We start from the raw sequence: 72,089 nt of genomic DNA on the forward strand, positions 1-72,089 counted from the left end.
GAAGATGTTTTTGATGCCATCATATTTGGAGATGGTGAACCACTTGAGGATGCTCATATCATTTGGACCACGCTCAAAGAAAGATATGGCAAGTACAAATGTGATGAGAAGTTGCTCTCATTAGAGGAACCACTTGAGGAGTGCTCAACTTCACCAACTAATGAAGAGTGATTCTCTCAAAAGGTCTAAGTGATCATGCCACATCCACTCCCTCACCAACATGTGTGGAAGATTGTGATCGGTGGAGGCCAAATGATGAATCCACCTATCCTAGAAGCTCAACTCTCTATGCCACTTCTCATGTGGGTCTCATGGCAAAGGAAGAGAATAATGTGGCAAGTGAAAGTGAGAGTGAAGATGAAAGTGATGATGATGAGTTTAATCAACACCTTGCACGTCTAAGCAAGAAAGACAAGTTGATGGTGCTCAAGCTCATAGAGAAAATTGAAGAGCAAGAAGAAGCACTTCACAAGCAAGATGAGTTTGTCATAAAAAAGATCAAATGCTTGAAGAAGTTAACCAAAGGGCATGAAAAGCTTAAGTGCTCTCATGCTAGTTTGGTCCAAAGGTATGAAAACTTGTCAATTGAGCAAACTCATACTATTAACTCTCTATGTTGTGTTGCTCAATTAGAAGATGAGGATTATATGCTCAAGGACAAAGTAGAAAGGCTTACTAGCAAGAATGAGACTTTGTAAGAAAGTCATGATGAGCTCTTGTGCTCTCATGAGAAGCTTGTGGATTCTCATCTCATGCTAGAAATTGCTCACAAGGTTGTGGTAACAACGGTAAAATCATACCAACCTCACACTCACAAGTGCACATGTACACAAGTTCCATATATTTTATCATATGCTAACAATTGCTGCTCTCAAGCAAGCCAACCTTCCATTGAGCATGTACTTGTAGAAATTTGTGATAATTCCATTATAAAAGAAAATGAAGAGCTCAAGGAAGAAGTTGAGAGGCTAAAAAGGGACTTGAATCAATGGAAGGGCAAGTGCAATACTCAACCTTCTCAAGTAACCATGAAGACATGGTGAAGAAGCCTAAGAAGGGATCAACCGAAGCATGCATCAAGCCCCTCAAGAAGGTCACAAGTTCAACAGTGACAAAGTCAAAGGACAATTTGGAGAAGTGCAATCTATCCAAAATGTATAGTAGTTTCGCTCAAGACTGCAGAGATTCTAGGATGTAGCAGTGCTGCATCCTAGAGCGACAGTGCTGCACCAAGACAGAACAAGAAAGCCCCCAAGGCCACCAAGGTGGAACTTCAACCAAAGAAGACTCCCATCACTTGCTTCAAGTGCAAGAAGGAAGGTCGCCATGTAAGAGAATGCTTCTTGAAGAAAGAAGACAAAGGTATGAGCAAGATTCAAAAGAAGAAGAAGATGACTCATGTCAAGTGCTCCAACATGGGACACAATGCCTTCATGTGTTCCAACAAGGTTGATGACCAAAGCACACTTCTAAAGAAGAAGATAAGAAGAAGCAAGAGGAAGTGCTATAGATGCAATGAGAAGGGTCATGAAATTGCATCATGCCCCTACATGAATGATGAAGGCTTGGCATCATCAAGAAAGAGGCTCATCGATAGGGAAGCAAATGAGAAGGCTAACAAGAACAAGAATCACCTATGCTACACTTGTAGAAGAAAGGGACACCTAAGCATGGACTGTCCCATGGGTAACACTCCTAAGCTCAACTCTACAATTGATTCAAATTTGCTTAGGAGACCCAAAAATGACACTTATGCTAGAAAGGTGATTGGTTCACCATGTGTTAGCACAAAGGGCATTTGGGTGCCTAAGTCTCTTGTGACTAACCTTGATGGACCCAACATTGTTTGGGTACCAAGTTGTGCTTGATGAGTGTTGTAGGTACTTTAAGGTGATATGAAGCTTTGGGGTGCTTGAGCAAGTTTATTGAAAATATCATCTCAAGCTATCAATCTTATTCGTATTGCCTATTCTCTCAAGATTGACCCAAGGATCGATGAATCATGGATATATTTCTAACTTTATACTCACCTCGGTAACTAGTACCTAACCCTTGGTAGCTAGCAACTTAACTTGTGTACTCTCTAATAGTTCATAAATGTGTGTATTTGTGAATTATTAGGAATGGCTTGAGTACTTCAAGTTTAAGCGAATCATTTGCCATATGATATTTTTAATGGCTCTCTAGTAGAGCAAGATCTTATTCATGTTGTAGGAAATGAGGAACCACCTTGTGAGGCAATCAAGCAAATGGCCATTGGTGATATAATACCACAAGAAGTCTGGGCTACAGAGGTGGAGGCTCCTCAAGTCATATCTGATCTACAACCTACTATTGAAGTACGAGCAGTAGTGTCACTCGGCAGGTAGCACTACTGCGTGATGAGCAGCACTGTTGCATGTCACCCAATTTTAAGGATAAAATGGGATACATAATTTTATGTGCGCCCAGAGATCAGTCACACACATAAGCCAACAAATTATAGATAGTACCATCACAAGTATTTATTACATCACGTATAATAAAACAGAGTCTTCACATAAAAGTAGCGGAAGTATAAAGAAAAATCTCTTATGGAAACTCCATATCAAAGGGACGTCAACTGGTTGACCACAAGTTTAGTAATCCTCAGGAAAGACGTCATTACCATAGCCATCTGTTACCCATCCGGGATTTTTATCCAAATAATGAAAATAAACAAGAGTAAGTACGTGTCGTACTCAACAAGTGTAACATGGGGTTCACGAGACTCAAAAGGCTTGACACAGGTTTAACAACATTCAGACTTTTAGTTGTCAACATTTTAGCATAAGAGTAGCAACAAGTTGTTTTAATCCCAAAGTAAAACACATGATCAATGTAACATGAATAATGAATAGCACAAACAGATAATTCTTAGTGATCATCTATTCCATAAGGGTTCCAAGGCCGCTCGTGACCATGAGCACGACTGATATACCAGTTTTACACTCTACGAAGGTTGTACACTTTCACTGTGAGTCATGATACCCATATGCCTGGGTTAATTACTCCCAAAACACTTCCAAGGTTCATCTAACAAGTTAGGGCCATTAGATTCACTCGGCAAACAGATGTAGAGCCCCCCTTCCCGATGGCACAATGACGCGCAACCTTTACACAAGGGGACAGAGGCCGCACTATACCCGATTCGTCAAGCCATTCTTATGCCAATAATGGTAGCCTCTAACAAGCTACCAAAGGTCCTCATACTAAGCTAAAGCCAGATCCATATGGCCCTCACAACTGTACTGTAAGTCCTAGATGATCACTTACAGATAAGTCCTTAGGGAGAGGAATCTGAAGCATTTAGAAAGTAGCTAAACACTCCAGCCCCTTGTTTCCAAGTTGCTAAAAAGTCATGTTTTAATGTTTATTGCATATACCATTAGTCAAGTTATAAGATCATGGTTTAGTTGAGCACTAGCAAAGCTACCCAATGCATATCCCATAGGAGATAAGGTATAAGTTCAATTCTAGGGAATCCCTATCAAGGTGACACATGCAACATGAATTAAATGTATTAAAGTTGATAGGAAACAAGGATGATCCCATGTTATACTTGCCTTGAACAAAGTGTTCCTACTGATCCTGCTCGTCAAAGTAGTACTCTTGATCACCCATGAATTGCTCACCGTCTATACTCGATAATCACAACAACATACAAGCATCTAGAAGCAATCATGCATAGCAAACAATGACTATAGATTAGAACAGTACACCAACAGCATAAAATCAAGATGAAAGGTATGTAAAATGAATCTATGTCTCGCTATGAACGCACAGACACGAAGATCATAAAAATCAGAGCTAAAACGAAGAAGTTATGAATTAAACAAGATTTCCTTTAATAAAATAATAAATTAAATCTAACCTCAAATTTCAAAAGTTAAAAACATACATAACAGTAGTATGAACATTTAGATTATTCAATTATGAATCTAACGCAACTTGAACGGATCAAATCGGAGTTAAAATGAAGATTTTATGGCTAAAACAAGATTAGTGGCAAAACTGTAAATAGATGAAAACAAATTTTGGATCCAACCAAAGAAACTATGTTTTCAAAAGAAGAAAACGTATTTTAGGGATATGGTTTGGACCGCGGGTTAACACATAGAAAACTTCAGGGGCTTGTTTGCAAAAAGGCCGGCCGAACCGATACGGTGCGATCACGACCATTGGATTTAAAATCAACAATTCAGATAAGATGGGAGCGGGGGAGAGGCTGCCGGCAAGGTCGGCGGCGAGCCTAGCGGCGGTGGTGCCATGGCCGGCACGGCGGCGTAGTCGAATCTAGGCCTACGGTCCATGAATTCATGAGCCAAAGACACCGAAGGATAGAGGAAAGCAAGGCGAACTCACCAAGGTCGTTAGCATCGGCGGTGGAGGCACGGAAGAGGCGATTTTAAGGATAAAATGGGATACATAATCTTATGTGCGCCCAGAGATCAGTCACACACATAAGCCAACAAATTATAGATAGTACCATCACAAGTATTTATTACATCATGTATAATAAAACAGAGTCTTCACATAAAAGTAACGGAAGTATAAAGAAAAATCTCTTGTGGAAACTCCATATCAAAGGGACGTCAACTAGTTGACCACAAGTTTAGTAATCCTCAGGAAAGACGTCATTACCATAGCCATCTATTACCCATCCGGGATTTTTATCCAAATAATGAAAATAAATAAGAGTAAGTACGTGTCGTACTCAACAAGTGTAACATGGGGTTCACGAGACTCAAAAGGCTTGACACAGGTTTAACAACATTCAGACTTTTAGTTGTCACCATTTTAGTATAAGAGTAGCAACAAGTTGTTTTAATCCCAAAGTAAAACACATGATCAATGTAACATGAATAATGAATAGCACAAACGGATAATTCTTAGTGATCATCTATTCCATAAGGGTTCCAAGACCGCTCGTGACCATGAGCACGGCTGATATACCAGTTTTACACTCTACAAAGGTTGTACACTTTCACTGTGAGTCATGATACCCATATGCCTGGGTTAATTACTCCCAAAACACTTCCAAGGTTCGTCTAACAAGTTAGGGCCATTAGATTCACTCGGCAAACAGATGTAGAGCCCCCCTTCCCGATGGCACAATGACGCGCAACCTTTACACAAGGGGACAGAGGCCGCACTATACCCGATTCGTCAAGCCATTCTTATGCCAATAATGGTAACCTCTAACAAGCTAGCAAAGGTCCTCATACTAAGCTAAAGCCAGATCCATGTGGCCCTCACAGTTGTACTGTAAGTCCTAGATGATCACTTACAGATAAGTCCTTAGGGAGAGGAATCTGAAGCATTTAGAAAGTAGCTAAACACTCCAGCCCCTTGTTTCCAAGTTGCTAAAAAGTCATGTTTTAATGTTTATTGCATATACCATTAGTCAAGTTATAAGATCATGGTTTAGTTGAGCACTAGCAAAGCTACCCAATGCATATCCCATAGGAGATAAGGTATAAGTTCAATTCTAGGGAATCCCTATCAAGGTGACACATGCAACATGAATTAAATGTATTAAAGTTGATAGGAAACAAGGATGATCCCATGTTATACTTGCCTTGAACAAAGTGTTCCTGCTGATCCTGCTCGTCAAAGTAGTACTCTTGATCACCCATGAATTGCTCACCGTCTATACTCGATAATCACAACAATATACAAGCATCCAGAAGCAATCATGCATAGCAAACAATGACTATAGATTAGAACAATACACCAACATCATAAAATCAAGATGAAAGGTATGTAAAATGAATCTACGTCTCGCTATGAACACACAGACACGAAGATCATAAAAATCAGAGCTAAAACAAAGAAGTTATGAATTAAACAAGATTTCCTTTAATAAAATAATAAATTAAATCTAACCTCAAATTTCAAAAGTTGAAAACATACATAACAGTAGTATGAACATTTAGATTATTCAATTATGAATCTAACGCAACTTGAACGGATCAAATCGGAGTTAAAATGAAGATTTTATGGCTAAAACAAGATTAGTGGCAAAACTGTAAATAGATGAAAACAAATTTTGGATCTAACCAAAGAAACTACGTTTTCAAAAGAAGAAAACATATTTTAGGGATACGGTTTGGACCGTGGGTTAACACAGAGAAAACTTCAGGGGCTTGTTTGCAAAAAGGCCGGCCGAACCGATACGGTGCGATCACGACCGTTGGATTTAAAATCAACAATTCAGATAAGATGGGAGCGAGGGAGAGGCTGCCGGCAAGGTCGACGGTGAGCCTAGCGGCGGTGGCGCCATGGCCGGCACGGCGGCATAGTCAAATCTAGGCCTACGGTCCATGAATTCATGAGCCAAAGACACCGAAGGATAGAGGAAAGCAAGGCGAACTCACCAAGGTAGTTAGTGTCGGCGGTGGAGGCACGAAAGAGGCGCGACGCTCGGCTCGGTGGATGGTGATGACGGTGGCGCTAGGGTTGTGTGGTGCTGCATCCTGGCGATTTGGCGAGGGCTACTGCTAGCTCTAGATGGAATAGAGGGGCGGTGAGGTCAGTTGCTATTTATGGCCCGGGGATTGGTTGGGAGGCACGACAAAGATCAAGGCATGATCGGCGTGGAGTCGAGCGGCGAACTCCAGCGTGGATATGTGGGACGAAGAAGAAGCCAGCTCGGGGAAGAAAAATAGTGTGGGCTCGGTTGGACTGGGCTGGCCTGCTGCGGAGGGGCGGAGACGACGTTCTGGCCCAAGCGGGGAGAAGGCGGTGCGCCGCTGAAGTAACTGGGCCACAGCGGGGAAAGACTAGGCCGTGAGGCACGAGAGCGGGAACAGGCCGCGCTGCTATCAGTTGGGCCGAAGCAGAGAGAAGGCCGAGCAAAAGAGTTGGGCCACGCGGTGATAGAGAGGGAAGAGGGAGAATTTCTTTCTCTTTTCTTTTTTTCATTTTCAAATCCAAATTAAAACCAAATTCAAATTCTTTTGAAATTTTAATCAAACCTAAGCATCACAAAATAAATATGCATCGGCATATGCACAAACATGCATGTAGACCTTATATATGATTTTAATTTTAACAAAGTTATTATTTTCTCTAAATTTAAATGCTCACAAAATGCGTAATTAAATCAAATTCACCTATTTTAAAATGATGCAACTTTTAGGGTGTTAACTGCGCCCCTGCAGACATCAGCAGCTGGTAGTTGTCCAAGTCACGGACAAAACCTACAACATGATGAGAAAAATGAAGATGAAGAGATCGCCTCATCCATTATATTCAAAAAGGGTGGTAACAACTAAATCTCAAGTGCATGCTATTATCAAATTTTACTCCTTTGTGCCTTATATAGCCACTTAGGATAAAAGAAGCACTCAGAGATATTCATTGGTTGTTGGTCATAAAAGAAATTATGATTTAAATTGAATTGATCATCCACAACAAGCAACATACATGACTTGGGTTTTCTTTGTGGACTTCAAACCAAGAATTTCAAGAAAGACAAGAGTAAAGAATCAAATTCAAGTAGAAGCACTTATCACTCACAATTCAAGAACTCTCTACTTGATAGAATCTTGTCTTTTGGTAGATTGCCAAATTCTCATTCTTATCTTATGGGCATCTACATGCCATAATGGTTGTAAGTATTTCTTGGCATAATTAAATTTGATAAATGTATTGTTGCTATGACCTAGATATAGAGTGAAATCCCAAGTTCTTAAGTGAATAAAGTGCTATGTGAGAAATTCAAATGTTTAGAGCACTTACCAAAAGGGAAATTACTCTATGACTAGAGTTGTGAGACTAACCTTTCTCTAAGTAATTTGTGTAGTCTCACTAAATGAGAATGTGTTTCTCAAATAGAGTGTGTTATCATATGAAGGCTATCAATCCAAAACATTGTGATGTATTCTCTTTAGTTAATTTGGAATTGATTCATCTATTTTAGCTACTCACCATAATATAGCTTAAATCTACCCTTTGACTTAATTGACCAACCATGCACATTCACATTTCTATTCCACTCAAAAGAATGTGCATGAGGCTTCAAGGGAGATTTAGTCCATGTTATGAGGTTTCCCTATTTTGGTAACCCACTTGCTATCCACGCATAAATGGTTACTAAATGAGAAACTAGTGCTTGTGTTACTAATGCCCTCTTGTGTAGAGCTTATTTATAGAAAATCAAGAAGAAGATGTTGTGCTTGTTTAAACTGAATAAATCACAAGCCTGAAGGTTACTCTTCACCTAAAGTAAGACGAGGTTGCTAGAGGCCAAAGAGACCAAATTCTCAGTTTGGATAAAATCAAGTTTTAGGTTGACTTGGATAAGCTATATTAGAAGAATTCACAAGACTACAAGTGTAAATGAGAGGACTGAATGAAACTAAAGTCTTGTGACTATTCTCAACCAAATTCACCTCAAGATTGGACAAGAAGAGAAGAATTAGGACTTATCAAATCTATCTAGAAAATTGGAATTCTAAGTGGGCTGCATTCAAGCATGGATTTGGAAGTTCAAATGCCGATAAATTGGCCTAAAACATTGTGAGCAGGCTATAAACATCTATTACTTGTTGCAGTATAATTGGCATGAAGATTGGTTTAGAAGAATATCAGTTTTGAGTTGAATTCTGTAAGCTTCAGCGCTGCAGTTTCAGACCATAGCAGTTTTGGTAGAAAACTGATTTGATTGATCAAATGGAGTCCAAATGAGCTAAAATTTTTATAGAAGTTAGAGGACTCATAGTTCCATATCTCTACCTAATTTCATCCATACTCGTTTAGTGGTATAAGAGGTATGAATTTTTTTCCAAAGAAGATAGAATCTGAAAACTCATTGTATGAAATTGGATTGCATTGAAACAACAAGATTATGTTGGCTCTCAAGTTGGTCATGAAGAATCAGTAAAATAAGAAGCATCAGTTTAGTCTAAAGGAGTTTAAATCAAATTACAAGCAACAACAAGTAATTGCAACCTATTGGAAGCAACTGGAATCAGCGAAAACTAATTGGACTGCTAGTAGCTTGAAGGAGTTTGAATCAATTGGAATATAGTTTCATGTTGTGCAGTCCCACACATGGGAAAAGGAAGATGGATGGTTCCTTAAGATTCTTTGGGTGCTTCATAATTATTCTAGAAGGTCTTGGTCTTTATAAACCAAGTGCTCCTAGTTTAGTGTTGGATGCCCCAATCCTTTAGTGGAACGGAATTTGAATGAACTGGAGAAAATAATTGAGTGGACTTTCATTGCTATTTCTCCACTCTAGAGCTCATCAAGTGCACATGATCCATCCCATTGATCACCTAGGATATTGTCAACAACGAGTGGTAACTTCTAGTTCATAATTTGTAAATTTTATGAATTTTACCTTTACTCTCTGTGTGAGTTGCTTTAGGTAAAGAAAGAACTAGGAACCTAATATGGATCTCGGATGATCATAAGACCTCTAATTCACCATGAGTCTTCAAGTGAAGAACTATGGCCATCCAGATCATTGAAGTCTCATTTATGATGGTCATGAAAATAAAAATTTGTGTAGTGATCTATCTACCTTGGTGGTGGTATGTTCTTTGGCATAATTTCAATTATTGCAAATTTGTTATGCCTTGACCAAGATATAGGATGTACTCCTCTAGACTCTTAAACCGATTCAAGTGCATTTCACAAGTAATTTGAGTACTTGATGCACATATTAAGGGGGAGCCCATTCTATGTCTTGTGTCTTTTGAGACTAACCTTTTCTTCTAGTGAATTTGTATAGTCTTTTGGTGAGAATGAGTTTCCCATGGGTATGCTACATTTACTCAATCCAAATTGGTAAAGTTATCCTTCATATTTATTTGGATTGCAATTTGATCTCTTAAGTAGATACTCTCCATAATATAGCTTAAATCCCCTTGTTTGGACTTAATTGACCAAAAGTGCATATGTTCATGCCTTCCACATATATATGTATGCACTATCAAAAAGGGGGAATTTAGTCTATGTTATGAGATTTTGCAATTAGTGATCTACATGCATTCCACATCCAAAATGGTCACTAGTTGTGAAACTATATCTTGTGTAATTTAATGCTATCTCTTATCTTTATCAGCATTCCCTAGGTGACATTATGAGATACAAGATTCCATTCCAATTGGCATCAACTTGTGAAGACTTTTTGAATTGGTGTCAAATTGTGAAGATCATATTTCATTTGGTGTTGGTGGATAATCTTTCAATTAGATATATCAAGAAATATGTCTTCAATTGGTATCTCAAAATAGTAACAAGAGCTAGCAATGGACTTTAAACTGAGATCAAGCACAAATTTGTGATATCTCCTGAAGATGATGATGAAGAGAGATGGGCACATGAAATCTTTTTGCATAAAGGAGTGCTAGGTCCATCAAAGCACTAAAATTCAACTAATGAAAATCATTGTCATGGTGGAGATTATGAGGCTTAGAACAAAGGTATATTGCTCCAAGAACTCTTGTATTACCTTTGTGCATCTAGACCCTCCTTACATGCTAGTGTGTGCATATGTATGCAATATTTTGAGTCACACCATGAGTTTGTTCTTGTGGTGATGATTAGAGAATTCTTTAGATATTTGGTTGATACCTCTTGTCGTGATGGCATGAGTTAGTCTCATGTTAAAATTGTCATCTAAGTGAGGTACGAGAAAAATATGCTAACTTCTCAAGAATCTTGACTCAAATTGTTGCATACTTTGTTTGGTAGAAAACTTAGGAGAGAAATTCTATATGCTAAACTTTTACTTACATCTTGCCCTCACTTGTCTACCATCATTTCTTCCTTTTGGTAGAGAGATCCTTTTTGGAGATTAATGCCAAAGGGGGAGAAATATTGGGAGAGAATGTAAGGGAGGAGAGATTGATATATGGATTTAAAGGGGCAAAAGAGAGGCATATAAGTTTTTTTAATTTTTATTGTGTGGTGTGTGCAAGGATAGTTTAAATTGATGCTCTTGATAAGGACCGTTTATGCTAGTGTGTAATATCCATGCCTTGAATGATGGATTGTTTATTTTCTTCTGATTGCCAGTTGTGCGGCAATGTCATGCGCCCTCATGAAAGTGTCGCACATGACAACTTCAGAAACTTCTTGAGTGCATGAACTGCCATGAGCATCACGATTATCATGATGACAACTTGCACCCCACAGATGCTAAGATATATGAGAGTTTCCACACTTTTTCTTAAATATGTGCATTTGGTATTTGAGGCCAAAATTGGAATTTCTTTCAATGCACACATTTAGGAGGAGCTTACTATATCATATGATTCAAAATCTTATTATTTATCAATCTCTTGTAAGCTTTAATTGTGTTGTCATCAGTCCCACAAAAGGAGGAGATTGTAAGTGCATCTATCCCTTTAGTGGGTTTTGGTGAATTGAATGACAACACATTTAAAGGTCTAAGAAGTTTACTAAGTGTTGAACAGAAAATTGAGTTATTGCATACACTTGTGGATTGTGTAATGAGAAGTGTATCAAAGGTTGAATAAGATGGCCAACTTGATGGTATTCCACATAGTATTGAAATGAAGGCCAAATTGTGTATTGTTGTATTGGAAGATCATGGAAACAATCTAGTTCAAGAAAAAGACAATAATGCAAATGGAGTTGATGAAATAGCTCCTAAGTTGTGGGATGTCATAGTATCATGAGAAAGCAAGCATATTTGACAAATGGTAAATGAGACATGAGTTGATTTTGGATTAGTCTCAATAATGGGTTGCTTTTCATGAACAAGAAGAGTTTGATAGTGAATTAGCTTTGATCAATGTTGAAGAATGAATCAAGAATACATAAGTGAGGAAACGCCAAGCAAAGGTCAAATGACAAAGGACACAACTCATTTTGGATATAAGTCAGTTTCTACATTGGTTTGCTTGTATGGATAAAGATTTGGAAAAATCACTTTGTATTGATTTGATCAAGCTAGAAGTATGAAGATAGTTATTGAAGTGATACTAAGAAAGAGGATAATACACATGATGGTGGAAACCCCAATTACAAAAGGAAAAGGCAACCGACTCAAAGGCATTTAAATTCTTTTATGTTTTGAAAGTGAGTTTAGGAAAAGCCGTACTATAAAAGGGGATACAATGCACAGGCTTCAATGTGCAATCAAGTGCTCAAATACCCACTAAAATATCCTCAACACCTATCCAAGACAGCAAGCCTTTCACTCCATCTTTTTGGCTGTTTGTGGCTGACCAACACTTCTGCTCAGACGAGGAGCAGTGCTGCTCGAGCAGCAGTGCCGCGTGAGAGAGGAGCACTGCCATGACTTAAAGTGACCGTTGGGTGCTGGGAGGTATTTTTAACATCTCCCTTCTCCACCCCAACGGCTATCTCGACCATTCCCTTCCTAAGTATGACTAGAGCAGCTCTCTCTCTCCCTCACTCACCATTGGAGCCCCTCAAGCTTCTCCCTTTGATTCTATTCCAAATCTAAGAGAGTTTGAGCCTCCAAATTGCATTAGAGAGCTCACCAAACTGTTTTACATCTCGTAGAGCACTTGGTTCACATTCAAGCCAGTGGATTGTGTTTGTTACTCTTGGAGCTTGCTCTCAGCTGGCTAGAGCATCGCTCATGGAGCTTGCCAACTTGTGTGGCAGCCCCGGGAGGTTTGTAATCACCCCAATCATCTAGTGAAATCACCCCTCATCTCAAGAGTTTATTCTCTTAACTTGAGAACAAGGATAAGGTTGAAAGAGACCAAAGCCTTCGTGGCTTCGTCAACAACATGGACATAGGCAAGCCTTAGTGGCGAGCTAAACCATGGGATAAATTGGCGTCTCACTTGTGTTCTTGTTATTTGTATTGCTATATTTGTGTTTGTGGTGATTCTAGCGTTTGGTCCTGATCTAATTGCTCGTGCACTTCCGCTAACATCCAGGTAATGAAATAGGCTCTATAGTACCCTAGGAACATCAATAATTTGCTCGATCTACTTTTTCTTGGGCAGATTTTGAATTGTGAACTCGTGTGTCTCTGTGAGCGGCAATGCTGCTTGAGTGACCAGCAGTGCTGCTCGAGCAGTAGTGCTGGTCCTGCGAGGAGCAATGTTGCTTAGGTTCTTAATAGTGGCTTTCGAGTTTTGTTTTAATAGGCCTATTTGGCCCTCCTCTAGGCGACATCATTATCCTTTCAAAGCCACGCGCAATCCACTAAAGTTATCTTTGGCGCTCCGCCAGAGAAGGCACAAGAACCCCTCACAAATATAATCCTTGATTGGGGGCGGATACAATCACCAAATTCCCTCACCAATCAATCAATCACGAACTGTCTAGGTGACGGCAATCACTAAGAGTAATAAGAAATCCACAATTGCAATCAACACCTAGTGCCACCAAAATGCAACCTCAAATGCACACACTAGGGTTTTCCAAATCCTCTCTCAAATGAGCAATAAGCTATGAGAGGGAGAGGAGAGGCAGGAGATGCTCTTCGGTCTCACAAGATCGACACTTTGAATTCTCAATCTCTCACTTAGGGTTAGCACAAAGCTTTTTGGGAGAGGAGGAGAGGGAGGAGCTTGTTCTTCCTTTTGGAGTCTCAAGATGCAGAATGAGTGAGAGAGGGGAAGAGGAAAGGGGGAGGCGCTGGATAAAAACCAACCAGCTAGCCTCACCCAGCGCACAGCTCGGCCTAGCCCTCTTCCTCCAACGCCAGCAGACGACACGGACAATGGTGTCCGTGCGCTCCTCCACGCGCTGCTAAGACAATGGACAGGAACGGCACCTATGAGCGCAAACGGCGGCAAAAAATAGCAAACAGCCAAGCAGCGACGGCACATGCAGCCAACCACAGGATGACAACAAACGCACAGCCAGACGCGCTCACGTAGTCCGCTTCCTTAGCTGAAAAAGGACCGGCAGCTAAGCTCCCTCCGCTCCTGCAACTGACGTGCGGGCCTGTAGGAAAAGCGGCCCCATGCATCAGTGGCTACATGCGCTGAAGAGTGCATTCTCTCTCATGCACTTTCCATTTCTCTCTCCTGACACAAGCACTGTTCGTCTTGTTGAGGAGAGGGAATTGCCGGTTGAGCGCTTTCGCTCTCTCATGAAATGGAAACAGACCATGTGGCTCCTTCCCAGCCACACACGATCCTCTCTCCCCAAGCACTATTCATGACCAAGAATTTCTTGCTGAGGAGAGGGAATTGCCGACTAAATGTTGGTTGAGCAACAACTCAAACCGAGCAACCGCCACCTCGTGACCAAGAAATTCTCGCTGGGCAACAACAACTCATTTAATTTCTTTTCCTTTCTACCCTTTTAAGTGCTAACTTCACAAAGATATTCCAAAATAAATTAAGCACTTAAGTTAGCATTTTCACAAAGAATTTTTCTAGGGCTTTCTCATGCAACCTCACCACGTCACTAAGCGCATCGTATATGCAAATGGGACTCGGACTTAGTGGCACTAGATAACCATTGCAATTAAATATTTCCTCTCTTTATAGTATGATTATCTATCCTAAACCTGATCACGCACTCTATTGTGTCTACCGGCGAAACAAAATGGCCTTAGGATTTATACCTTTGCCTTGAGCCCATTTTATTTTTCTCTTTCTTCTTTTCCAAGTTTGAACACTTGATCACCATCTTTAAGCCATCACCATCACCATGACCATCATCTTTGCTCCATCACTTGGTGTGTACCAATCCTATCTCATATACATTTAGAGCAATGATTAGTACACAAAGGTTTCATCAATTATCCAAAACCAAACTAGGGCTTTTAGCGGCGGTCCCACGCGACGGAGACGGAGAGCGGGCATGAGGAATCATGGCAGCACCCCGCCGCGGAGAAGGCCGGTGTGCAAATGGGATGGGGTAAGGAAGAGGAGGCGAAGAAGACCTTAGGCGAGACTGGCAGCAATACACGATTTGCGTCAGTGAGGAGGATCCACTTCGTCGACGAGAGGAAGGATCTTGCAAATGGGGCACCCCGCCGATCGACGATGCGCGCAAATGCACCGGTCGTCATTGTGGCATGCGGTGTGACGGCATAGGTCGGTGGGTGGCCCTGGTGGCACTACTAAAAAAAAGAATTTGTAGCAACGCCTCCTTTTTTAGGGGCGGCTCTATATTGAGCCGCCCCTACAAATGCTGCCCAAACAAGCCACCCTACAAATCTATTTGTAGGAGCTGTTGGTGTTATCGGTCGCCCCTACAAATGGCTTTATTTGTAAGGGCGGCTCTATATTCAGCCGTCCCTACAAATCGGATTTGTAGGCCCCTAAAAATATATGCTGAATAGTAAAAGTTAAGCACTAAAATTTGAATTTTTTCAAATAACCTTGGATGGAGAAATGACCAAAATAAATGTTGTAGAACTCAAAAAGTTATGAAACTTTGTTGTTTATAACTTTTTGATTTGAAATCATTTACTGCTTGAAAATATTATTTGAATTTTAATTTTAAATTTTTTTAAGAACTCTGATTTTACTTTTTAATCTGTGGCTAAAACTTGTAACTAGTCTTTCTCCCTCATACTAACTTCAAATTTGATGATTTTTTTCTAATTTTTTAAAAAAAATCATGCTCAATCAATTTACTGTGTTCTTATAGCTATTGTTTTGTCCATCTTTTCATACGATGGTGTTTTATCTATTTGAATTTTGAATTTAAAAAATAACAACTTCAAACGTTATTTTAAAACATTAAATGACTTTAACTGAAAAAATCATGAACATAAAAGTTGTAGAACTCATCAAGATCTATAACTTTTATTTTAGTTATTTCTTCATCCGACATAGTTGTAGTAACATTGTTCACAAATTTTGTAATTGACAACTTTGATATTTGAATTCATCTTATCAACGTTAACTACGTTTGAATTTCTTAAATTTAAAATTTGTATTTTTCAAACGACCTTGGACGGAGAAATAACCAAACTGAAAGTTGTAGATCTCGAAAAGCTATGAAACTTTATAGTTGACAACTTTCTGATTTAAAGTCTTGTCTAGGAAAACTACGTTTAGATTCTCAAAAATTTGAATGTTGAATTTTTTAAATGATCTCGAATGGATAAATAGCAAAAATAAAAGTTGTAGATTTCAAAAAGTTATGAAACTTTGTAGTTGATAACTTTTTTATTTGAAATCATCTTGTCATGGAAAACTACGTTTGAATTTCTTAAATTTGAAATTCAAATTTTGTAATCGACCTCGGATGGAGAAAGTACAAAAATAAAAGTTGTAGATCTCAAAAAGTTCTAAAACTTCGTAGTTGACAACTTTTTCATTTGAATTCGTTTAGGGCCTCAAACAATCAATTTAAACACGATTTAGGATAATATGTGGGGAACTAAAATCCAATATAGACATAAATAAGTGTTAGGTGCGGTGGTAGAGGAGGGTATGCGCGAGGGGGAGGTCGTGGGTTCGAATCCCCATAGCGCACGTGGTTTTCACGCAAAAAATGTTGTGACTTGCGGCTGATTGGTGGGGGCCTCCCCGCGTTAAATTTTTTTTGCTATTTATTTTGCTATTTTTTGGTCTAAAATCATGATTTTTGGAAAATAATTTGTAGGAGTGGCTCAATATCCAGCCGCCCCTACAAATCTTGAGCCGCCCCTACACATGCGATATGTAGGGGCGGTTCGCCAGCCGTCCCTATAAACCGGTCATTTGTAGGCACGATTCATTAGGGGTGGCTAGCCAAACCGTCCCTACGAACCATCCTAGACCGCCCCTACAAATTCCTCATGACGTAGTGCGTGCTGCCTCGACGGGTAGCATGAATGTCCCCATGAGGGGCGCCACGTGTTTCCCCGGCAACCGCGTGCCTGGCAAGGATGCGGCTGCCGGCACATCGCCCTGGCGAGGCGATGAAAGGTGTCCCCACAGCGCACGTGATTTTTACGCGAAAAATGCCGTGACTTGCAGCTGATTTGTGGGGGCCTCCCCGGATTAATTTTTTTCTATTTATTTTGCTATTTTCTAGGTCTGAAATCGTGATTTCTAAAAAATAATTTGTAGGAGCGGCTTAATATCGAACCGTCCTTACAAATCTTAAGCTACCCCTACAAATACGATTTATATAGACGGTTCACCAGCCACCCTTACAAACCAGCTATTTGTGGCCACGGTTCGATAGGGGTGGCTGGCCAAACCACGGTACAGATCGTCGTAGACCGCCCCTACCGATTCCTCCTGACGAATGTCCCACGAGTAGCGCCACGGGTTTCCCCGGCAGCCGAGTGCCTAGCGAGGATGCGGCTGCCGGCACATCGCCCTGGCGAGGCGATGGAAGGTGCGCGCAGGTGGCTCCAGCGGCACGAGCGGCCTCGGAGAGCAGCGCGGCGGTCTTCCCGACGACAACACGCCTGACTCTCCGCGGTGATATGTGGGGTTCGTGCGGACCCACGTCGGCGGCGACGCTTGCGGACCCACAGCAGTGGCGGCTGGTGCTCGTGGGCAGGACGCCAGGACTTGCTTGGGCAGTGGTCTCGCGGCTCGACATGGCTGTGGGTTTGAGGCGTGGCGCGGGCACGACGGTACAGCCGACGGCGGGCGCATGTTTGACGGCTACGAGAGCGGCGCGGGCGCTCAGGCGGCGCTATCTGTGAGCGGGCCTGCGCCATGGTCGGCGTTGGCTACAGGGCAGACTGCTTCTGTTTTTTTGTGTGTGAAACTTGCAAATGGATGAGATAGATGAAGGTTATAGGGGGTTAAATGCAAAGTGAATGAACACAGTCAACGCCACTGTGCCACGTCAGATACAATGCTCACATGGCCGATATGGACATGTAGAGTATCATCTAACAAGGTTAGTGTGCTGAAAATGTATTTTCGTAGTTTGTGAACCTAAATGGCACCTCCTCACAAGTTTAGGGACCGCCTATGCATTTAACTCTTCTAGAAATTCTTACCATAATGAAAAATAAGTAGCATTTAATTTGGTAAATATTTAGTCACCATCGCAAATAATAGTTATTGGATCTAGTTTGTTCTTATTAAAAATCCCTCTACTATTGGAAAAAATACATGAAGTGGCCCAAAATATCTCAGACTACTCTATATGTTTCTAACTTACACATGACCGAAGTCAGCGATTTAGTTTATTTAGCAGTCAAACATATGTTGTTATCCGCTAGTGCTGGTCTTAGCTGCATCCTAAACAGGAGGTGTATGGACATCCACAATGATATAAGCTAATTACTAGCTCTACGACTACTTCTTCAACAATGCTAACTTTTAGTATATAGCTCATAACATCAATGGTTCCACGTGACATGCACTCTCACATTATCTTAGAATGTGTGTATGGGCCTAACTTTTAATCAAGAGCTAACTTTTCTCTCTCTTTTATTTAAATATAAAAAAAATACTTAGAACTAGCTTAGAAGTCACCCGTTGCAGGTAGGGCAAGATATCGAGCCATCTCGGCTCGTTATGGCTTGTTATACAACGAGCCAGAAGACTAGCTCAACTCGGCTCGTCAGCGAGCTCGAGCTAGCTCGTTTGGCTCACGAGCCAAAGCACAAAAGATAGTACAAAAAGATTATAACCGCAAATTAGCAACAAACATATCACATGTATATTTAAAATGAAATAAACAAAATACATATAAATTAGTTAGACATGTTTGGTTTCACCCCTAAAGTTGAGTGGCCCCTAAAATTTAGTGACCCTGGTTATAGCGACTATACATCAAACAAACGGAAGTGACTATTTTAGTTCATCGTAAAGAAAGAAGGACAATAGGGACCCAGGACATAACATGCCCACCCAACGCAAGTCACTTCTGTTGGGCTGTCGGAGTTTGGATCCACCTCGAAAATGCCCTCCTGGTTACCCACCTCGTTGATTTCCATTTCCGTCAACGCGGTGGAGTTGGCTCCAAAAGCACTGTAGACTACCCTTCGACACTATAGATCAATGTGGCACAAGGAAAAACGGCTCTGGCATTTAAAAAAAATAAAACTATGAAAGTAGTTCTGCTCCGGTACTCCCTAACTAAAAAAACTTTGTGAATCTCAAAGCAAAAGTAGTTATGTGGTTAGGGGTGGATGCGTCATTAGACAATTGATTCATTCTTATCCAACTCTGGGCCGTTCTGCACGCATGCGTGCATGCAGATCAGCCACTCACTATTCGTCAGGATCCAATTCTAGGCGTTTGTTAAATATGATATTGTACTTAAATAAGGAGCTTTGTTACTGTGCTTCCCTTGAAAGCCATTTACAGTCGTTAATGATTAAAAAAATTAATTAATTATACTTATGGGCAGTTTAGTAATTTTTTCCTGACTCCCTAACCGATTTCACGTGAGGAACGTGCGAGTCGCGAAAACGTCTCCCTGGGGTCGACGCCGCCCCTCTGCTGCTCCAAACCGGCGGCTCTGGCGGAAGGGGCGCGAGAGAGATCCACTGAACCGCCGTCCGCCTCGCCGCCGTCCGTTTTCCCAGAGGTTGTCGGCGCCCACCTCCGGTCAACACACCGCAAAATCGCGTTGGTGAATAGTGAGAGGGCGATGCTGACGCCGACCGTGACTCGTGGGAGGCTGAGACGCACATGTTCGAGTTGGATTTCCAGCTTGAACCACTAGAGTGTTGCACCAACGATTATAACTCACAGCAGTGGTAGCGGCTGCAAGTATTGTGAAATGGATCATATCGTAGTGGCACATTTCTGAAGAGTAGATTTCACATATATGACCATGACTTTGCTGCTTTGACTAGTGCGTAATATTGTAATAACCAATCAAGGAATATTTTCTTTTCATCTTGTACTCCATTCATTCTAAATTGTACTAACTTGTTTTGTTTTTCTAGATATATAACTTTTTACTATGTATCTAAATGTATTGTATATCTAGGTGGGTAATAAAAATTAATATAACTAGAAATTAGAATACCAAATTGTCTTACAATTTAAGATGGAGAGTATTAATCTAAATTTCTATAGATATAATTAAATTTATAGAAAAATATATAACACCTATTTTAGTGTTACCAATTAGAAATCTCTAACGAGTTATTCATTTTGTTCTCGTGAGATTTGCTAAGAGAAAATTGTAAATTCTAGAAATTATCAAATAATCAGAAATATGTGGCATGTTTGGTACAATCTAATCATTATTGCAAGAAAAATCTTGCTATGGATTTATTTTATTTTCCAAAAAATACCAACATTTGCTATTATTTAAAATTAAAATATATAAATAGCCATGAATTTGCATCTAAATGGCCCACCTCTACCATTATACAAGATAATATAAAGTACCTTTTTAAATTACTTTTTTTAGATAACGGATCTTTTAAATTACTTTTGAAGGGTGATGTAAATTAAAACCTTATTTTGCAGGTAAATTACTCACCTCAGTCATTATAAAGAATAAACTAAAACATAAATTTACATCTAATTTCTAATATAAGATGACTGAATTGCGCTGCTTCGGTAGAGCCCTAGAGCTGCAGCTTGCATTGGCTAATTGTGACGTCAACAGATTCTTCTTGACAGTTGGTTTTGTACATGAAAGAAAGAGCTAAGAAAGTAACTGGATTGTCAAATCCAGGCAACTCGAGCGCTGGAGTTCGCTATAATCAGCACATTTTTATGCGGAAACCTTGAAATTCTGTCTTCCACGGCGCTTTCGTGAGCCAATTTTACAGTGGAATGAACTGCACAAATCTAAAGAAATTCGGTAGACAAACAAAGACGATACTAAGAGCCTCTTTGGCAGGGCTCCGTAGGGGCTTCAGCTTCGGCTTCTGCAGGAGCTATGCCAAACGTCTGCTTCGGAAAGGGCTCCGCATGGGGAGCCGGTCAAGAGTCGGAACCATTTTTTGTATGCGTAGGAGAAGCCTAAAAAACGAGCTTCGCACGGCTCCTTGCTGGAGGTTCATGTCGTCTAGTGCGAAGGAGCCGTTTTGCCAAACGTTTTCCAGAATGGCTTCAGCTCCTCCAGAGGAGCTGCTCCTTCCGAAAAGCCGGAGCCATTTTCAGAGAAGCCAGAACCCTGCTAAACAGACCCTAAAGTGAAATTCGCAAATAGCAGGCCTTTGATTGTCGAAGTATTAACTATTAAGCAAAGTACATGCCCAAACCACGAGGTGCGCACACCCATGGAAATGGAAGCAGAGCGAAACAGGGCAACACAATGCAAACCAATCCATACAAGGTGGCCATGCAACGATACAGACGTGTCGTCCCAGACTCCCAGACTCCCGGGCCGGGAGGCCCCGGGAGCTAGTTTGCCGGCGCGAAGAAGTAGAAGAGGATGGCGTCGGCCACGGCGGCGCCGGCCCCTGCCGCACCTGGGAACTGGTTGGCCACCGGCGACAGCGTGATGAGGAAGACGCCGAGTAGCAGAAGCGCGAGCCCGACGAGCGCGTGCTCGGCGTTCGCGGAGCGGTTGTTGATGGTGTAGGTGAGGACGAGCCAGCCGCCGGCAACTAAGATGCGGCCGGCATAGAGGAGGCGGCGCTGAACGTGATCGACGGGCACGGCGATCAGCTCCGGCTCATTGGCCTGAGGCGCGTAGGCCATTGTGCTCGTAAGAGTAAGGCGGCGACTGGCGAGGATTAGGGAGGAAGAGGAGACTGTGGGACAGGAGACCATACCAGATCCCTGGCTGCTGCTCTTGGTCGGACGGATAGCGTTGGTGCGGTTGGTGGGCGTTGCCCGCCATATATAGGACTTTATTTTATATTTTTAGTCCTTTTAATTTAATAGTTTAATAATAACTGTGCCTAATATTCTTTTTAGATCTAACTCTTTTGGTCGCACCAGTCCAGCTAACGTGATAAAATTATGTTGTCGCGTGGCAAGATCTGTCACGTAAGACGATGTTTCGTACGTGAAAAACATTGTCACGCAACTCGCTATACCCTGACAGTATTGTTTAGTCATGCCACCGGAAGTGGTGTGGCAAGATTCAACTTTAGAAAGTTTATAACTCTTTGATTCGATATCGAATGAAAATAATTTTTATATAAAAATTATAGATCTCGAGGAGGTTTTGAGTTTTTTTATTTGAGAACGCTAAGATGTTCACAAAAATAATATAAAATTTTAGCAGCATAATAATTGCGTACTAGCGTTTATCACATTAGAAAAAATAATATCTTTTTTATATGGTGTCAAATGAAGATACTTTTTATATTAAAGTGATAGCTCTCAATAAGATCTATTTAAACATTTGAGGCCGTTTAGATACTTGAGAAAATAATATTAGTACCATATTAATCGTGTTCCAGGCTTATCGACTTTTTCCTTAAAGGGTGTCAAATGAAGATACTTTTTATAGTATCAAAGTTGTAGCTGACGATGAGATTTACAAGTTTTTAGTTTTGAAGATTTTTTAGATTGTTAAAGTGATGAAGAAAATAATACAAAATTAAGGGGCATATTAATCGTTTACTAAAGCTTATCCATTTTTTTTGAAAAATGTGGGGTCACTCATAGCCTCTCGTCCTCGCCGAGAGACACGGGGAGAGGCCGAGGGTTTCCCACAGGTGAGTGACTAGACTGTGGTGAAGGAATGAGCAAGGGTACAGGAAAACAAGGAGATGAAAAAGTGTGGATTAAATGCCCATTAATTTATCCGGAAAAGTTCGACCTTGTTTCTTACACGAGCACTCCTGGCATTTATAGGTCATACCCGGAGACGCGGTGGAATTACATTAGGGTTAGACCCTAGCCGGTAAACACTATACAAGAGCCAAGTGTACGGCGGTAATCTCCTTTCCTTAGCCAACCACTCCCGAGTCTCATTGCTGACAGGACGGTTCCTTCCCGCGGCAGGTAACGACCTTCGTGCGCCCCCAGCGAGGGTTTGTTCGTCGTCACCGTCTTGCGACCTTCTGGCCACGCTCCTTCGGCGCAACTGACCTTCGATCGTGCCCCCTGAACACACGGATGAAAAAAGCCGATCAAGGGCACCCTCGTCGCGGGGGTGGTGCCCCGGACGAGGGCGGGTTAGTTGAGCCAGCGCCAGGTCGAGGGTTAGGGGAGGAGCGGTGCTGGGTACCTCCCCCAACAAAAAATAATGTATTTCTTATTTCATGTCGCATAAAAATATTTTTAATTTTAGATATAGATCTTATTGAGGGCTACATCTTTCGTATAAAAGGAATATTTATTATATGGAAAGAAAGATATCGTGAGCAGCTGATCAGCAGGTGACCAGGTTAGACCAGGAACGACGACCTGCACGTCCCATGCATTTGGACGGCTCACGAGTCACGAGTTTGGCTGGATCTGTGACGATAGCTGAGCAAGTGGGGAAGAACAGGAGGAGGTGTCCTTTTCATGTAGGGCAACTGGCCAACATCGACTCGGAACAAAAATGGAATGAGGTCACCTCACTAGTTCTCTCGCAGAGTCGCAGGAAAAGAAGAAGAAAGAAAACACCCCGCAACAGGGACGCATCGGGTTCGAGCATCCAGCCCCGCACGGCCACACCGACCAGCCCATGTTTTTTTTTAATCTTCCAGTCCGTGTTCGTGTTTCCACAACAAGCAGTGCACGGAGACTAGCAACTTGCATGCACGTGCTGATGTCATTGTTTTTATAAAAATTAAGATAAAGCCATATCTGCTACACCAATCATCTAAATTAAATTCTGATCACATCATTGTGTTTCTTACAATAAATCTTTTGACGAAAGACCATATAGATATAAATTTTATTAACGAACATTTACCTCATCAAAGATAGAACATTTTTCTTTATTAAGGAAAGCGATGTTCTAGTTTTGGGAAACAATGTTCCACCTTCAAAGGAAAATGTTCTTGGTTAATCAATAATAGTATTCTAAATCTAGGAGAACAAATTATACGTTCGTGCAATTAATATTAATCTATGTGAAAATTTAAAGAAGCAACAAAGGCTGAAATGTATAGAAATAGATGAATAGCATAACATAATATCAATAAAAAATAATGAAACATAGAACAAACTAAGGGAAAATAAAAATAATAAAAATAAAAGGCCACGTGGTAGAGGAAAATTAAAATGAACATCATATGTATACTATTTAAACAACCTAATACATGTCATAGAACATCTCATGTGTAATATGTGAATACTCAAAGATAATAACGAAGCATTCTATCTATACTACATGAGCATTTCATAATACATCGTAGAACACATCACATGTATACTACGTAAATATCACATATATCTCGTGGAATAAAAAATAAAAATAAAATAATTAATTAGAATAAAATAACGAATGAAAAAAAGAAAAAATTAATAACAACTGTTGTAGTCGGTGCAAACATGTACTATTCGGCAGCATTGCTAAAGATGAGCAAACGGGCCGTCTGGCCCGGCATGGCATGGGCCCGTGCCAAGCACGGCCCGATAGGGCAAGGCATAGAAGGGCCTGCCGGGCCACCGGGCCATGCCGCACTAGACCTTCGTGCCTAGCCGACGGACCAGGCACGGCCCTCCGGGCCATTTTTCGTGCCGTGCCAGCCCGAAAAGCCAACGCCCAGAAGCTCACCAGGCCAGCCCATGGCCCATCAGCTGCCTATAGAGAGAGGTGAAGGGGAGGTCGGGAGGGTAGGAGGCAGGGGACGTGGCAGCGACCACCGGCGTGCTCGCCGCCGAGGAAACTGACGCCAGATCCAGAGAAGGCGTGGAGGAGTCTGGCACGCTCACCCCTGAGGAGCTCAAAGCTGGATCCGGAGGAACTGCTCCTGGCCGGCGCCAGCCAGCACGCTTGAAGGCGGTGTCCTTGCACTGGAAGCGCATGCCACCGCACTCGGAGCAGAGGGAGTCACAAGTGCTCGAGCGGGACGGGAAGGCTAAGGTACGGGGCCACGAGCGCCTGGTCTGTGGTACGGGTACACGAGCAGGACGGGATGCGATGCGAGGAATCACAGGACTCGCGACTCGCGGGCGCAAGCCGAGAGGTAGTGCGGCGGGGGGAGGGAGAGGAGGAAATGAGTTAGCAGACCATATGTGGGGGTACAACCTCAGATATCCACGGCAGACCACATGGGCTACACCCCCGGGGGTGGCCCAGCCCACAAGACGAAGCCTTGTGGGGCACGACGCTGCTCGGCGTCTCCCGCAAGATATCGGGAAGATATCCTGAAGATACTACGAGATCTGTTAGAATACGTATGATCCCATGATTCCTGTAATATGTTATTACTTTCCGGTTATCTCTCAGATCTAACTGACTTGTAACCCTGCCCCCGGACTATATAAGGCGGGCAGGGACCCCCTCCAAATACACGCAATATCATACGATAGTCAATACAATCCAACAGACCATAGGAGTAGGGTATTACGTCATACTGACAGCCTAAACCTGTCTAACTCGTGTGTCTCTGTTGCCTTCTTGTTCTTGATTACACGCCTCTCTGCCGATCACTCTACCTTTGTGGGATACCCCTCGGAGGACTGCCGACGATATTCTATCGACAGTTGGCGTGCCAGGTAGGGAAGTGTGTGCTGTTTCTATATTTAATAAGATGGTACATTCTGTAGGCTCTTCGTCCCTCCCACAGCCCGGCTAGATCTTCACGGTCGGATCAATCTCATGGATCATCAACGCTGACGGAGTCGGAGAGCTCATCGAGCCGGTGCAGATCAATTCTGCGTCGATCACCCCAACACATGCGACGACAGATTTGATCTCGGAACCACTTCCGAGGTCACCTTCATCGACAACTTGCCGCCTGCTTCCTCACTACAGAGGAGGCAAATCAACGATAACAATCTGATCGCATCCATCGATCAGGTCGGTCAGAAGCTCGCCGATTGCCTCTCCATCGCTGAATCGGCTCTAGACACTCTGGTTCAGCGCCGACCACTCTCCGATCCAGATCTGTCGGAGGCTGCTCAAAAAACTCTCAGGGTTGTTGCTCTGCCCTTTGGGCTCACCAACATTGCCGCCACCTACCAAGATGCCCTAAGGGCCAAATTCGCCGACCAGCTCCCGCGCGGCTGTCAACATGCTGCACATCGGCCGACGCCCTGAAGCATCCCTCCAAACCATCTTGGAGGAGAATCCGGACTCTGAGTCTCAAAGCTCTACGGAGACCCTCACTGAAACCACCACCAAGCAACTTCCTCTCCCACCCTTCTGTAGAGGTGGAATCTTCAACGTTAGCGTCGACAGTCCCCCTTAGAACGGTGAAACCGAGGAGGAACGCGCCGCTCACGAGAACCAGAACATCAACCGCGTGCAGCGCTGAGCAAATGAGGCTGCCCTTGCGATGGCCGAGGCTCAGCTTGACTCATAAGGAAGGCCACACCAACTCCACCGCAACCTCGACGACGAATTTCTCTATGTTGATGGCCACAATGTCTACAAGACCCTAAATGCCAACTTGGCCGTGGCCGCCAACGAGCTTGCCAGGCTCCCGCAGACACTAGAGGTCGCCAAGGTCGCCACCATGCTTAAAGCGACGCACTGCCAGGTCAACGAGATCCGCCAGGATTAGAGACCTTCATACTCCATAAGTTCAATTCGCCGATCAACCGTGCCAAGATCCGATCGCCGCCCAAGCCGCTTCACCGACCAACATCGCGACGATAGGCAACCCCTCCAGGGGGAGCTAGGGACAACCGCGTTGAGCACCTTCGCCAACATGACCAAGAGGTCGACCAGGACATCCGAGTGCACCTCAACAATCTCCGAGATGCGTGATGACGTATCAACGAACGCTGCTTCGGTCACCATGAAGAAGATGTATGCCGCCGCTAGGAGTACGAGCAAGAGTATGGTAACCCGAACTCAGCTCTCGAGTCGCTCAATGCCGGCAACGCTATAGATCACGATGCCGACAACCCCGAAGGGCCCCCAGCTTTCATGAGGGCACTCCGAACACTCTAGTGGCCCCATGGTTTTAAAATCATTGGGTTCAAGCCCTACGAGGGAAGGATGAACCCCACTCAGTGGCTATAGGCTTACGCCACTGCTATGCGCGCCGTCGAAGGAGATACCAGTGTCATGGCAAATTATCTTCCTGTTATGCTCACGCCAACCACCATGAACTGGTTTCACAAGACTTGCCCTAGATTCCATCGAATCCTAGGAGGAGCTGAAAAAGGTCTTCACCGACAACTACATGGCTACATGCACTCGGCTGGGCACCAAGCATGATCTGAACCGCATCTACCAGAAGTCATCCGAGCTCCTCTATAACTACATCAGATGCTTTTTTGAGATGAGGAATTCTATTCCTAACATCATGGAAGCCGAGGTCATCACCGCCTTTGTCCAAGGACTCCATCCCCGCGATCTCCGCTCAAAGTTCAACTGTAAGCTGCCCACGGGGATTAGCGAGATGATTACGACCGCCATCTAGTATGTCGACGTCGAAGAAGCCGAAGTGCGCTTCAATGAGGACTCGAGCATTCATCACCCAACTTGCCACAGCGATGATCGCCTCGACGACCGACGCCACAACGATTGCTGCTACAACGACCGCAGTCACCATCGGGACAGTGGTCGTGATCGGCCAGAAGGCTACAAGTCTAGTCAATATCGCCACCGCTGACTAGACCATATCATCGCCGCTGTCGATGAACCTCGAGCCAAGCACAACTATGACAAGTAGTACAAGAAGATCCTTGATGACCCATGCCCTCTCCACAAGAATGCCAAGCATAAGATGAAGGATTGCCTCGGCTTGGCTAAGGAATTCTTGGCCAAAAAGCCAAAGGTCGTCGACCACCTGGGGGCAATAACAATGCCTTCTAGGATCACGATAAGGTGGTCGCCACCATCTTTGGGGGCCTTGCCTCCACCAAGAGCAGAAGAGAACAGAAGCTCGCCACCCGCCGGGTGCTCGCCGTCAACGCAGAAGACGCCACCGCCAACACCAGCTATCGCCCCTGGTCTGAGGTCCCCATCACCATCAGTAGGGCCAACCAATGAGCAGACATCCCCTACATGGGGCATTTCCCCCTCATCCTCGACGCAACCGTCTAGAAAGTGCTTTTCAGAAATGTGCTCGTTGATGGTGGGAGCGCTCTGAACCTCCTCTTCGCCAGAGCCCTAAAGAAGTTGGGCCTTGGGATAACAGATCTCACACCCTCAGACTCCTCCTTCTAGGGTGTGGTACCTAGCAGGGCTTCCAAATCACTTGGAGACATCACCCTACTAGTATAGTTCGGCACGACAAGCAACTACCGCATCAAGCACATCAACTTCTATGTCGCCGCCTTCAACACCGCCTATCACACTATACTTGGTAGGCCAGCTCTGGCCAAGTTCATGGTTGTACTGCACTACGCTTATCTGGTGCTGAAGATGCCTTCGCCTGTAGGAGTCCTGGCCCTACAGGTCAACCTCTCCATCGCCTACGCTCTATTCTCTATAGAGAGTCTCGCCCTTGCTGAAGCCACCAACCTCTCCATCTAGATGGCCAGTGTGGTCACCGATGCTAAGACGGTGCCCATCGATGACCTGGAGATCCCATCGCTGGAACCTCCTCGTACCTCTACCAAGTCCAAAGAAACCAAGAAAGTCGGCCTAGGCCTTGACGACCCCTCCAAGACCGTGAAGATTGGGGCTCACCTCGACCCCAAATAGGAAAGCACGCTCATCTCCTTCCTAGGTGCCAACGCTGACGTGTTTGCTTGGAAACCTACAGACAAGCCAGGGGTACCACGGGAGAAGATCGAGCACTCCTTGAATATCTCGCCGACCACCAAACCGATCAAGCAAAAACTCCAATGATTCGTGCCAGACAAGAAGGAGGCTATTAGGATAGAAATAAAATGGCTCCTAGCTGCCGAATTTATAAAAGAAGTGTATCATCTTGAGTGGTTAACAAACCATGTTCTTGTTCAAAACAAGAATAAAGAATGGAGAATGTGTGTTGATTATACTGATCTTAATAAACACTGCCCTAAAGAACCCTTCGGTCTGCCTTGGATAGACGAGGTTGTAGACTCCACCGCCGGCTATGAACTACTCTCCTTCCTCGACTGTTACTCTGGCTATCACTAGATTTCCCTCAAGGAAGAAGACCAGATCAAGATATCGTTCATCACGCCTTTCGGTGCATACTGCTATACCACCATGTCCTTTGGACTCAAGAACACCAGGGCGACCTACCAAAGGGCAATCCAGATGTGCCTCGACCCATAGATCGGCCGCAACATCGAAGCTTACATCGACGACACATGTCAAGCCCAAGAAGAAGGTGTCTCATCCTGAGCAGGTTGTCCAGAAACCAAAGAAATCTATCTAGGTCACTCCAAATAGATATGCTTATCAACCAAAGGCAAAAACACCTCAATAATGTTTGAATTCTAACTTTGTTTTGCAGCACAACAGCAAGGGGGAAGTGTTTGCCAAGTTTGTTGGCAATGGTCAAAATGTTTATCTTAATACTTTCATTTGGGTTTCTAAAGTTCTTATAACTAACGTGCAAGGCCCCAAGAATATTTGGGGACCTAAAACTAGGAACTAAGCTTGTATTGCAGGCATACTCCTCCAGTGGGTCAAGTTGGGTACTTGACAGCGGCTGTACAAATCATATGACCGGAGAAAGGAGTATGTTCTCATCATACTCCCCAACTACAAATTCAGATGAGAATATCATATTTGGTGACAATTCAAAAGGGGTGTGATTGGACTTGGTAAAGTAGCTATTACACTTGATCATTCAATTACAAATGTCTTACATGTTGATTCCTTGAAGTACAATCTGTTGTCCGTCTCTCAATTGTGTGAGATGGGCTACAATTGTCTCTTCACGGATAAGGGTGTGAAAGTCTCTAAGAGGGAGGATTCCTCTATTGTCTTTACGGATCACCTCAAGAACAAGTTTTACCTAGTTGATTTTAGCAAAGGTAAAGCTAAGCTTGAGACCTATTTAGTGGCAAAATCTAGCATGGATTGGCTATGGCATCGCTGACTAGCTCATGTTGGGATGAGGAACCTGGCCAAACTCCTAAAAGACAACCACATTCTTGGACTAACCAATGTTCAATTTGAGAAAGACAGGATTTATAGTGCTTGCCAAGCAGGAAAGCAAGTAGGTGTACCTCACCTTCCAAAGAGCATCATGACCACCACACCACAGTTGGAGTTGATTCACATGGATCTCTTTGGACCGGTCGCCTACCTAAGCATCGGGGGGTAACAAATATGGTCTAGTTATTGTTGATGATTATTCCCATTTCACTTGGGTGTTCTTTGTTTATGATAAGTCCTAGGTGCAAGAGAAAGTCAAGATATTTGTGAGAAGAGTACAAAGGGAGTTTGGTCTTCCTATCAAGAAGATAAGAAGTGACAATGGGACTAAATTCAAGAACACTCTAGTTGAAGAGTTTCTTGATGATGAGGGCATCAAGCATGAGTTTTCAACCCCTTACACCCCTCAACAAAATAGTGTAGTAGAGAGGAAGAACCGTACACTTCTTGATATGGCAAGGACAATGCTAGATGAGTACAAGACGTTGGACCTCTTTTGGAGTGACGCCGTCAACACTGCTTGCCATGCCATCAACCGCCTCTACTTACACAAGAAACTCAAGAAGACTTCATATGAGCTTCCAACCGGTAACAAACCAAAGGTATCATACTTTAGAGTGTTTGGATGCAAGTGTTTTATACTTAACAAAAGACCCAAAACCTCTAAATTCGCACCTAAAGTTGATGAAGGCATTCTTCTTGGTTATGGATCAAATGAGCATGTCTATCGTGTCTTCAACAAAACCATGGGTAGAGTTGAAGTCACGGTAGATGTGACATTTGATGAATCAGTAGCTTCAAGGGCGGCAGTGCCACCCCATCCACCCCGGTAGCAGCTCCTTCAACTCCTACTCCACCACTTCAAGGGCTTAACTTGGAGCCTATCTTTGAACAAGAAGAAGCTAAAAGTCCAGAGGAAGAACAAGGAGGTGTTGAGCATCCAAGGCTACGTCAAACTATACAATGGGATCACCCCGTTGACAACATCCTTGGGAGCATTCAAAAGGGGATAACAACCCATTCATATTTAGCAAATTTTTGTCAATATTACTCATTTGTTTCCTCTTTGGAACCTCTCAAGGTAGAACAAGCACTTGGAGATCTGGATTGGGTCATGGCTATGCAAGAAGAGCTCAATAACTTCGAGAGAAATCAAGTGTGGAACTTGGTGGAAAGGCCCAATACCAATGTCATTGGTACCAAGTGGGTCTTCCGCAACAAGCAAGATGAAAATGGTGTGGTGACAAGGAACAAGGCAAGATTGGTGGCCCAAGGCTTCACTCAAGTAGAGGGCTTGGACTTTGAAGAAACATATGCATCGGTGGCAAGACTTGAAGCAATTTGAATGCTTCTAGCCTTTGCTGCTCATCATGACTTAAAGCTATACCAAATGGATGTCAAGAGTGCATTTCTCAATGGCCTAATATAAGAGTTGGTGTATGTGGAGCAGCCACCAGGGTTTGAAGATTCCAAGTTCCCCAACCATGTCTATAAACTCCAAAAGGCGCTCTATGGGCTTAAGCAAGCATCAAGAGCATGGTATGAATGCCTTAAGGAATTCTTGCTCAAACAAGGCTTTGAAATAGGCAAAGCTGACCCTACACTCTTTACTCACAAAGTTGGAAATAATATATTTGTGTGCGAAATATATGTCGATGACATAATATTTGGTAGTACTAACCATATGTATTGTGATGAGTTTAGTAGGATCATGACTAAAAGATTTGAGATGTTCATGATGGGTGAGCTGAAGTTCTTCCTTGGATTTCAAATTAAGCAAATGAAGGAAGGGACATTCATTAGCCAAACCAAGTACACCCATGATATGCTTAAAAAGTTCGACATAGTGAATGCCAAGCCTATCAAAACGAGAGAATTCCTTATTTGATACTGGGAAAATGAGTCGTTCCTTTCTTGGCCCTAAAATTTCCTTTGTTCCCTATTTGACACTCACTTTAACTTTCATCCCTAATTTGACACTACCGTCAAATCTGTTAGCTAACGGTGTTAACTGGCTATTAAAAAGACATTTTTGCCCCTAGAAAAAAGCGACAAAGCAAATTTGAGAGGAAAAAAAACCTACGTCCGCCTCTGATGCATGCGCCCAGCTACAAAAAAAGGCGTAGGTTTTTTTCTCTCAAATTTGCTTCGCCGCTTTTTTTTTTCTAGGGGCAAAAACGTCTTTTTAACAGCCAGTTAACACCATTAGCTAATAGATTTGACGGTAGTGTCAAATTAGGGATGAAAGTTGAAGTGAGTGTCAAATAGGGAACGAAGAAAATTTCAGGGCCAAGAAAGGAACGACTCATTTTCCCAGTGTCAAATAAGGAATTCTCTCTATCAAAACTCTCATGCCAACCAATGGACATCTTGATCTAAATGAAGAAGGGAAAGCCGTGGACATCAAGGTATATCGCTCCATGATCGGCTCTCTACTTTATTTATGTGCATCTAGGCCGGACATAATGCTTAGTGTGTGCATGTGTGCTAGATTTCAAGCCAACCCGAAAGAGTGTCATTTAGTGGCTATTAAAAGAATCTTGAGATATTTAGTACACACTACTAACCTTGGCTTGTGGTATCCCAAGGGCTCCAAGTTCAATCTACTTGGCTATTCGGATTCCGATTATGCCGATTGCAAGGTAGATAGAAAAAGCACTTCGGGGACATGTCAATTCCTTGGACGGTCTCTAATGTCTTGGAGTATAAAGAAGCAAAATTGTGTAGCTCTTTCCACCACCGAGGCCGAGTATGTTGCAGCCGGTACATGTTGTGCTCAACTACTTTGGATGAGGCAAACCCTTTGTGATTTTGGATGTCAATTCACCAAAATCCCACTCTTGTGTGACAATGAAAGTGCCATAAAGCTTGCAAACAATCCCATAAGCCACTCAAGAACCAAACATATAGACATCTGACATCATTTCTTGAGAGACCACGAAACCAAAGGAGATATCGAAATTCATCACGTGAGCACCAAAAAACAACTAGCCAATATCTTCACTAGGCCTCTCGATGAGTCAATGTTTTGTGCTTTGCGAAGTGAGCTAAATATACTTGATTCTCGTAATATGGTTTGAAATATGGCACACCTCGGTTTGACAACCTAGCGACATAGGAAAATGATTTAAAAGGATATTACATTGTGTTTCAAAACCATTTCAAAAGGCCAACTAAGTGTCATGACCATTGTCTATATTGTTGATTGCTTACTGGTCATGATATTTAGATAATATATATCCATATATGAGGTAAAGGAGGTCATAAAGTTTCAGTGTAATCCCTGCAAAATTGGCAGGGCGGTAGTGCTACCATAATGGCTGGCAGTGCCGCCCTCTGAAAACTGGGTCGTTTTCTGCCAATTTTGACTAGGTTGCAGGGCCCATTTTCTTCTATCTATTTCATTCTCTGGCCCTCGACCCAACTCTTTCCTTCTCTCCCAGCCGACGCCGACACCCGTGCTTCTCTCTCTTTCTCTCTCAAGCACGCCCCGTCGCCGTTCCTTGCGGTCTGCCACCCCAGCAGTGCTGCCCCTATAGCCGGCCAAGTCTCCCTATCGCTGGCCCCCTATAGGAAGCTCCTGGCCAAGCCCCTTCTCCTCTTCTCCCTCTATTCCTTCGTTTTGAAAGCAAGGTGAAACCCTAACCCCATTCGATCTATGCAATGTGAAAGTTTTAGTCATGGATTCTTGTTTCTAGAGGGAGTATGAAGGGTTTAGAAAGGTTTTTGATGAGTAAATTGAAATGATTTTGAATTTCACCAGTTGGATGATTTTGGGGAGAGCGGCAATGCCACCTATGGGACCATTAATGGCACCCCTAGTAGATTCTAACTGCTATACTCAATCTCATTAATCCGATGAAGTTCAGAATGGATTGGATTCATTTATCAAAAATTATTTCTAAAGTTTTTCATACTCAATCTTTCAAATCCATGACTAGGGTTTCATATATTTTTTGTTTAGACTGTGATTATGAAATTATGATGATGGATAGACACTGTTGGAAGTAGAATTTAACCAGAACAAGAAAGTTGAAAATGAACTAGAGAAGCAACTGAGGGCGGCAGTGCTGCCCTACCATGCTGATTCCAAATCCAGCAAAGTTTCCTGTGTCATTTTCAAAATTCTTTTTCTTGTTAAAACTTGCTTACAATTGTTTCTAACTCATTATCTTATACAGTTTCTTATTAATTCTCATTTAATTACATAGATGGACCGAGGAAAAAGGAAGGTGATGTCAACTAAGCAAAAGGTCAAGAGAGGCAAGGGACATGCAAGCTATATTCCTAGTAACAGAAATCTTGATGAAGACCTTGCTAAAGAAGAAAGAATTCAGAGGATGGGAATGACCGTTCGTGTGTGGCCTGATTCTCCTCTACACATTTCAGAGTTTGATAGCAGCTACATGAGAGAAAACACTGATGGGTTCAACCTCAATCCTCCCAAAAACAATGACAATCATACAGTTCTTGATTATTCCATGAGCTGGAAGAAGACAGGTAAAGCTAGAGAGATTGATCCTTACTCCTCTAATAGGTCCAGTGGCATTAATTATAGATTTTGGAATGCTTTCCAATCTAATTTTTATGCCACAGCCATCCTGTCTAAGCCAAAGGACAAGATCAGCAAGATGCAGTACATTGATTTTGGTGACTTGGAGAGTAGGGATGATCATGGGTTTGCTACAGCCATCAAGACCAGTGACCGCTTTGAGATGACATATATCATGAGTTTCAGGCATGATTGGAACAAGGAGATTCTTGCACGGTTCTATGCCACTTACTATTGGAACAGGGAAGTGGATGAGCTTCATTGGATGACTGATGGGCAACATTATCACATTGATTTTGTCACCTTCTGTCGTATTCTTGGTTTTGGACACATCCACAGGGGATATGAGAGGATTCATAATGAATGTCGTCTTGAGCCAATGGAAGTAAGCTTCATGTGGGAGAATCAAAATCTTGTAGTTCCTAATTGGTCTAGGACCAAGCTCAAGAGCTTCTATTACATCATGAACAATCTTTTTAGGATCACTCTTAACCCCAAAGACAATGCAACAGATTTGAATGGCTACATCACTAATGTGTTGTCTAGGTTTCCTAGTAGTGAAAAGTTTAATATTCCAAGGTTTATTTGGGTTGAGCTAGCATATGCCATGGATGATGGGAGGAGATCTTTGCCCTATGCTTCTTACCTCATGTTTGTGATTGAGAGAGTGACTGGCATATGGTTCCCTAAGGATTGTGAGCACACTATTTACAAGATCAAAAAGACCCATGGTGGCTTAGGGGGACTTGGGTCAGCTGCTCAGCGCACTTGTTCTGGAGGACATGGAGATAGTGGGGCAATAGGCTTTCACTCTTCTGGAGCTGCACATAGAGATATTCCTGAGCCATCTAGGGCTAGGGAACAAAAGAAGTCAAAGTGGGGGAAGATGAGTGCATGGATGAAGGCAATCTTTGCTCTTTGTGCATATGCTTCACAGATTGCTTATGAGGATAGAATGGAAAACAGGGAAGCAGTGAGGCATGCTAGGGAGATGGCAGGGCTACCACCCCTTCCACCAGTGCAATGTCCACCTCAGTTTCCTAACTTGCCTCGCCTTTCTTCCTCTAATGAGGAGCAGGATCAGCCACATGAGCACCATTATAAATAGCCAGATGATCAGCAGTATGGGCACTCATATGAGCCGTTCAGTCAGTACTATGGGTACCCATAGGGGCAGCATTTTGAGCAGCCCCAAAGGTAGCAGGACCTTGGTGTAGAGAATCACTCCACAGAAGCCGATCCATAGGTTCAGGCAGCCTTGTTTCGCACATATTCTAGGAGACCGCATCCTTCGACGAATTAGCCAGGTCCTTCTACTTTAGCCGGGGCATCTCCTCCGTGATGTTCAGCACGCTTCACTTCACACACCCATGTCGCAGGACGTGCCTGCGTTGACTCCGATAGTGACAAGTGACTTTTCTTCTTTTTCTTTCTTTTTGGTACTTGATGCCAAAGGGGGAGAAAATTAGAGGGGTCAACAGATTTTTGACGTCATGAGTTCTCTATAGCTGCGCTTTATGTCCAGATCCTATGAGAGTAGTTGTTAGGTTGAGAGTTTGAGAGTCGCTCAAAACTCTATTTTGTGAAATAAGCTACTTTATGACTTAATTTGCTTCGGATATAGACATATATTCATGGTTACTGTTTTAGCTTGTCATATTCTGAGTTTAGATTATTTTATATTCATATGATATGTTGTAGGAACCTAATTGCTACCTAACCGATATAGTCAGGATGGCAGTGCCGCTCTCTGAGGCTAGTAGTGCCGCCCTGTGCTATATCAGCCAGGGTCTTGTGTGCTTGAACTGATATAACCTATCATATGCATTACATTTATTCCTATGACACCTTGTTCAGCACCCCATAGTAGGCATGGATGTAGGGGAGGTTCTCATCACACCTAAAATGTGAATCGTGGCCTTTCATGCCAAATTGAGAATTCAAATCTCTATTCACATATTTAGGGGGAGGCTCCTACACCCATGGTTCGAAAATCTCAATTTAGATTTCATATCTTTTGAAAGCTCTAATTGGGTTGTCATCAATCACCAAAAAGGGGAAGATTGTAAGTGCAATCAAGTTCTATTGTGGGTTTTGGCATTGATGACCACCAAATTAGAGGACTAATGAGATTTATCGAGATGACAAGTAGAGAATCGAAAAATGAGGATGATATATAGGTTGCAGGTGTCCTAATTACAAAAGGTGGCTAGATCTATCTCAAAGGAGGTTTAAGTTCTTTTATGTTTTGAAATCGAGTTTAGGAAAAGCCGTACTATTAAGAGAGATTTTAGGATAGTTGGTCAACTGTTGAACCAGATGCTCAAATTCTCATATTTACATCCTCTCACCTAGTCAAAATAGCCAGCCAAATTTCACCTCAACTTATCTATTTTGGCTAGGGTGGTAGTTCCGCCCTGTTAAGAGCGACAGTGCCGCCCTTAACTGACCGTTGGACCCAAGGGGTATTTATACCCTTCAGGCCCAGCCCACAACGGTCATCTACTTCACTCAATCATTATGCTCAAAACAGAATAGAACCAAAGCTTACCCTCTCTCCTCCATTATTGCTCCTTTATTCCTCAAGCAAATCCTTGATTCCAACCATCAAAACTTGAGAGAAAAGGCAGCAAAACTTGATTGGAGAGTAGATCCACTAATTCCCAAAGTCTAAGAGCATTTGGTTCATGTTTGGTTGGCAGTTCTAGGGTTTGTTACTCTTGGAGATTGCTCCTAGCTAGCTAGACGTCGCCCTTGGTCTTGCCAACTCGTGTGGCAGCCTTGGGAGGTTTGTAAGCTCATTCTCAGAGCTAAGAAATCACCTCTCACTTCAAGAGTTTATTCTCTTGATTTGAGAACGAGGGTAAGGCAAGCCTTAGTGGCAAGCCCAAGTCTTTTGTGGCTTCCTCAACAACATAGACCTAGGCAAACCTTTGTGGTGAGCTGAACCATGGGATAAATCTTGTGTCTCACATGCTTCATCTTGTTTACTTGCTGGTTTAGCTCTTTGGTAGCTGGTGTTAGGGTTTGGTTGCTCGATCCACTCTTGTGTGGAGTTTCTGTGGTATTCAGTCTTCGAACTAGATCTTATCTTTATATTACAGGATTAAGCAGCTAGTGGGGTCAGGTTCATCTCCATAAAATCTTAGCTATGTTAGATTTATTTTTCAAGAGCGGTAGTGCCGCCCTTTAGGCCAGCAGTGCCGCCCTCGGTTCTGATAGAGTTTTGAGTTGAATTTTTACAGACCTATTCACCCCCCCTCTATACCTCCTTTATCTTCCTATAGATCCTACAGAGCTGGCGGTGGTTCAGTCGGAGACTGGGCCCTCCGACAGGCTACTAGAGGGTGACCTAGAGTGACCCTGCCCCGAGGACCCATCAAAGGTGTGGTTCATCCTTTGGGATTCCTAGGAGTGTCAGCTCTAGGACATCCTTGGGGGGAAAGAACTCACCATGGAGTCCAATCTCGCCAAGCTATCGGTGAAGCTCATGGACGCCTAGGAGCAGGTTAAGTCCACCTAGCAGTTGGTCAAGGTTGACCTATAGCTCACCAAAGAGGTGAGTTTCTCATGTTTGTCCTTGATCTCTTAGTCTCTTGTTGGTTGCCTCAGCATGCTTGTTTCTTGTTTTCGTAGGGTCTGAAGGAGATGTCGTCCTGCAAGTCCCGTTTCCTCTTGATGGAGCATGCCCAAATGGCCGAGCTTGAGCGTGAGCTAGAGAATGTTCGCCGTGAGTCCCAGGACCGAGCGGTCGAGGTGACCATGGTGTGGGTGGAGGAGCAGCGTGCAGCGGAGCGGGCGACCACCACCAAGCAGGGGCTTGAGGTGGCGAAGGCCCGCTAGGTGGAGACCATGGCGGGGCAACGGAAATCCCTAGCGGATACCAAGGTGGCGCTCCAAAAATTCCTAGAGACCCTTGAGTCAGAGCGGAATGCCCTAGAGTCGGTGTGAAAGGCCCTAGAGTCGGAGCGAAAGGCCCGATCAAAAGCAGACCAGGAAGTGCTCGTGCTTAGGGGCCGAGTGATGGAGACAGAGGAGGTGAGCACCTGGCTACGCGAGCAGGTGGCCCGATAGGTGGAGGAATTCTCCACCCTTGAGAACTTCCGCCTTGGTACATACCTTTTTTGTGTTTCGTCGTGTTGGTTTCTTCCTTCAGCTTGTTTCTAAGCTTGTCGCCCTTCTTCTAGAGCTAGGCGGAAAGGTGAAGTTGTTGGAGTGGGACCTGGAGACGGTCGAGGTGACTTTTGGCCAGAATGCAAAGGCGCTGACCAAGTCTCTTGAAGAGCGATGTGCTCTCAAGGGGGAACTTGTCAAGATCCGCGATGTTGCCCAGCTTGTCATCTCGGAGGTCATTGGGTCGACGCCAAGTACTAGCGCGCCCACCATCCAGCTGGCGGAGTTCCCGGATGAGGTCCGGGCCCTCATCACACACGGGCGGTTCTATGGAGCGTCAGGGGTGTTGACTTCGGTGGTGACGTACCACCCAAACCTAGACTTTGCCACTATCTATAGCGGATATGCTGACAGCTTGAGCACGGAGGACATCAAATCGCTCAGGGAGAGCTTGCTGTCGCACATAAGGTTGGTGGCAGAGCAAGTCTCTGCACAGTGGGTGATGGATGCCCACCATGAGGACATAGCCGGAAGCATGCGTCGGGGGGACGTCACCAAGCCTGCGGATGGCATGGAGCCTGGGTTGGAAGTGGACGTCGTACCGCCTTCAATCGAGTCGAATGTGGTCCCGCCGGGGAGTGAGCAGCTCACGCCTTCGTCGGTCGCACCGACAGCAGATGCCATCGAGCCGCCCTAATAGCTTATAAAGTATAAGTAGTTTAGTAGATGCAAAAAGTTTAAGTTCATGGGGGAGCCCCCGTGTAAACATTCTTGTGTACTTAATGACTACAATCGGTTTTGTTTTTTTTGTGATGGAGTCACTCCGTTCGGGGGAGATTGTCCCTTTCGTTCCTTAGTTTTACCTTAGCATAATTTTGTTTTTTATTATTTCTTTTTCATACTTGCCCGTTCGTCCCGTAGGCTACAACCTTAGGAGCCCGGGCGTGGCCTGCGAGGCTCAGCTGCTCGTAACTATAGGTAGAGGCGGGGTGCAATCGGTCGGAATATTTTAAAGCAAAGGTACGTAAGGCAATTTAAAGGAATGAACTATCCTTTTATTCGGGTAGGAAGGAGTTTCACCATATGATAGTAAACAAAAATAGAGGTAGTAGTGCACCCTCGTGGAGCTCCTGAGCGACCCAGGCCAAAAATGTTCGGATCGGGGTGCTTTTATAGGAGCAAACATTAAGTAAACAATGGTAAGACTGAACTTTAGGGGAAGAAACAGCATAGTTGTTCTAAGCATTGGTGAGAATGTCGTCGTTGTTGTCCTTCAGTCGGTAGGTGTCCGGTCGAATCACCTCGACCTTCAGTCGTCTGGATCCTTGCCCGCTATGCCCCCTTTTTGGCCGCTGTTTCTTCGCTTTTTTCTTCCTTTGGCCCGTCGGCCTATCACAGAAGGACCTTGAGGAGCTCATAGTTCTTGTAGAGGTGTTTGACGGGGTAGGCGTGGTTGGTGCATGGGCTCTCCATGAGCTCATTGAAGTGGCCTGGAAGGTCCTACTAGGGCTGCTTGCCCATGTGATCGACCATGACAACCAACGCAGAGTTGGTCGGTCGGCGGCGTTCTTTCATGTTATTTTTCCCCTTCTACATGGAGGGGCCCTCGTCCTGTTCCTAGCGCTTGGCCTTGCCTTTGCCTCGGCCCTGTTGGAGCGCTGCGGGAGCGGCGCTCGCTGGATGCGTCGAACAAAGGCCCATGGTCCTAGGCCATCCGAGCTGGGACTCCAGTCGCTGCTGCGAGCGTCTCGGTTCGGCTCAAGCCGCTCGTGTATAGGCGGTCGGTGTGGAGCGGTCGCCAAGTCAAGATGAGGCGGAGATGTGGCTTCCTGTGCCATGCTTGGCGGCTGTAGCAATGAGCGGGTGGAGCAATTTGTCTGGTGCGTCCCCACTCCCCTAGTGGGGAGAGAGGCTACGAGTTGGTATTGTGATGCGGAGCTCTCCGTCTGTTGAACGGTGGTGGTCTCCACTAGTGCCCGGAGATTCTGGTGGATCGCCTGTTCCTGGGGATCGTTCGGCTCGGGAAGGCCGCGTAGAAGCATTGCTACAGTGTGATGTTCTGATTGGCCCGAGCGAACTATGGGGGATCGTTCCCCCAGTCCATGGTGTTGCGCTAGACCCAACGGTCATGACCCCGGGCGTCGCTCATCGGTTTATGCGCATGGAGCACAGTGTGGGGCACCAAGCGCGCAAGCATAGTCGATGGCTGGTTCAGCCACCGTTGTTGTAGCTCCTCGCCATGCTCCCGTGTGAGATCGGGGGTCTCTGCATGAGGGTCTAGAGTGGTGTGAGTCTGTAAGGACTCTATCACCACCGGTGGCTATCCCAGAGCGTCCACCATAGCACACTCCTAGGACGGACGGTGGCTAGGCGCCACATCATCGATGCTGGAGCCATCACTCTCAACATCATCATCCATGAAGTCGAGGAAATAGGTGGGAGCATAGCTCGCCATCCCCATGAATTCAGACGTGAGAGGGAGCGGCGCCGGCATCCTTTGGAGCCCTAGGCGTCCGCATCCGCAGGAGACGCGAGGCCGTAGGGGAACCGATCGCATGGCGGTCGTGGCGGGGACAACAGGGTCCCTCCGGATAATCGATGGAAGGTAGAGAATAGCAAGTAAATAACAACATGTACGTTACTCACAATGAGGTTTGAGTAGAGAGTTTGCTCGGAATGAAGCGCAGATGCCTCGTTGTCATGCGTCCTAGAGCCGATGGAGGGTGCGGCTCCGACGGGCGCTGGAACGAGTGCCTCCTCACAAAGGTGTAGTATGCCGAGCCGGTCAGCGACGAAGTCTAGACTTCCAAAGAGGAAGGCCTGGGATGGCTCGGAGACGGGTGGAACCCACATCCAACAGGTGGGAGTGCGGGAAACTCAAGTGAGCCAAAGCGAGTCGTATCGCCTGAGCCCGCCATGGCGAAGGTGGCAGGAAAGTGGGCCATTCGATGACCAAAAAGTGTTGAACGTACAACGTCTTCCCCACGAACGGCGCCAACTGTCGTTGCAGAAAGTGACCAACAAGAAAATATTAGTAGTTTTGTTATACGTTGTGATCGGAGGTGGCCTAGCACTCAATGATACGGGGTTTATACTAGTTCAGGCAATGTGCCCTATGTCTAGTTTGAGTCGGTTGGTGACTTTATTCCTGAGCTCAGGTGCTCAAAGTTTGCAGTGAGGTTACAAACGAGAAGGAGAAAGATGGAGGGTACAAGAGGTCTGGTCGGACTCCGGTCGGAAGGACCGAGAGTGATGGGAGCCTCGCTATGAGCTAAGTGTTCGAGTGTGTGCTCGTGGTTTAAACCTGGTGGTTCTACTATTGTGTAGTGGTGAACTTGATCGATCTAATGAATCTGAATCAGCCTACCCTGTTGGGAGAGAGCGCATCTCCTTTTTATAGATGAAGGGGATGGCCTTACAAGTGAGAGGGAGAGAGTACGTATGCTACTGAGCCTTGTTGCCCACACCGGCGGGTACAGAATAATGGTAGGCGCCCACAATACTGTTGAATGTCATATGCATGTAGGAGGTTGTGTTGTCTTCTTTGGGTACGATAGAAGTCAGCGTCTACCACACTGTTGATACCTGGAGGCATGCAAGGGGTTTTACCATGTTCATCCAGTACGATAAATGTCAGCGCCCACAACACTATCGATGCCTAGAGGCATATGGGAGGAGCCTTACCGTATGGGAGTTAATGGCGCCCACAATACTATAGGAGAAAATGTCGGCGCCTACAACATTGCTTGGGCTCTGTTGTGCCAGGGAGGTTGCAGAGTACTGTTTCTACAGGTGTACGGAGTATGGTCCCCGGTATTGCGGTTTGACTTGTGTGCCCTACCTTACTTTCCCCATCCGTTCCCTGGTCCTTACCAAGCGGGTGTCCCCGGTCGGTTAGTCTTAGTTTGCTCTGAATATGCCAGTCGGAGATGAGCAGTGAGCAGCGTTTGGTGCATCCCTAGTCCGAGACGTGGGTCAGAGTCGGAAGTAGTGCTTTGGCCAGGCCTTCCGGTCGGAGAGGCCGTCCAGAGGCGGGCTGGAGATCGAAGCGAGCGCTCCAGTCGGAGAGGTGGGCCGGAGTCAAAAAACGGGCGCCGTTCCTCCTCAGCTAGACCTTCTGGTCGGTGATTGGATTGCCCTTCTGGCCTGTCGTTTAGAAACTTGGGCCGGCCCACGAGTTGTGCGTTGTTTGCAACTTTGCCTGCTGGGCCGAGCCTCTGTTGGGAAGTCGGTCCGTGAGGGACCCCGGGTTTATGAAACCGACATATTGTAATCATGTTCATCTTATTTATGCTTGATTTGTTTCTCTCAAATAGCAACAATGTGAAGCCAAGGGAATTTAGTCGGAAGTTAGGCTCGGAAAGAATGAATGACCTAAAATCTGCTGCTATTCCCATTGATCTTTTTGTCCTACTCTTGCACTAGCAGCTTGAAAGTGTTGGAACTCTATGAGATCTGCACTACTATTTATTATTTATTTTGTAGCCAGAATTAGTATGGTCATAAATTAGATTACTGTTGAACCTTGTTGCATGGTCTATGAAGCTTGTTTCGTTACTAGAACTCAAGTTTTGAGTTACATAAAAGTGCTAATATGGTCCTTAATTATCTCTAATCTAATTGTTGAAACTTGTAAACGTATGAACTATGGCAATTACATATCCTTGTGAACATGTGATTTGCAATGTCATTGTACTGAAAAACTGACGCATATGCTAAATGTCAATATTTTTTCAGGAGAAGTGGAGCGCACGAGTGATAGGATGGTCAATGTCAAGCCAAGCTTTATTGCATTGGTAGTCATAGCTAATTAGAATTTGATGTGTACACACAAGTGTATGTCGAATACCTTTTGGGTTTGAAAAATGTGTGTATCTAGCTGAGTTTGATATGGGATGGTTTCATTCCATATGTGTACAAACAAATGTGTTTTTTACCATATATTGTTGTTCTGGAAAATTAATGGCTCGTCAATATCGTTTGATGCTAAGCATTGCAATATAGATTGTCGGCATCATCATTTGGCAGTGCCAATATATGCTATAGCAACAAACAAATGGTGTGGCAATAGAACTTAAAAGCAACAAAACATTTAGTGTGGCAATAGGGTTTCACCTATAGCAACCAAACATTTAATGTGGCAATAGAGGGCACTATCTATAGCAACCAAACAATATGCGTGGCAATAGAGAGGCCACTTGTAGTAACCAAATATTTGTCGTGGCAATAGAGGGTTTCATCTATAGCAACCACAGAGATAGTGTGGCAATAGAGGCCCTGTTCGCTTGTCTTATGAGCGGTACTGTTTCAGCGAAGTGAACAGGGCCAGAGGGTCCATCTATTGTAATACTATTAAAGCGTGGCAATAAGGTCTATTGCAACACCCATTGCCATTACCATTGCACCTATTATCACTCTTTGGGTATGTGGCATTAGGTATCTCTAGCAACGCTAGGTTAGTATTGCAACACTCACGGTGGTTGCTTGTACTATGGCTTGCAACACTCCATTGTATTGCAATAGAGGAAAATCTATTGCAACACTAAAATGAAGTATTGCGCAAACCTATTGCTATGGCATCTATGGCAACGTCTCCCAACCAATTTTTGTTGTTGCAATTTTATCTATTGCAACACTTTTTGGCTTATTGTAATACTTTTAGGCCGTTGCATCAGGACGAAAACATTATAGTGAGTGTTACTAGAACTTAAAAAGTGTTACAACTGGCAATCACAGTAACACTAAGCAAATGTTCTGAAAGATTAGTAAATGTGTTACAAACTATGTGTTCTACCATAATGTGAAGTGTTACTAGAGAAAAAAAGTGTTACAACAAAAATTATTGTAACACTAGACAAATGTTTCTGTAGATAAATAAATATATTACAATAATGTTATTAAGAAAGCTAGTAACACTTTTTTAAATATACAGTAACACGTTGGTATTACTATATCCTGCGCCGCTGTACTAGTGCGCGCGGATGGACGGGAACCTGGAGGTGGTGCCGCTCACATGATATGATTTCCCCTACTACCAGTAGTATATATAGCGTGTACCACCAGTACTAGTGACGGGGACGGGGCAGCCGGGCAGGGGCCTCTTCTTTTTTTTTTTTTTGAAAAGTTGAAATTATTTGACTTTTTAAAATACGAGAATTGCATCCACGTCGATGCCCATGACTCTTTTTAACAATACGTGTGATGACGCCTGCTGCCTGCACCGGTTTAATTACGCACATATCTTGAGTATTTATTTATAGAAGATGGGATCCAGAAGGCTGGTCAGTCTTTTTTACTACTCTCAACTGGCCGGCCTTTTCTTTTCTTTTCTTTTCTTTTTTTGAAACAATCTTTTCTTTTCTTTTCTTTTGACAAATCTCTCAAATGGCCGGCTTGGTGAATGGTGACCATAGTACGTGGCCTCTTCCACAAGGGATGGATGTTTGTCCAACATGCATGTCCATTCAACGGTAGATTTAAATTTCCGTGCGGTACATATGCATACGTGACGCCAAAAAGTTTGGACGGCTAGCTAGCTAGTTAACTGACTCGCGCGCTGACGCGCGCACGCATGATTAATGAACATATTCGTATTCTAACCGTTGTCGTTATTATTCTAGACCAACCAAATTTTCGCTGTCATTTCCCTCCTACATCTCTGGTTTGCATGGCAACACACCAGCGAAGGATTTGACTAAAACCAAGTTAGGCCTGGTTTGAATGTTGTCAAATTCATTTCAATTCACATGTGTTGGGTGGATTGAGGTGGAATTTAGTTTAAATTCCACTCCGATCCACCCCCAAGCCATGTGGATTGATGCGATTCAAAACTACACCCAAACAAGGTCTTAATTATTCAAAAAAAAAACAAGCGATGAATTTGACTAAAACCACATTAACGTTATACTCAAGGCGCCCCCAAGGATCACATACCTGTTGTAGGGGCTAATTCAATTCGTGTTTGATGTGAAAGCATGGTACTGGTAGACACCAACCCCGTGCGACGATGCAGCAAGGGGGATAACAACTTTCATTTTCACGGAGAACGAGCGCGTAGCTCAGTGGCTAGCTTCTCTGGTGTGAGAGCTGCCCGCCAGAGTTCGATCCCTGAGGATCGCAACTCTCGTGTCTCACCGGGGTGCGTCCCCAAATAAATTTCGTTGCCTCCGCGTGGTGCTACAATGGGATCGTGACGTACCCATTGCCTACGGAATCGTTGGATTTCGGTGATCTCGACAAGGACGCGACCTTCTAGATCTGAGTGTAGTTGTAGGTTTGTTTGTACACGGGTAGTGTGAGTAGCGTGCGTGTGTTGAGTGGGCGTGCGTGTGTACGAACAGATGCTACAGCTGTACCCAGAGGAGAGGCAACCCAAAAAAAAAAAAACTTTCATTTTCACGCGTCCAAGTAAACAACTCCCGGTGCCAAACCTGATTTATGCACCAAATAAACTAGGAGCAATTACATTTCTGCCCTCATTTTCATTTCTAACTGTATGTTTACCCTCTTTTTTAGATTTTGCATATTTGCCCCCACTTTATGAATTTGAGTGTTCGTGTTGCCCTCGTTCCGTCAAGCGATACTAACGGTGTCAGCCCACAGCTCGCCGCGTCGGACGCCGCCTGCATAGCTTGCCCCGCTAGCCGCCACAGCTCACCCGCGCAGCCGACGCGTCGGCCCGCCGTTGCCCCTGCGGCCAGCAAGTACGGAAAGCTAAGAGAGGAGGAAACTATGCGGCTTGTGCATGTGGAGAATAAGACAGCGATATGAAAGTCATATGGGCTTCCCGTTTTCATTTATTTTACCTTTTCTTTTCCATTAATTTGCTTCAGGCAAGTGACCGTGTTTAGAACAGAGGGCAAATGGAAGATTGAAATCGAGAAAGCGAGGGCGAATCTGCAAAGCCTAAAAAAGCAGGGGCAAACGTACAATTGCATGTGAAAATGAGGGCAGCAACACAATTTGCCCAATAAACTACTGGCCGACGTAATCTCTTGCTGCCATAGCAATTGGGACAAATTAAATAAAACTTGGATTTGATTAATCTTTGCGTCTGTTGGTGCTCGGGATTTTTTTCTTCTGAAATTGAACATGTTTTGAAAACATTTTCACAACAGAAGACAAAACCCATGTGATTGGAAGAACATCATGGCTCTTGTCTATGTAAACTGGCATGCGGCATGCCTGTATGATTTGCTCCTTGGAGTCATCCAAGCGTAGCAACTGAACCTAGAACCATAGCCAATGCGTTCTCTGGCAAAGCATCCGCAAAAAAGTTTTGGAATGGTATTTTTTACAAATTGCAATGTTTCTTGTGAGCCAAACTTGCCAGCAAATCGCTAATGCCGCCTGTCAATAGCGTTAGCTTGTGCCTGTGACCCCTTATTTTCGACCGATTATTAGGAAATTAGGAGTACCTATAACAAACACAATATTGAATATTGTTAATGGGGACACAACCTTGATTTTATTCTAATAGTATTCATTGTTAATGGGGACACAACCTTGATTTTATTCTAATAGTATTCAGCCCCGAACCTTATGTTCCTAGACAATTTAAGTGGGAGGAGTGTTTTGCTCCCAAAATATGGCATACATAAAATTATCAAAAGAAAAAAAACGGCCACCTGTCAAATTAAAAACGCAGAGTTAGACAGAGCACAAGCGTTGGGCGACATTTGGGCCAAGCCACTGACGAACAGCCCTGCTATTTGGGCCAGTACAGTAGCCTGCGGCCCAGTTTTACTCAGCCCAATGACTGAAAAAGAGGGGGCGTCGGGCGTCGTGTTCTCACTGCCACTCGCCGTCGTCGGCGCGTGCGCGTCGCTCCTTCGCAGGGTGTAGGGTCTCGCGCCGCCGGCTACCTGGGGCGGCCGCCCCGCGCTGCTGTAGCGGTAGGTCTGCCCCTGTTTCGCTCTGTTCCCGCGCGGCCGTAGCAGGCAGGCAGGCCAGCCGCCACGGGCGCTTCTCCGACGAAGCCGGTGCTCCCCCGACCTCGACGACTCTGGTGAGAGCTCCTCCATCATCTTTTGTCCTGCCATTTTTGCGTCGCCTCTCCATCTCCCCAGCCGCTGCGACCCTCCTCCTCCCCGGCCGTCGGCCGATGCGTCGCGTGGCCGCGCATGATTCCCCCCAGACTCGAGTCCGCCCTTGAATTGCTATTCTGTTTGGTCATTTGGCTAGTCTGCGTAGTGCTGAATGGAGGGTGAGATTTGGTCATTTGGCTAGTCTGTTGTGTAGTGCTGAATGATATGGACGGAGAACAGAGTGGATCGGCAGTTGAAGGTATAGAGGGTGGAATTTACAGCGTCTCCTGGAGATGTTTTAGTATTTGGCCTTGCCCTTTTCAGAGCTTCGAAATGGTATTACGTCTTCCCTGGAACAAGTACAGATTTTTATTTGAGGAAGTGTGTTGAGATTTGGTGACCAATATGATGATATGGGGTGATTTTGTTTCCTGTTAGGAGTATGTATATGTGAAAGTATCTTCATGAACCAGGCCTCTGAATATTTGTACTAGAATAAGAATATTATATGGGTATCGTATCTGTAACCTTGATGAGTCAAGTCAAATGGTAATACGGAACTAATTGCTGCTTATAATTCCAGATTCACTTCACTGAATTGAAAGACAGAGGCTTGGTCCGGTCCACTACCAGTCTACCACTCATGGGCAAGACAACGGCATGGCACAACTGAGGCCGTGGTTTTCCTGAGCCCATTCCTCGCTCAACAGCAGCTGAGCAGCTTTGGCATAGATGCCGCTCGGGTTGGCGCGAGCTGCGTCGTACTGTGCTCACCGCACTGGGCCTTCCAGGTCCTCCCTGGCATGCACGTCGTGCGCTTGCGATGCGATAACCTTAGCAAACAGGCTGATTGGGCAGCACCTGCGTGCTGGCAGGGCGGATGCTGTGCGGGAGGTGTTCGACAGAATGCCGCAGCGGGACGTCGTGTCCTGGAACTCCCTCATGGCCGCATATGCCTGTTCCGGGGTGCATGACAGTGCAGTTACTGCGTTCCTCGAGATGAGGCGTGAGGGATTCTGTGTGGACCACACGTCCTTCTCCACTGTGCTGTCGGCCTGTGCAGGGATGGAGACTCTAGCTCTGGGGAGGTGCATCCATGGGCTTGCAACCAAGACCAGATCTTCATTGAACGTGTTTGTGGGGTCCTCCTTGATCACGATGTATGCCAACTGTGGGGTGTTCAGCTGCCTGGAGCAGATTGTGGTGTCAGAATCTATGTGAGTACCTTTTGTGTAACCCGTAGATCCGTAGTTAGGCTCCTCGACGGGTGAGGAGCTTCACCGCAGCGGCAGCGTGGACGCCGATGCCGCCGTGGATGCATCCTCGCGGACGCCAGTGCTCGGCGTGGTGGTGAAGAGGAGAGGTGGCGATACAGTGGGGCTGCAGAGGTGCCGGTGTAGACCTGCAGGGGCGACGGCGGTGGTTGGGGCACATCCAGTCGCTGGCAGCAGCTCTTTAGATCGGTATTAGGGTTTCTGTAGGTGGGATGGCGGCTCCAGTCAACCTCATAGTCCGAGCCTTCACCCCCACCTTCCTTTTATGTGTGCTGTGCGACAGGGGCCCTCCAACCGAATTAGGGTTGGGCTCCCCCGATCAGGGAGCAGAGATAGGGCCCAATAGGCCGTTGGGCCTATCGGTGGAGATCAACTAACATTCTCCCCCTTGATCTCATTCCATCTTTCACTTTCATATCATTTGCTTTTGTTCATTCCATTACAGATTAGCTCATAGAGCATGTCTCATCGTCACGGTCCATTGCCGATAGACTTAACAGCTACAACTCACTACTCTGTTCTGAAATAGATACTTATCTTTGGGCCTTCTTTTGTCCAGGAATATTTTAGGCTTTCCCTTAAATCCAAGCTAGCTACATGTTCTCTGAACACCATGTCCTCTGAACATGTTGGGTGGTAAGCCTTTTGTAAGCGGATCCGCGAGCATCCTTTCTGTTCTCATATGCTCAAGACTTATGACTTGATCCCGGGCTTATCTTTCACAACATAATACTCTATGTCAATGTGTTTGGCAGCACCACTTGACTTATGTTGTGAGCATATTGTACTGCCAGATTATAATCGCAGTATTACTTTAAGTGGTCCATAGATGTCGTCAATCACCATCAAACCGGGTATGAACTTCGTTAGTTAGTTCACCTGCCCGTTGCCTCATAACATGCTACAAACCGTTATACATTGTGGACGATATAGTGACAGTTTGCTTTGAGCTTTTCCATGAAATAGCTCCCCTTTGCGAGATGATAGAAAATCCACGTCTGGATATGCATTCACTCTCGCATAATCAGAATCTGAATATCCCACCATGTGGAGTGAATCAGATCTTCTATATGTCATCATGAGGCCTTTCGTTCCTTGCAAATAACGCAAGACTTTCTTTATCAATTTCAATGTTCTATTTCAGAGTTCCTCTGGAATCTGCCAAGTAAAACCCGGTAACAAATGTCAAGTCAGGGCGTGTTCATACTTGAGCATGTTGCAAGCTTCCGACAGCTGAAGCATATGGAACCACTTTCACTTTATCGATTGAGCTCATATTGGTTCCTGGGGCATTTAAAATCCCCATGTCTATCGCCCTTGACTATAGGAGCAGGTGAGGGACTACATTTGTGCATACTGAATTTCTTTAAGATCTTTTCCATGTATGCCTTTTGTGACAGTCCTTATACCCTTTTTCTTCTATCTTGGTGAATATCGATCCTTAGAAGGAACGAAGCTTTACCAAGATCTTTCATATCAAATTTCTTTGTCTCCAGTAGTAGACTGACATCACTACTAGCAAGTAAGATATCATCTACATACAGGACAAGGAAGATAAACTTCCTATTCTTAAACTTTGTATTGACACAATTGTCCTCTACATTCTCTTCAAACCCAAAATGCCTTATTGTCTGATCAAACTTCAAGTATCACCGTCTTGAAGCTTGCTTCAATCTATAAATGGATTTCTTTAGGCGGCATCACATTCGTTCTTTTCCTTCCATGACAAAACCTTTCGGTTGTGCCATATAAACAATTTTTTCTCTAAGTCGCTGTTGAGAAATGCCGTCTTTACATCCATATGATGTAATTCTTAATCGTAATGTGCCACTAATGCCATTATGATTCTGAAGAAAACTTTACATGAGACTGGATAAAAGGTCTCATTGTAATCAATCCCTTCTCTTTGCATAAAGCCTTTTGCCACAAGTCACACTTTATATGTCTCTATATTCCCTTGAGAGTCATGTTTAGTCTTGTAGACCCATTTATAGCCTACTGTTTTGACTCCTTTAGGAATTATTTTCAAGTCCCAAACTTTATTGGCATTCAATTATTTCATTTCATCTTCCATGGCCTCAAGCCACTTTGATGACTGATCACTACTCATGGCTTCTTCAAACGAGGCTTTGATAATCCTCCATTTGAAATTCTTTAGTGTTGTACTAACTCTTTGAGACCTTTTAGGGGCCTCCACATTTGGCACATCTTCTGTTTGAGGCTGTTGTTGCTCCCCCTCATATGTGGCAATTGGTTCTATTGGATCCTGAAGAACAGGTTCCTCATTTTCATTCATTATTGCCACAGGTGGAATAACAACAGGTGTTGGCACCATAGTATTTTGCACCGTCGATGCAGCTACAGCAGGTAGTGAGAAAATTGGCTCATAAATCATTGAAGTGGGCGCTTACACCTGCTTCACTTCAAGGTCAATTTCTCGAGCAACCATGCTCCCCCTCATCAATTCGACCTCTAGGAAGACAGCGTGTCTCGTTTCCATAAACTTTGTATGTCTCTATGGACAGTAGAAACGAAAACCTTTTGACTTTTCTGTGTAGCCAATAAAATGACAACTTACTGTTTTGGGATATAACTTCCCAATGTTTGGGTTAAATACTTTAACCTCAGCAGGGCTCCCCACACACACGCAAGTGGTTAAGTGAGGATACTCTTGCTGTCCACAACTTATACGGTGTTTTGAGCACCGACTTTCTTGATACTCTATTGAGAATATGAATGGCGGTTTTATCGCCTCCATCCACAGGCTCAACTGTAAGGTGGAGTAACTTATCATACTGCCCACCATATCCATCAGGGTACGATTGATTCTTTCAGCTACTCTATTTTGCTGAGGTTCGCCCAGTGTAGAATACTGGACTACTATGCTATTCTTTTAGGGTATGCCGACCGTAGTACTCCCCACGGTCAAACCAGACTGTCTTTATCTTTAAATTGCATTGGATTCCAACTTTTGCCTATTTATCCAATGCTTCTGTTCTTTCTTTGATTAGATAAATTTAGCCATAATGGGAGTAATCATTTGTGAATGTTATGAACGAATCATTTCCATCCACACTCTTTTCAGGAAACTGACCACAGATGTTTGTGAATGTTATGAACGAATCATTTCCATCCACACTCTTTTCAGGAAACTGACCACAGATGTCTGTGTGAATAATCTGTAGAATTCCTGCGCTTCATTTGTCATCTTTCTTACTTTTCTTTATATACTTTCCTTTTATGCATTCTCTGCATTGTTCTAAGTCTGCATTGTTCTAAGTCTGAGAGCTCTAATGGAAGAAGAATATCATTCTTAACTTGTCTTTCTATTCTCCTCCTCGAAATATGGCCTGAACGATAGTGCCATAATTTCGACAACGCATCGTGAGCTCTCTTATGCCACCATTTCCAGAGTAACACTCTGTCACCAGCTGCTTTATCAGCTGAGTAGCATATGTCTTTGAAGTGCCAGTGAACTGACTCTTTATTCTATCGAGGTACTCGGTGACCGTGTCACACTTTGGGATTGAGCCCACAATTGCAGGTTCAATCATGTTCTTTATTACAGCCAAAACATTTCTTGTTGGTAGTGACCCACTTCCTATGCACAACAGTCATAGGACTATCTTTTGGGATTTAAAATCTCTTTCTTTAGTTGCCCAAGTGGCTTCATTCTCTTTTGTCTCCCTCACCGGTGCCACAAACTTAGTGGAACACGGTGAGGTGACTACCCAGTCCACCTTAGACAAGATGAAAACCAGGTTAAAACTTTTGTTAACATAAAAATAACACCATTTGCATGCCTTGATTCCAATGTTGGTCAAAATCAAAACATACAACTATTCTTATACACTAATTCTATATCACCGTTGGGCAGAAATAGAATTAATGCATAAGTCTTTAACTTTTACAACTGTTCTTACACATTAATTCTACATCACCGTTGGGCAGAAGTAGAATTAATGCATAATTCATTAAAATTAACATATGTTCTTATACACTAATTCTACATCACCGTTGGGCAGAAGTAGAATTAATGCATAAATCATTAACATTATGATATTGTTATTATCAACGTTTGTCAGAAAATAACAACATCATAATCATGTCAAATCTCTTTTTCTCTCCAATTAAATACCACATTGGTTCAAAATAACTGGAGAATCAACGTTTTCTTTAACAGCGGAAAAATCTCTTTTTCTCCAATTAAATACCACATTGGTTCAAAATAACTGGAGTATAAACAACTTTTCTTTGACTGTGGAAAAACTCTCTTTTTCTTGAATTTTACTCACAGGCAAAATTGTAATTTTCTATTTCCTTTAATCCATTAATCAATTTCCAGGAAATAAAGATTTACTGGAAAAACTTTTCTTTTCTCCAGTTAAATACCACACTGGTACAAATGAACTGGGGAATATACTTTTTCTTTAGCAGCGGAAAAATCTCTTTTTCTCCAATTAAATACCATATTGGTTCAAAATAACTGGAGTGTAAACAACTTTTCTTTGACTGTGGAAAAACTCTCTTTTTCTTGAATTGTACTCAAAGGTAAAAAAATACTTTTTCTATTTTTCTTTTGAGCCAATTTGCATTTTTCAATTTTCTAGGAAAAAGGAAAAAAACGAAACTGGGCTCATGGTTTACTGTTTCGGCCCATAGCATCAGAAACGGCACACGGCCCACAGCCGTTTGCGCCCTTTCCCGCGCGCTCCCCCGCTCCCAGGCCGCAACCTGGGCCTGGGCTGGGAATTCGGCCTGGCGCGCGCACCCGCCTGGGCTGAAAGCCGGCCCGGTGAATCTGCGCCGTCTGTCTGATCGGACGGTCGCGCGCGCGGATAGGGCGAACAAAACCCCCCGCGGCCGCGCCCTCCAAAACCCTAACTCATTCTTTCTTCGCCGCTCTCTCTCTCTCTCTTCTTTCTCTCTTCGCCGCTCTCCACTCCTCTCTCAGCCGCAGCGATGACAACCGAGCGAGTGACCGAGGTGGAGCAGCGAGCCATGGCGCCGTCGCCGGCCCCCTCGCCGGCGCGCGTGCTCCCCGACGGGTGAGCACACTGCCGTCGAGCGGCCTGGCCGCGGCGCCCCCTTGACCGAGCCGGCGAGCAACTGCCCCTGCTCAGCACTTCTCCCGCATCGGCGAAAGGACGGTTCCGTCCCCTTCCCTTTCTCCTTTCCCATCCCCTTCTTTTCGATTTGGATCTCGTTTTCCTTTTATCCGAACCGGTAATGGGGTATTAGGGTTTGGATCTGGGGTTTCTTTTCTTCTTCCTTCCCCTTCGGATTTGAGTTGTTCTTCCTTTTCTTTTCTTTGACATCCGAATGGATCTAGGGTTAGGTTCTCCTTTCTTTTCTTTGACATCCGAATGGATCTAGGGTTCGGTTCTTTTTTCTTTTCTTTCTTTTCTCTTTTGGATTTAGGGTTTGGCTTTGTTCATCTTAAGGCCGAAACCTTTTCTTTCTTTTCATCCATTCTTTAACCCAGTTAGGGTTAGAGTTCAAGTGCCGAGGGCCCTTCCTTTTCTACGATCCGAATGGATCTTGTTTACTTTTCTTATTCTTCTCTGATCCGAACACGGATCTGGTCTTTTCCCCCTTGCGCGGTGGCGGTGGTGACCGGGTTCCAATGAAATCCACCACCCCCGGTCCCTTTTCTTTGCTTTTACCCGGTTAGAGTTAGGGTTACACACTTGTAACCTGGCTCTGGTACCATTGTCAGAATCTACGTGAGTACCTTTTGTGTAACCCGTAGATCCGTAGTTAGGCTCCTCGACGGGTGAGGAGCTTCACCGCAGCGGCAGCGTGGACGCCGATGCCACCGTGGATGCATCCTCGCGGACGCCAGTGCTCGGCGTGGTGGTGAAGAGGAGAGGTGGCGATACAGTGGGGCTGCAGAGGTGCCGGTGTAGACCTGCATGGGCGACGGCGGTGGTTGGGGCACATCCAGTCGCTGGCAGCAGCTCTTTAGATCGGTATTAGGGTTTCTGTAGGTGGGATGGCGGCTCCAGTCAACCTCATAGTCCGAGCCCTCACCCCCACCTTCCTTTTATGTGTGCTGTGCGACAGGGGCCCTCCAACCGAATTAGGGTTGGGCTCCCCCGATCAGGGAGCAGAGATAGGGCCCAATAGGCCGTTGGGCCTATCGGTGGAGATCAACTAACATGTGGATGATGTCGACAGTCCAAGCGTGGCCTTATGGAATGCTCTCATATCAGGCCTTGTGATGAACCACAGGGTAGAGGATGCCCGCAGGGTCTTCGATCAGATGCCAGAGCGCAATGTTGTGTCCTGGACTGTGATGATCAAAGGCCATTTTATTGTGCATGAGGTGGGTTGGGCATTGGAGCTGTTTAACCTTATGCCCGCAAAGAATTCTGTGTCATGGTGCGTCATGATTGGAGGCCTTGTCAACCACAAGCGATTCAGAGAAGTGATTGAACTATTCAACACTTTGATGAGCAGTAGGGACGCAGTGACAAATGCAATCCTCGTTAAGATTGTTAATGCTTATGCTGGCTTGAAAAGTATTGGAGGGGGCAGGTGTATTCATGGGTTTGCTGTCAGGTCTGGGTTTATTCATGACCACATCATCGAGGCATCATTAGTTGTAATGTACTGTAATTGCTTAGATATCGACGAGGCACAGTTGGAATTTTATAAAATGGAAAGAAAGCATGTTGGCTCATGGAATGCTATCATATCTGGTTGTATCCATGCAGGCAAGATTGATGAGGCTAGAAAGATTTTTTATTCCATGGATGGCAGAGATAAGATCTCGTGGAATTTGATGGTCAATGGCTATGTCAAATATGGAAAAATTCCTGACGCTATTGAGTTGTACTCAAAGATGCCTGAAAAGAATTTGCAAGCATCTACTACTTTGATGTCTTGTTTTATAGACAATGGAATGCTTGATAAAGCTCGGGATGTGTTCTACAGTATGCGTCAAGTAGATGTGATTTCCTGCACCACTTTACTCTTTGGATATGTGAAAGGAGGGTATATATATGATGCGCTGGACCTTTTCTGTAGGATGCACAAAAGGACTGTTTTCACATACAATGTGATGATAGCTGGTTTGCTTCATCAAGGTAAGGTTACTGAAGCTTACAAGCTCTTTGATGAATCTCCAACACGAGATTTAGTGACCTGGAGCTGTTTGATCAATGGGCTTGCTCAAAATGGTTTAAACAATGACGCACTTAAGCAGTATAAGAAGATGCTACTGTCAAATATACGGCCAAGTGATTCCATTCTTTCTAGCCTTATTAGCTGTTTTTCACATCATTCTATGATTGTTCATGGCCAGCAGTTTCACGCTTCTACTATCAGGCTTGGGTTTGGATCACATTTATTAATTCAAAATTCACTCATCAGTATATATTGCAAATGTGGTGAAATGATTATTGCCCAAGCCATTTTTGATGGCATGGACAACAGAGATGTAGTGACATGGAACACAATGATTTGTGGATATGCATTCAACAGTTTTGGTCAAAATGCTATTGAGACATTTGATAACATGAAAAAGGCCCAAGTTGATCCTGATGAGATCACGTTTCTCGGTATACTTTCTGCATGCAATCACATGAGCCTTTTGGAGGAAGGCAAACATTTCTTCAGTATGATGACGTGTAATTATGGAATTTTACCAAATAAAATGCATTATGCTTGCATGGTTGATCTGTTCGGTAGGACAGGCATGCTTGAACAGGCTGAAGAGTTAATGAAGTCAATGCCATTTAAACCAGACTTTGCAATTTGGACTTATCTCTTGAGCAGTTGCCGATTGAATGGCAATGACAGGTTGGCAGAGCATGCAGCGAGTCAGTTAATTTCCATCAAACCTACTACTAAAATGCTGTACCTGCATCTCATCAGTGTAAATGGATCAACCAAAAGATGGAACATGATGGAAAATTTGAGAAGTCAAATTAGAAATGCTGCTACTGAGAAAGAAGTTGGCTATAGCTGGAGTTAACATCCCATCACGATTTACTGATGTGTACTACATAACAGCAGCATGTCAACAAGGTACCAGAATACAAGACTGCCTACAGCCTACCACTGCTGATTATTGAGGTCATGTTTCAACATTTCCTGGTGGAGCCATGGCCAATGGATCACTTATGCAGAAACGTGTCTGTTTGTCACCAAGCAGGTAAAATCTAGTAAATTATGTTGTTACCTAATCATCCCCTGACATCGAAGGCATTACCAAGGAGATGATTGCTTTGTTGCTTTTCAGTGACATGCTGAGCGTGTGAAATTCTTGGTGTTCAAAATTCATGTCAGACGTGTGGGCACCTAAGCAAAACACTAATACGTATAAATATTATATTATTATTTGCCATGACTGAGTTCACAATGAACAAGGTATTGAAAGTTTTTTGTTAAAAAGAACAGCATGGCATTGGAAGTCATTTGTTTGGTAAGGCAATATGTGATGGTTAGAACTGCTGAATTAAGTTGCATTTTGTCGTCCTTTGAAATTTTTGAATAAAAAAGGTACGACCTAGATTGTACTCATCAAGGGATGAGAACTGAATTTTGTTGGTCAAATAACAATTTCATAGTAAGAAACAAATGTGGGTTGCCATGGGAATATGTCCTTGACCTGGACCGGTTGATCGCATTTAATTTATTTACTACTTCAGCAAATCATTTGAGTGCTCATAAAATCTGTGTCTGCCACAACTTTCATTTGTTCAATGCAAGTGACAAGTCATTCTATTCTCAGTTTACCTTGTTGGAGAAAGAAAGTATAATTTCAACTGCAGTTTTTGTGGTGCAGATATAGTTGTAGCAGTGTAGCATTTGTTAATGGGCTGAAAAATTGACAGAATATTGTTTGAAACGTGCCATAACTATAGTCTATAGGGGAGATACGGTCCAAGTGAACACATGGGTAGCTGCTAGTGGTAAAAATAGCATGTGTCAAGACTACAGTTCTGGCCATACAATCTTGTGAGCTTAGAAGGTTTGTATTTCATCTGTATTTGCATTCGCTGCTTTTCTCATTGATAAGCACTTCCATCTTTGAAAACGATTTGCTTACGGTTTGATTTTTTCTTGCAGTGTTTGGGTGGTGATAATAAGAACACTAGAAGGCCTTCTAAAATGCCAGATGAAGTTAGGTCTGAGATTTCAACAGTCATAACAGATGAGAAAAGTGAAAGCTGGGAGCACTTTTTGATGGTGACACTCTTCATAAGGAAGGGTCTTACTGAGTTGGATAATCATGCTTTCTTGCTTAACTGTCACTCAGTTATCATGATCATTCTTTTACGTAATATTTCTCATGGAACTCCGTCATGTCTAACAGCCCTGGGGAGATCTGTTGATGTCAACAACCAACATGTGAACAATGTCAGTATATTGGGTGAATTCTTCAGGTAATCTCTTTCGGGCTTACTGATTTTCAGCTTGTTTAATGGCTACCCTGGCCATGTGGTGGTGATTAAGATCTCACTGGCAGTCATGACTGAGAAGTTTATGAAATTTTTTTCAACTGTGTTGGTATTACTGACTGCTGGGGCATAATCAATTGGTGTCCTGTATTTCTAAAGTAGACATTGTTAGTGAAGATATCCATGCATTGAGCTTCTTAATCTTTGCATTGTCCAGAGTTGATGCCTGAATCCTTTTGGTTTCACTATTTTTTTTTTCCAGAGCCCCAATTTCAATCCTGGGAAAGCATGAGCTTGCCAGCATGACACTGGCTTATAGGACGGAGTGTGGCCATGACAACTTGCTGCAGTCACTCGCCACCATTGCAGACCAACAACGCGCGGACGGCACCTGCCCTCCCAGAATCCCCATCCTTTGTTGCAGTGGTCCTTTTATTCAACCATTCTTCCTCCTGCCAGATGTTGCAGTGGTTTTGTATGCAGTAGGTGGGGGTCTTGACTGTCGTGCTACATCTACCTTGTTCAAACCATTCTACCTCCTGCCAGATGTTGCCCTTTCAATTTGATTTTCCGGTCCTTTTTACATGCAAGTGTCTACTGTGAAGCATATATAAATGTGAACTGGAAACGCAAGAAAGCGTGCTTGGCGCCGCACAGAAGAATGTACTCTTTTCATTAACGTAGGTCGTGTTAGTTTTCTCTCGAGTCAACTTTCTATAAGTTTGACCAATCTTAGAAAAAAATATGTTTCAAAATCTACATCATCAACTAATTTTTATTAAAATCATCATAGCGTAAAACATTTACTTGCTTCTTAGATGTAAATGTGTATGCTATATTATTTTTCTTTAAACAATTCACATTTATGAACGCAGGGTCCCAAAGAAAATGATGGAGGCCATCCCAACAATGTGTACGAAACGGATGCTAAAGAAAAAAATGCAGCCTCTCCTTCCCGGACCGGCCCAGCCCACCGCGCAATCGCCTCCATTTGAGACAGAACCGTCGCTTCGCTAGAAGAACACTTCGATTTCCCTTCGCTTCTCTCATCTCTGCCTGCCTCCAGAGTCCAGGCTCCAGCAAGGAGGACGCGATGCGACCGGCCTTCTCCGCCTCCAAGCCGTCGCCGTCCGGGAGGGAGAAGGGCAGGAGGAAGGGCGCCTCTGCGGCCGAACAGCTGCTCACCGGCCAGGCCCTCCCCCTCCGCACCCGCCTCCACGACGCTCTCGCCCTCGGCCTCACCAAGTAATTATTGATTCCCACACTCTGACGACGAATTCATAGCATCTCTACTTCTCTATCTACAACCGTGCCGATGAATTAGCACTTCTCCACTACGCAAACAAGCGTGCGTGTGCGCGTCAGTGATTTCGGTAGCTCGGTTCGTAACTTTGGTGATTTCACGCTCCAAGTTGAAAACAATAAAGGGTTGAACCCTGGGTTTGTATAATACATATCATACAGGACATAGTTACTTTAATATTCAGAGACATGGGATAGAAATATAGAATCGAATTATTAGAGAAAGAATTTGGTTGTAGGGATGTTTTCTCACCAAGATTTGTGTTCTCCTTGCTCTGTTTTTGATCTTCTATGTATATGTCAGGTCTGATGGCCACGGTGCTAAAAAGTGGCAGTCTACTGATGCTGGAGTACAGTCTCACGTGCTCAAATCGGTGGGTGCATTTGTCGGTTGTCTTTCAAATGAACTGCTGAAACTCCCTCCTATAAAGGTAAAATCTCCTGTATTTCAGTTTGTGATACTATGCCTTGCTCAGCTGTTCCAAGTTATTCCCTAATGTCCTTGTGGTATACTCTTCCAGAGTGTTATGTTATGTATATATAAACATGAAAATACGCCTAAAGTATTTGTTTACCAGGAGTCGATTTCAGATATACTTGTAGCTCTGGAAGGTATTCTTAAGACAGAGAACATTTCGGTTCTGATCCAAGCAGCTGACGTGAGCTCAAAGTTTGTCTCTACCTTAGGAAATTCTGTTCGCCAATACTCAGTTTTGGAGATGGTTTCGTCCCTCTCATGCCATTTGTCTGCGAACCAGCTACGTATTGCTGTACCATGTGCAACTGCACTGACCTGTATATTGAACAGCCTAGTTACAGCGAGAGCTTCAACTCAGGCAGAAATTTGGAAGGCTCTGGACAAAACCAATGCGGTTGCGAGTGTTATTTCAGCTCTACAGAATTACACCGAAGACGCCTACCCCCTGAACTATCTGATGGACATGATATCTCTGCTAAGAAGTATACTGTGGATTTGGCCTTCCTCGAGATACCATGTATGGAGCAACCACAACTTGATGGCAAAACTAGCACATTACTGTCTTAGCGCTGAAACAACAGTTTCTACGAAAGTTCTTAAGCTATATGCTGCTTTAGGTACATCTGTGCCTGTGGTAATTCTCCTCTTTGACTTCTGTGTCAAGTTTCCCATAGATATTTTGCATTCTCATTTGGTTTCCTCTTGCGCACCTGAAAACCTGTAACTGTAATTCAGCTTTATGTGGCATTGGAGCGATGGTCCTTCTTAAGAATGAAGAGTTGATCACTAAGACCAGTGACCTTATGGGAAAATCTCATCCTACTGTCACTAGGATTGAAGCATTAAGGCTCTGCCAGGTTTTTCTGGTAAGATTCGTATCAACAGAATTTGGTGGTTGAATAATATGACACATGTACTATGCATGTTTTTTCCCCAGAAAGAGAGACTTAAAATGGCTTTGTTGCATACAGAGATCTTCAAGGGGCTGCGATCAGTTGATGACTGCACATTGTCAGCCTATTGTTCAAGGCATAACCAATGCCATGTCTGAGATTGATGAAAAAACATTAGTAAGAGAGGGATGTCGGACTGCATTACTGGCCCTTCGTTATTCTGGGAATCATCATAGATGCTTCTGGTTTAATGCTATTGATGAAGTACTATATAAGATTCTTTCTGGGAGCTGCAACTCTTCACATCACGCACATCGGACTTTGTGCTATGGCCAGCTGTTCAATATAGATTCCAAAGACATTATGAATATATATCCCTATGTATGGGATATACTCGGATATTTAGCAGTACATTGCGATAATGAGCATCTTTCCATAGGGAAACGACAGAATAGTTTCTTGCTGGGACTGATATCATGTGCTTGGTAGGTACTAGGTTGTATCCTGTTCGAGTGCAATTTTTCTAGAATATCTCTTCAGTGCCACAAGGAACTTTATATTCATGTTCAGATCTAATTTTATCTACCTCATGCTTCTTTGTGCAGCTCATTGGCGACGGATTTACCTCTGAAAAACAGCCCCGTGAAATTGTCTAAAGAGGAGCAGGAGCCAGCTTTGAGAGCAGTTCTTATGATGCTTCTCTCTCCTAGCCAATTCATTTTCTCTGAGGCAAGTTCTAAATTTCTGGAAGCTGTTCTACCATTAGGCAACGAATATATGAACATGCTCATGTCATCACTAGAATCAAATGTTACCAGAAATCTTACGGCATCTTTTGACTGTGTCAAGATCATGACTAACCTCATGAACATAGCATGCTTGTTGATAGTGCAATCTAACCATAGTCTCAACAAGAGGAGTGCTGTAGATGTATTATCCAGCATTATTAAGGAATGTCTGCACGATCATTTGTACATTACGAGATCAAACTTTGCTTCTCATCTGCAATTTTGTTTTGATGGAAGTTCATGTTGCTATCTCTCTGAAGAGTGGGAAGGTGAAAATATTGTTTTCTTTTATGGTCTCGTAGTATTGTTTGATCTGCTGAAGAGTGACAGCTTTATTTGTTTTCACTGTAAAAGAAAGTTAGATGTGGGGATTGTGTGCCATGGGTGCAGAGATTATTACACCGAAGGTTTGGTTGGAGTCCTCAAACATGCCTTGTGTCAGAACATGAGCCCAGGGCCCAAGTCTTATATTGCACATATACTGAGTTTGTTTGGCCTCTGTGGTTTTCCAAGCAAGCTAGGAGGAAATATGAGAAATGTTTTGTGTGATAATGAGCTAGTTGATCTGGAACTGTTGCTTGCAGATGGTGAATCTCTAAGTGCTCATGCGGCTATCCTATCAGCAAGATGTCCTAAATTATTGCCATCTGAAAAATCTTTTGTCCGTGATGGGTCAGAGACTGATGAATTCGGCAGAAGATCATGCTATCATGTTCGAATGTCTGATCGTGTAGATAGTCACGCTCTGAAGAAAATTTTGGAATATGCATACACTGGGTTGGTCACTGTAGATGATGCCCTTGTTAAGCCTGTAAAAACACTTGCAAAGTATTGCCACTTGAGATCGCTGCACCTGATGCTTCAGAAAGAGCAACCCAGATGGCACTCATGTCCCATATATGGTCTTACTACAGCACTCGAACCAGCTAAACATTCATTCTCGTGAGTACACTTTCATTTATTCTAACCTGTGGGCCAAAAGTCAAGACATGCTGACTAGTCTTTATTTTGCCCAACTTTTATCTGAACAAATGATACCAGGCACCTGTTGCTAAGGCCTTGTTTAGTTGGTGAAATTTTTGGCGAAACGGTACTGTAGCACTTTCGTTGTTATTTGGCAATTAGTGTCCAATCATAGTCTAATTAGGCTTAAAAGATTCGTCTCGTGAATTTCGTCTAAACTGTGTAATTAGTTTTATTTTTTATTTATATTTAATGCTTCATGCATGCGTCCAAAGATTCGATGTGACGGGGAATCTTGAAAAATTTTGCAAAATGGAAGGGAACTAAACAGGCACTAAAACTTCAAGTTGTTCATCACAGTTATAATATTGGTTATTTGCATTCTAAATTTCTTATGCTACTTTGAAGGGTTCTTTATAAACTATTAGATAGAGCCCAAGAAGAGATCACACCCGGCCTTCTATTATCATGTGTTATAATCCCTATGCTCAGTACTATCTTTGCCTTTTAACAAGTTTTGCTGACTCTCATTGTACTTCGTTACATTAATTTCCAGGGACATCATTTTGGAGGCCCAATCTAATGACAAAATGGAGTGTCACCATGGCTCATGCCAGTTATCAACTCCTCATATCCATAGCCATAAGATCATTTTGAGTGTGAGCTGCGATTACCTTCGTGCTTTGTTTCAGTCCGGGATGCATGAGAGGTATGCCTTTTGTTTCCTGACATCTCAAAGCAGGGTATCACACACATTTTTATTTTTTGGTTATCTATAAGGACATATCATGAATGTTTGACACAATTGATAAGAACCATGTGTGCAGTTTTGCAGAGGTTATCAGAGTTCCGGTCGGGTGGGAAGCATTGATAATACTAGTTCAGTGGTTCTACTCAGGCGAGCTGCCTAGAGTTGCAGCTGATTGCCGATGGAAGACTCTGAGTACAGAAGAGAAACTATCTATTCTGAAATCGTACGCAGAGCTGTCATCCCTGGCTGACTTCTGGTTCCTGGATGGAGTGAAGGAAGAAAGCCTTGAAGTGTTGACCTCATGCCTGAATTCCAGCACAAACGCCTCCCTCGAGTTCATCGGCTTCGCAGCAAACTTGGGCCAGTGGGAACTGGTGGAGGCCGCCATCAGCAGCGTGGCGCATCTGTACCCCAAACTGCGAGACTCTGGTCGGTTGGAGCAGCTTGATGAAGACGTGCTCAACATGCTGCGGACAGAGTATGTCAGGTATTCACAGCACTGCAGCGCAAGCAACTGAATCCTCAATGTCTTGGAGTTGCGCACTTGCGCGCGCTTGTGTGTTTTTGAGGAGGCATTTACAGACTTGTCGTTTGGGGAGTTGGCATTTGGCATTGAGGATGTAAAGTATATGTTGAATGCGTAGAATAGACATCTTGTGGTGGTGGTGGTATACACAGCTTTTGCGTGTCGACTGTCAACTGTGGCGATCTGGATATTTGATTCACAACAGGCCAGTGAGTACCTTGCAGCACGACAGTTCATGGTGTGATGGCAATGGATTCCCTTACTGGCGAGTAAAAAACTGGGAATCCACCCAGTAGCAGCAAAAATTTACCTGCATGATGGAGGATGATCCTATCTTTCGATTCGGTGCACTAAGGGGGTGTTTGGATCTGGTGACTAAAATTTAGGAGGTATGTCGGGAGGATGTTGCATAGGGTATTCGGATACTAATAAAAAAAAACAAATTACATAATCCGTCGGTACTTCACGAGACAAATTTTTTAAGCCTAATCAATCCGTCATTAGCATATGTTTACTGTAGTAAACATTGTCAAATCATGGACTAATTAGGCTTAAAAGATTCGTTTCGCAAATTAGTCGCAAACTATGTAATTAGTTTCGTAATTAGTCTATATTTAATATTCCATGTGTCCAAACATTCGATGGGACAGCGTTTAAAATTAGGAGGGGCAACCAAACACCTCCTAAGTTTAAACGGATGTTTGCGAGCTATGCACATAATTTGAAATTGTGTGATTTTATGGAGTTGGCTGTAGCAATCGATCCACATTAGAGCTTTATATAATATAATAGAACTAAGGCCAATACCCCTCGGATTATATAATCAAATTTTGATCTAATGATGGATTATTATAATCAAAACTCTGGATTACCATAACCTCATAATTCGGGTGAGACTAGGTTATAGAAGATTATAGGTGCTGAAAGTCCAACTTGTCCCAACCGATTGTTCAACTTGTCAAACTATAAAGAATAAGATAGGAATTTCTCACTTTAACCCACCACAATCAATCCTATGATCCAGGGATCCAAACACTCTAGGAGAAGGAAAGGTACATTGAAAAATGAGAATGTTAAGTATCTTAGGATAAAATATGAATTCTATAAGATTGTATTTTAGGACGAAGAGAGTACTCCATTTTGAACTATTAATTAAACTATTAGGCACAGTATTTTTGATCTACTAGAGATATTTGTAACATCTAACTTTTTTTTTTGTTTTTGAAATTGCATCTAACTATTAGTTGTATAGTCGAAGCATAGGCCGCTGAAATGTTTTTGTAACTATAAGAGGGCTCAGAAATGACCTCGAATTATTACTCGATGGGCTAACGGTCCAATAGTGGTTCATCAGCTCAGCAGCACGGAACAGCTGTACCCGAAGCCATTGGAGTGGAGCAGCTGCACGAATACGCGGTCAACATGCTACTGTACTAGTGTTTTCGGTTGTCTTGTCGCAGCCGTAGCTCCACGGTGGAATGGAATGGAAGCAACAGAACCTCTCATAACCAAGCTAGTTGGTTTCTGAGCTAATAAGCTCGGCCGATGCTGGTTTGTTGTAAGAGAAAAATACTATTAACTGACTGATAAGCCCTGACTGAAACCAACCAGCGAATAGGATGGTTCACTGCGCGTCATGGACGACACGCGCGCGTGAGTAGACAGTCTACGCAGCTTGTTTCCGTCCATGTTGGTGGATGACTGGAACGGCGACTACGCATACCGTCCGTCCACTTGTACGCTGCTGTGATCTCTCCCTGCTGGGCGGCTCATTGGCCATGCTGGTCTGGTGTGATCGATCTCTCTCTGCAGATCCCCCTGATCCTGCTGCTGCTCATACAGCACACAGATCTGGGGATGCATCGGCGGCCAAGTGGCACTGCCGAGCCCAGCTCGGCACTGACGCATAAGCTTGCAGGCGGGTTGGTTCGCTTGCCACAAAGTTTATTGTCGGGTTTGCGGCCAGTCACCAAGCTATCTACTTTGCAGGACAAGCCTTCCGCGGATATAATATACTTAGCTGCAAAACCCACAGGGCCTGCCGCACACACAGCATCCCTCAAATATCTGGTGGCCAACAAGTGAAAGAAAGCTGCGAGGTACAGAAACAAGATCATAATAACGGGCACATGACCGGCACAACGACGAACCAGTTGACCTTGTCGGCGCCGTCCTGGAGCGTGGCGAGCGCCGTCGACACGAAGGCGCCCATCCATCCATGCATATGCAGTTAGCTTGCTAGCTATAGCTCTCAAATGACAAATCGATCTCTTCACTGAAAAATACGTACGTGCAGGCGCATATATACATACGATACGTACGTCGATGCAGGCTTTGTGGAAGCGGCTCATCGGCCACAGGGGCAACTCGTCGCCGGTGTCGTCGTCGGATTCCTCGTCGGCGTCGTCATCGGGGACCTCGAGGATGGGGCGCGCGTGGAGTTGCGACAACGACGGCGGGCTCGAGCTGTGGGCCGCTGGTGTTCGTCGTCGTGGAGGAACAGCCGTAGAGCCTCCGCCTGATGCCAGACTATCGTGACGACACTAGCGGTAGGGTTCGGAAGATGCAGGTTCTAACAGTTTTCTTTATTGTCCAACGGGCTCGGCAGGTTGAAAGACGTTGGGCCACAAAGAAATCGCAGCTGAGCCGCAATAGCCACGAAGATAAATTTTGCGGGGCGAGCGGGCGGGCTACCAGCCTGCTCGCTTGGTCGTAAACGGCCATAAATTTCTAGCCAGAATAGTATTTTTCTCTCACACCAAACCAGCCAGTAGTAATAATCCACGATCGTATACGATTGCAGCCGATACGCTAACAACCCGCCCCGCCTGCAATCGTACTGACGCACTCCAGCTCGCCAGCCAGCCAGCCACGTTGGTCACACAACGGACACCGGTGTGCCACTCCCTCACTCCACGACAGCAATCACTCGACTCCTGGCACTTGCTTCTGGCCCAGTTGCGTTTCAGTTAAACTAAGCTGAGCTAGCTAACCCAACGGAACAAACAAATCTCCCACTGGCTGGCTGGCCATCCACCATGCATTACCAGTTGCTTTTGCTTCCCCAAGGACTCCTCTACTCCAAAAAAAAATACTGCTAGGAACATGTACTCTACTTAAAAACACAGCAGCAACATGGGAAGAGCAGCAAGCAGAGGGCAGTACAGGCTGTCCATGTCCATGTCCCTCCAGCCTCCACTAGCGTTCAATAAACAACATGGTGTCACAGGTGGAGCCCCGCGACAGAACATACAATTAACGAGGCCCTTTTTGTGTTTAAACTGTACTGTACCATGGCAGGCGCCAGGCGATCTAGCTGAGCTGCCTCCCGGCGGTGCGGCAGGAAGTCACGGCGCCGGACGGTGGCAGCCGTCGCGTCGCGGCCGCGCGAGACCCGTCGGACCGACGGCCGGCCGGACGGAGCAGGCGACCAGCGTGCGACTGCAGGTGCTGGGTGGAGGGCTGGAGGCAGTGAGCCTGTTAGAGTTTATCAATCATCGTATAATATTTTTCTCTCGTAACAAACTATCATCAGTCGAACTTATCAGCTTAAAAACCAACGAGCGAACCGGCCGAGTGTCGGGGAAGGCGAGCGCTCCAGCCCCAGCGATTGGCACGGCTTCTGATGGATCTCTGAATCTGAGCTCGGCTGAGCTCTTTTTTTCTTTTCTTTTTTTTTTCTTTTATCTCCTCCATCAGGCACCGCGCGGCGCAGGTGAGCGACATGGGATGCCCACTCGGCCACGCCGTGGCGGCAACGATCGCGGTGAGTGACGCCTGTGCCTTTGCCCTCTGCCGTGAGTAAAGAAAACCTGGCCAGTGGCCACCATCACCATGCCGCCTGCCTGCGCTGCGCGAATATTTAGAGGCGAGCGCATGCGGCGCAGTGCCCGGATCCAGAGCAGATCAAGCCGGAGCGCCGCGGGGAGGGGCACCGGGTCTGGCCGGACCGCCCCGCCCCGTTTTTTTTTTCCCCATTGCGCATTTGCGTGCCACTGCCCCTGGCTCTGTCCCTATATCCCATGAATGAACCGGCACCAACTCCTCAGCATGTGCTGACTCCGATGCAGTGCAGGTAACCACAGACAAATGAGGGCTTGCTTGCTGCAACTGCGTGACTGCGTCTGCGTGCCCGGATTTCCATCGCTCTGCCCCAGAAATGCTGCCATCATTTTGTTTTGTTCGCATCGGCATCGCGTTGCCATTCAAACTTCGAACCAACACATGGAACAGTAGCTGATCTGAACAATGTCCCGTTACGGGAAATTCAGATCATAGGCACCGTTTTTCCGAAGATTTCCCACCATTTCAATTCGCATTCAACCAAATCAGAAGAGCGGTAGCAGTACAAAACTCGAATTTACAGTCGAGCCAAAAAAGAAGCAAAAAAAAAAAGAAAAAGAAAAACACTCAATTGATTAGACAACCTCCCCCATCGTCGTCGTCGTCGTCTCCAAAGAACAAACAAAATCAGTTAAAACCAACCAGCAGCCAAGCTATCCATCCTCTCATCATCATGATGGTCGATGGCTTGCAACAGCCCTTCTGCATGCAAACGAGACAAACACGAGGTCGCGGGGCTGCGGGCTGCCCGGTCAAGTCAAACGTCCGGCCGGGGTTCGTCAAATCAGCCGGAGGATCTCGCCAGCTCGCCGCTCCACCCTTGCGCCTTCCGCCCCAGCGACGACCTGGACCTCGCGGCCGCCGCCGCCGCTGCAGCTGCCGTGGCGTCCTTGGCTGCGCCGGTGTCTTTCTTGTCCTTGAAGAAGCCGAACACGGGGCGCGGGCACACGGGCACGTTGAGCACCACGGGCGCCACGCGGACGCCGGACGAGTAGGACCGGTCCGCCGCCGCGCGGGACCGCGACTTGGACGCCGCGTGGAAGCTGCAGGGGGAGCTGGAGCTGCGTTCCAGCCCCTGGAACACGATCTTGCCCGACGAGTTCATGCGCGGGGAGTCCACGGAGAGGCAGCGCGGGGGTGGCGGCGGCGACGGACGGCGCCGGGCCGGGCTGCGCCCGGCGCGGGTGGACGAGGTGTTGGAGGAGGAGGTGGAGTGGCGGTGGTGGGAGTGGGAGTGGGAGTCGGACGAGCGGCGGACCAGGCGGATGCGGGGTGGGTTGGGGTCGGCGGCGGCGGAGTCGAGCGAGAGGCGGGGCACGTCGTCGTGGTCGTGCCCGGAGGAGGAGGACGAGGAGGAGAGCGAGAAGCGGGAGGACGCCAGCGACAGCGACGCCTCCGAGTCGGAGCTGTCGCGGAGGAGGAGCGGCGCCGACGCGAGGTCCGACGCCGCCGCGCCCGACGCGCGCCCGGTGGTGTTCCGCTGAAGCAGGAGCTTCAGCGACCTCGCCGCGGAGTTCGTCGCCCTCGCCGCCGTGGGGGACGGCGACGGCGACGCCGAGGCCTTGGCGCTCGGGCTCTGCGCGCCCGCCGCCGCTCTCTTGAGCCCGAGCAGCTCGCGCCAGCGGCTGGAGCAGCTGGGCGCCTTGGGCGAGAACGCGTAGGGGTCGGTGCCGTCAGCCGCCGCCACCACCGCCGCGGCGCGGAGGGGCTTGATGATCGGCTCCGTGCTGGGCACCGGCATTGCCATTGTCTCCTCCGGCTGCGCCGGCGGGGGCGCGGCGGGCGCCTCCGGATCCGGCAGAGGCGTCGCCGCCGCCTTCCTCAGCGGCAGCAGCTTGCCGTCGGCGAAGAGCTCGTCGGCGGGAAGCATGGTGGCGGAGCCGCCGAGGCTGAACTCGAAGTCGATGAAGTCCTTGGAGATCGCGGGCTCCGGCGTGGCCGCCACGGCCATGGCGACGGGATCCACCACCACCAGGTCGGCGGCGGCCGCGGCGTCGCGGCTGAAGGAAACGCGCGGGCTGCTGAGCCACCCGTACGGCACCGGCACGGCGGCTGGCGCGGCCGCGGGGAGGTTACTGGCGACGGCGGAGGCCATGGACCGCGGCGGTGGCTACGCGCATCAAAGTCGGAGCCTTGCGCACTACGCAGTGTGTGTGAGAGAGTGAGTGGCAATCTTGCTGGAGCTGCCGGTACGGGCGGTGGCTAAATCCAGTGGCGGGCGGTGGGCGGGGAGCAGCCGGGAGCGATGTGAGACGGGGTAACGGTGGTAAAGCCGCGTATATATATAAGCGGGTAAGGGGAAAATGCGAAATGGTTTTGGGGCCTCGCTGGCTCGCTCAACTGGACGGCCGGTTCGCGGAAGCAGAGGCGACCTTTGAGCTGGGCGCTCCGGGTGCGCGCAGAGGCGGCAGCGGCAGCGGCAGCGGCAGCGGCAGCGGGGAGCTCGTCGGGTTCCGGGTTATATTTTTGTAACGGCACCGGCCACGGCCTACAGCTACGGCCAGGGGAGATACAGAGGGGACTGGCCGCGAACCATGGCGATGTCCAGTGGGTTCCTGCTGCGTTTGCAGTATTTGTGGGCTTGTGGCTGATGCGAATACGAGTGGAGTGGGATCTCAATGGCTAGACTGGTGCTTTATCAATCTTCTGCAGCGGCATGGTTCGAGATACGATTGGAGTACTACTAGCTAGTGAGTACTCTCCTGAAGCACGTACGTACTACATGCATGTGCAGGATGGAGTTGCAAATATTTTATCAGAGCAACCAAAGAGCAATTGTTACGAAGCAATCCATCAACCAATAGGATTACAGAGATCCCATCCAACCAAATTAGTGACATGGATCAACTTTAGCCTTAGATCTAAATCCAACCATCAGTGTAATCTCTCCCTGTAATCACTGTAGTTTCGTACGGACTACTCCATCTTTCGGAACCGACATCACCGGGAGCGCTACCCGTTGGGAAGCCGCGTATCCGCGTCCCCGAACGGGCGTCTGACAACTCCCGTGGCGTCGCTTCAACCTGTATAAATTGTGAGATCGATCAATGGAAAAGTATGGTTCGATTCATTCTTTCTCTCAATCACTACTGCTTTTAAACACGTTATCAGCACGCTCTGAGAATCGAGAGAAGTTTCGTCGAGAAAGATTTCTACGGGACAAATCCAATGGAGGAGGAAATGTGCCTTGTAGATAGTGGTACTACAAATTCTATACTAAGGGACACCAAATATTTCCTAACTCTAACTAAGAGACAAGGAAATGTCATAACAATCGCTGGACGCGATGCGACGATAGTAGGCTCTGGTTGCGCTACTATTACGCTCCCCATGGGTACTCAAATAACAATTGAGGATGCATTATTGTATCCCGATTCAACTCGTACCTTACTTAGCTATAGAGATATCCGTAAAAACGGATTTCACGTGGAAACACATGAAGAACATAAAGAGGAATTTCTCCTCTTAATTAAAGATACCGAACATGGCAAACAACTTCTTGAGAAAATTCCCTCTTTACCATCTGGAATATATTATACATACATCAGACCCGTACCACATGTTGCCTATAAAATAATTTTTCAGAATGTTAATGCATTCCAAACTTGGCATGATCGCCTTGGTCACCCTGGCATAGGGATGATGCGAAAAATTATAAACAATTCCCATGGTCACAACTTAGCTAATTCTAAGTTCCCAGAATCTTCTGATTTTACATGCACCGCATGTGCAACTGGGAAATTGATTTTAAGACCATCTTATCTTAAGATCAAAGCTGAACCACTTAAATTTCTTGAAAGAATTCAAGGAGATATTTGTGGTCCTATTACTCCATCATCTGGGTCATTCAAATATTTCATGGTTCTAATAGATGCATCTACACGATGGAATCACGTGTGCTTATTATCCACACGCAACCATGCTTTTGCCAAAATAATAGCTCAAGTTATTAGACTTAGAGCAAATCATCCTGAACATCAGATAAAATCTATTAGAATGGACAATGCTGCTGAATTTTCCTCAAAAGCTTTCAATGACTATTGCATGGCTCTAGGAATTCAAATTCAGCACTCAGTTCCATATGTCCATACTCAAAACGGTTTAGCAGAAGCTCTTATCAAAAGAGTTAAGCTAATAGCAAGACCACTATTGCAGAATTGTAATCTACCGACTTCATGTTGGGGTCATGCAGTCTTACACGCTGCTGACTTACTACAATTGCGACCAACTGCATATCAT

General features: G+C 44.9%; 3 protein-coding genes across 4 annotated transcripts; 2 read left to right on the forward strand and 1 right to left on the reverse strand.

Annotated features, from left to right (window-relative positions):
• Positions 1-47,397: 47,397 nt before the first annotated feature.
• LOC136527083 (putative pentatricopeptide repeat-containing protein At5g52630) lies at positions 47,398-55,758 on the forward strand. Its single transcript, XM_066519704.1, has 3 exons — positions 47,398-47,603; positions 48,206-48,839; positions 55,616-55,758. Exons 2-3 carry the CDS (start codon positions 48,355-48,357, stop codon positions 55,623-55,625), a joined length of 495 nt encoding a protein of 164 aa, XP_066375801.1. The 5' UTR covers positions 47,398-47,603; positions 48,206-48,354; the 3' UTR covers positions 55,626-55,758.
• A 3,441-nt stretch (positions 55,759-59,199) lies between these two features.
• On the forward strand, positions 59,200-64,678 carry LOC136527082 (BTB/POZ domain-containing protein At1g04390-like). 2 transcript variants are annotated; one of them, XM_066519702.1, is made up of 8 exons: positions 59,200-59,551; positions 59,913-60,039; positions 60,130-60,703; positions 60,822-60,952; positions 61,058-61,464; positions 61,585-62,709; positions 63,287-63,439; positions 63,558-64,678. In XM_066519702.1, the coding sequence occupies exons 1-8, from the start codon at positions 59,400-59,402 to the stop codon at positions 63,997-63,999; spliced, it is 3,111 nt and encodes a 1,036-aa protein (XP_066375799.1). In that variant the 5' UTR covers positions 59,200-59,399; the 3' UTR covers positions 64,000-64,678. The 2 variants fall into 2 exon arrangements, with proteins under 2 accessions (XP_066375799.1, XP_066375800.1); XM_066519703.1 differs by having other exon boundaries at positions 59,201-59,551; positions 60,187-60,703; positions 63,558-64,676.
• Positions 64,679-68,450: 3,772 nt separating this feature from the next.
• Positions 68,451-70,069, reverse strand: LOC136529899 (uncharacterized). The gene has a single exon (XM_066522948.1). The coding sequence runs from the start codon at positions 69,943-69,945 to the stop codon at positions 68,635-68,637; it is 1,311 nt and encodes a 436-aa protein (XP_066379045.1). The 5' UTR covers positions 69,946-70,069; the 3' UTR covers positions 68,451-68,634.
• Positions 70,070-72,089: the final 2,020 nt, after the last annotated feature.

The sequence above is a fragment of the Miscanthus floridulus genome, chromosome 19 (assembly GCF_019320115.1).
Source record: "Miscanthus floridulus cultivar M001 chromosome 19, ASM1932011v1, whole genome shotgun sequence".
NCBI lineage: Eukaryota > Viridiplantae > Streptophyta > Magnoliopsida > Poales > Poaceae > Miscanthus > Miscanthus floridulus.

Excerpts from the sequence above, each read along its gene's own strand:
- LOC136527083 (XM_066519704.1), top strand. The coding sequence starts at position 48,355 with ATGCCGCTCGGGTTGGCGCGAGCTGCGTCGTACTGTGCTCACCGCACT.
- LOC136527082 (XM_066519702.1), top strand. The coding sequence starts at position 59,400 with ATGCGACCGGCCTTCTCCGCCTCCAAGCCGTCGCCGTCCGGGAGGGAG. Across the intron at positions 59,552-59,912 it reads CTCGCCCTCGGCCTCACCAA|GTCTGATGGCCACGGTGCTA; the intron begins GTAATTATTGAT and ends TGTATATGTCAG. Across the intron at positions 60,704-60,821 it reads TAAGCTATATGCTGCTTTAG|CTTTATGTGGCATTGGAGCG; the intron begins GTACATCTGTGC and ends ACTGTAATTCAG.
- LOC136529899 (XM_066522948.1), bottom strand. The coding sequence starts at position 69,945 with ATGGCCTCCGCCGTCGCCAGTAACCTCCCCGCGGCCGCGCCAGCCGCC.